Genomic DNA, 72,089 nt, shown 5'->3' on the forward strand with positions numbered 1-72,089 from the left:
GCCATGAGAATCCGAAATAAAAGGCTTGATTAGTGACAAAGGGTTTTGCACTAATAAAGAGATATTTCAAAGCAAGATTGGTTGCAAAGAGTTTTGCACTAATTGAAATGCTTAAGTATATTTGGATCTTCTTAGGGATTGTGTTTCAATATTATGAAATACATAGCGAATGAATCTAAAACCCACTTCTTCAATAGAAGGAATGTATTCAATACATATCATGAGTTTAGTAGATTCTTGCAATCCTAAGATAATGTGAAACTTAAGAGAGGGTCTTAAGTAGGACATCAATGAGTTAGAATCAACATTTTGATCATGTGATAAAATATTTCTCGATAAGTCGAGAAGTTGTGGTTATACATGAAGTTTAGTGGGAGTTACGGAAATTTTAATTAGTCCGATATGTGGATGACATATTGATCATTAGGAATGATTTAAGACTTTTGGAGTATTATAATACATCTTGAATATCCGGATTTATGAAGATAAATCCACATGATATTAGAGTCAGTAAGAAGTCTTATGTTGATAAGATTCATGACTAGTTCAATTAAATTGAACATATTTGATTGATTTCATTTGCTTCCGCTGCCGAATCAATTAAAAAGAAATGATGTATAACACTTCATATGCTTTAAGTATGATGAATTGTTTTCAAAATCGAATTTAAGTAATCTTTACCAAGTGAGCTATAAAGATTACCCTTAAGTGCTTGCAGAAGCATTAAGGCTATGATGCAAAGTGTTTATGATGCAATATTGTGTAAGGGTGTTACACAAGTGACAATTGACAATTGAGATTGCGCATGGTTTCCGACAAAACCATAATCAAAACACATTAAGATGGTTAAGATACCATTGTGGCAATGTTTATTAAGAAGTAGATTTTCTAGAATCGTTCTAGGCAATAAAGAACAATGAGAGATATTTATAACGGAAATTGAGTACACTTGCGATCATGAGATGTGCAAGAAGGATGAGTCCGCACACTTTGTGAAAAAAAGTGGGAGCTATTCTAAGGATAAAAGGCCTATGTCTTGATTGGATCTCGACACGTACTCAAAAGTTTTGTGATGCAAATGTATACATTACAAAGGAAAACGAGTATGTAGTGAGGTTGAGTAAGGTGCAAGAAATTGATAAAACCTACTAACCAAAGCATTCTCAAAGGCTAAACATGATGAGTCATGTCATTTCAATTGAATTGAAATGAACAACTACGTACAAGATCAAATTAGATTATAGAACATGAAATAGTAATCAGGCATTGACTATTCATGTGTGATAATCGCATTTGTCGTTCGAGTTTTATTTTTAAAACTCTTTTATTATACTTTGTTACATCCAAACGGGTTGTGGAGACAATTGAACCCCGTTAAAGTGAACACGGATTAACATTGTATTTGCCCATAGTTACTTGCATGAGGTGACGTCTCGAAGTGACTAGAGTGTGAGGCGATTGATGGCAAGTTCAAGTGCCATAGAGTCATGTGAGATGACTAGTCGATCACATAGGCAGACTGTTAGGAACATTTTGTCGGGCCTTATGACCGCTTATAGAGTTCTGGCAATTTATATATAGCCTGGTCGTGGCGAGAGATACTATAGTATTCTAATGAGTCGATTCTTTTGACTAAAGACTATTCACCTAAGATGGCACAGTTTCAGATTAACTTTGATTTGTGTTACTACGACCTTCGTAAATGGGGTCAAATGGGCATATTTTGGGTTATGATGGCTGTGGCTAGTCGAAGGGAATGAGTGCGATAGGAATTGTCCATCCCCTTGTCAGGGTTAAAACAATATCTCAGGGCCACTCGAGGAGTAATGAACTGGAAATGCGTGGCCACGCTCGGAAGGTATCCAGAGTGGATAAATCCGGTCAATCAGTTATTCTCCAGATCGAGGAAACCACTCTCGATATGATCACTTGCAAGTACGACCTGAAAGACACCTTGCATTGAGTGGGAGATAGTAATAGGACAAGAGAATTGGTGACGCACACTTGTCGAGGACAAGTGGGAGATTGTTGGGAAATGTGTCCTCAACAATAGTGCGATCACATGATTTAAATATCATTATTAAATCTCATTTCAAGAATACGGAAGGGATGATACATTACATATATATAGTCAACTGGTCCACACATATCGGTAATGATTGGCTGGCTAGAGTTTGACATTACTGTCGTGCGACGGTGGTGATCAGTTGATCCCTTGAGGTCACACCTAAAGGACGATTCCCTTAATTGAAAAGGTTAATTAGTTGTATATCGATCTGATTAATTAATTCCTTAAAATTGAACAATTCGATTTGTGAGAAAGAGAATATTGATATCTTATTGTAATGGGATTAAATAAGATTTATTTTAGTAATAAAATGCTTTGTTGCTAAAATTATTTATTGTTTGAGAAACAATAAAGATAAGAATGAATGGTTAATTATAATTACAAGAAGTTGTGAATTATAATTTTATGACCCATTTTATTTAAGTGATCAAGCATCACTAGTCAATTTGTTGAATGTAATTTAATTAATTTATAAAATGATATTTATGTGATAAATATGCATTTAATTAATTAGTAACATGTATCATACTACATGTGACATATTGTGTGACAAATGACAAATTGACAAAAATAAAATGGTAGTCCATTTTATACATAATGGACCGAAAATAGTGGGTGTGTTAGTGGGTTTTGGTTGTTTTATATTATTTGATAAAATAAACATCATGATGACTACTCTTGACTAGCCTTACAACCTACTCCACTTTCTTACACACCTATATTTTTGATAAGAGAAAAAGAAAAGCAATGATGCTCCTTTGGGCTAGAGTTGGGCGGCACACACACTCTTAATTGAGTAGTGTTGGTTGCTTTATTTTTCTAAAATACTACCATTCATAAAACATGCAAGATGTTCATGTAGAATTTCCTCTCTTCTCTCTCTTCCATCTTCATCAAAAAGGATGAGATTTTAATCTAAATTGTTCATTTAAATTACTAAGATTACTAGAAGTAGTATATGAGTATTAGTAATAGATTTTAAGGTAAACTACAATACAAACATCTAGTACATGTTTATTTGTGGGATTAAGGGATTGTCTTGGGTGCTACTAATTGGAGGGCTTCTAATTTGAAGTCAAGAATGTTCATCCATTAATGGAAAGCTCAAGAACTAACAAGAAGGAGATCTTGTTAGTGCCCATTATGACCGAAATCTTTATGGTGAGAAAATGTTTTCTTATCTTATTTTATTAATGTTTGCATGCATAAAATCCACATTTAATTTTATGACAAATTAATTTTAACATATATGAGTATGTTAGTATGTATATAGATCTACATTTCCTTCACTCTGCATGGTCAATTTATTTGTAAGTTATGCACCTTTACTTCAGGGGTTTATTTAGTTAAGTAGAAGTCTAGTGAGCATTTTACATGACATTATATCTCCTATGAAGCTATGTCAGTGTTTAAGCGACAAATTATGGAATCGTTTATATTGATTTTACCCCTTAAAATAGTTGTATTTACCTGTACAGTTGCTATGTTGCTCATCTTGTATCCTTGCTTTGCTCTCTTGGTTTGATGCCATAGTTGTTCAATTGGATACAGGACAAGGTAAGGGCCAACGGTGATAGTTTCGGCTAGTGAAAAGTGAAAACATCAGTTCGGCAATTAAGAAATAATGAAAGTAAATTTATTATGCAGGTTTGTCCATAATGAATAACAAGTTACAGTTCATGCCAGATGGACGAGGTAAGGGGCGATGTTTCATGCTTCAACATATGTCTACAATTGGTACTTTCGATTACTTAATTACAGTTAATGATGTTTTCTCTTAACTTAGATTATGCAGGGTTGTTCCTAAGTTGATACAACTTAACTGTTTAGTCAAATTTGTTGTCTCTCTTAAACTGTTAAAGCCATGCTAAGACTAGCAATGGTTACTAATCTGACAGTATACTAGACAATTAAAGTTTTAGAATAGTATGGTGATAGGGTGGCATTTTTATTTAGAATATTTGATTATACTCGACTTTTCTATTTTCGACTACATTTCTCATCTTTGTTTTAAGCGTATTTCCTATTTACTTTAATGAAATTATCCAATAATTTCTACTCTTTATGCAGTTTGCCAGAGAAAAACATTTGTAGCGCGCTCACATTCCTGAAATTTGAGTTTCATTTAACTCTGGGACCTGGACTTGCTAATGCAGATTATAGTGTTTTGAACTTTACTTATGTTTAAGCGTATCTTGGTAGTGCAAGTATGTCGGAAGAACTTCTATACGGGGATCCTCTAATTGGAAAGCCTTTGGGTAACCCACATCTCCATTTTTTTCTGTCCTGCAGCTTTTCCTTTTAATTTTTTTCCCTTTAGCAAACAAAACTGAGTTATTTCCATTGTTAGCTTTTATATATGAAATGTTTCATACGCGTCATGGTGCTTGACAAATATATGTGTTTGTTGTTCTTATCATTGTAAAGATGTAGATGTGGAGATGAAAGAAGTTGCAAAGGTTATGATATTACTCCCAACTGTCAGAGGGTATCCAGGTACCATTCTTACTTTACTCATTGACATTTATACTCCAAATATCGCAACATTTGGTGATCCTTGACTATCTTGCAGTAGTACAATCTTTGGATTTTGTATGTAGATTGCCTGATTTGGAATCTGTTTTGATATTCTCCTGAAATACTTAATGTCGAGTTGTACACTCGTTATAAACTTATACATACTATCTATTTTACTTAGATTCGGGACACGAGTCTGCTAAACTCGACATTACTCAGCTTGTTTTGGCTTTTTTAGGCATGGGTAGCCTGTCCTGAACTAGGTATACAAGTGTTATGCGCATGACAGATATATTGTTGATACTGATGATGAGCTACGAGCCTTTCCAAGCTGAAAACCGGATGCAATGTTGCTAATTAGAAGGAGCTCGGATATAAGGAACTAACGAGGAGTATTAGACTATTATGTTAGTTTTTTTATGACATTTTGTATTTATAGGTATCTGTTTATGTGTAGATCTAATTATTTATGTTCAAAACACGTGTATATTTATAAGTTTGGAGTATTTATTTATAAATTATTGGCTTTGGATGTGTAATTTTTCTTAATTGATGGCAACTCTCATTTGAGGCGTTTTACCCATAAGAAACGCCTCGATATATATTTTTTTTAATTAAAAAAATACCTATTAACATCGGTTTGAATTAATAAATGATATAAAAAATGCCTATTAACATCGGTTTCAGTTAATAAATGATGTAAATAAGGTGATATTTACATCGGTTTTGCACCAAAACCGATGTAAATTAGAGGCTATTAACATCGGTTTTCACATATAACTGATGTACATTGTATGCTATTTACATCGGTTTTAAAACCGATGTTAAGGTTATAATACTAAATACGTCGCCCCCAGAAACATCGGCCCAAAACCGATGTAAATGGGTCAAAATAACCGATGTCAATAGGACTTTTTCTACTAGTGAATCTAAATCAAGTTAACACCGTCCCCGGCAACGACGCCATTTTTGGTCGGACTCTCTTGAGAGGTTTAGTTTTCAGTACTTGTCGTTAGGAGCACCTAGACCAAAACAATATTTATAACTCCACAAACAACTCTACTATTAGTAAAGAGGTAAGTAAAGGTCGGATCCCAAGGGACGGGAATTGAGATGAGATTTTCAATTGCAACTACCGGTGTCTAGGGGTGTCACAATTTGGGGTTTGAATAGAAGATCACTAAACTAAATAGCAATGAAAGTAAATAAGCAAGATGATTAAAAAGGGATGTAAACAATTGATAAAAGGCACTAGGGTGTCATGGGGTCATAGGGGATTCATGGGAATTGATCATACAAACATATTCTCAAATTATAAGCAAGCAATTATTGTTGTGATGGACCGAGTTGGTTTATATCTTACAATCCTAGGAAAGTTTGGGTCCCGGAGCCGAATCGATAAGATTGTACAACACCTACAAGTCGACTTAATCTTCCCTACTCAACTATATGCATGGTCTAATGAGACTCGAGTTGGTTTATGTCTTACAAGTCTCATTGAAAAGATAGGTGATGGGTAAAAAATGCAAGGATTCATAGGCTCGCATTTCATCAAACATAACATGTGCATAAGTTGAGATCACAACAAGCAAGCAAATAAACTATGAAAACATATTAATTTAAGCATGAATCATCCCCCATGTTGGTTTCCCCTAATTACCCATTAACCCTAGCTAAGGAAACTACTCACTCATTATCATGTTGAACATGCTAGCAAGCGGTTGTCAATCATACCAACAAAGTAAAACATGATGAATAAATGAAGATTATTAACAATAATTAAAAAGGGATTGAGAGAATTATACCTACTAAGGATTCCAACAATAAAGCAAAGAATAATAGAAGTACTTGATGATTGATTGGAAGGTTGTCAATCTCCCAATAATAACCCAAATAATCTTCAATTACCCAAAATGAAAGATGAACAAAAGAGAGATTAAGGAAATGAGATTTGTATTAAGACTTGATTAAATGTTGATTACAAGATTAAAGAGAGATTAGATTGATATAAACTACCCTAGAGATTGCTAAGAAGAACATGATTATCTAATTAGACTAATGGGGTATTTATAGTGGGGATTAGGTACATAAATTAGGATTTACTAAGGGCTTAAATGACGATTAAGTCCTTGAGGAATCGCTCCTCTCAGAAAAATATGCGAGTCTCCTTTTTGCTAGTCTTTCCGGAGGTATGCGCATCCTTCATAGAACAAGTAGAAGGCGGATTAGCTGTCACACAATCCGAGCGTCCAGAGCACGGGACGAGTGGATTGTGGTTGTTTTTGGAAGAGCGGATTTGTGGGGTGGACGGGCGGATTGTGGTGGTTTTGGACGAGCGACCTTCTGAGGAAGACGCTCGGATTGCTTGTCTTGGACGGACGGATTGTGGGCAATCCGCTCGGATTGTAGATCAGCTTCTTCCTTTCTTCTTTTCTTCCTTTCTCTTCATACAATCCTTGAGGATTTCCTCGGGGATGCAAGGATCTTTTCTCATCATTTCCCATCTACTACAATATATACAAAGGCCTTCTAGTCTTGTCTTCTCTTTGATGCTTGGTCATTGAATTCAATCAATTTAGCTCCATTTTGCCATGAAAATGCAAGGTTTGCACTCCTTTCCTACCAAGGGATCAAAACCTCAAAGAATATGCAAAACAAAGGACTAAAGACAATAAATGACCCAAATATGCACTAAAAAGCATGGGAACAAGGCTAATTCGGGGACTAAATATGCTCAAATAATGGTCACATCAAATATCCCCAAACGGAACCTTTGCTCGTCCCGAGTAAAGAGGTGACAAAGACTAGGACCGTTATTTAAACTAACCTAATAGCATAGCCGATATGAGACAATTAGCGGGTCTCACTCCGCCCCTTCAACTCACAACAAGACAACCATGAGGTAGGATGCCTTCTTGCAAGGCATGGTGGGTCTTGCCAAAATGGCGACACCTCCAAGCATTAAAGCACATAGAATCAAGTAATGGATGCATCTGCAAAAGAATAGCCACTTTCCTCATCTAAGTGGCGGAAATGATCTACAAGGGAAGCAATTCAAGGGTACACACTCCTTCATAGATGCAATTTCTTCAAACTACTAAGCCTAGAAGGATACCAATAAATCACCTCCAAGTTGTGTCAAGCTAGGGTACCTTTGTCCTCAATCGTTAAATGCTTTTGTCAAGAGTAGACTCCCTCTGGTGTTAGAAACACTGGAGGATCCCGGAATTCCCCATCTTACCTAGACAAGAAGAAGGGTCGTCCCCTCTCTACCATGCACAAAAATGGATACGATGGATAAAGGGATCGATAGAATTTGAGTTTCATTTGGGAGTTTGCTTTTGTTTGTTTTTCCCCCCAATTTCTTGTGGCATATAACAATTGAGAACACTTTCTTTTTGCCATTTCTTTTGATTTTTGGCAATTTAATACTTGACAACTTTTTAACTTTTTGCATTTTCTTTTGAACATTTTCAAAGTCACTCCATATGTAGTGAGGGCGGCTTATATTTGAAGCATAGGAGTCTATTTTTGCTCCTCTTTTCATTTGATGCATTTTGCAAACTTTCTTTCACTTTTCATTTCATTTCTTGAACTCAAATCAATTTCTTTTTGTGCCCAATCCCTTTGATGACAAAATATATGGTAGAACATGGATGATGGATGCATGGTTTCAAGGGCCACCTTGGAATAAACGGTAGCCAAGGAGTTATCACACCACAAGGTACTCTTGACTAGGCCTTAATCCATGGGTCAAAGAATACTAGCATGACACATCCTAGGGTGTTTTACAAGTATTCTAACAAACAAAGTCTTAAGAAGAAAAAGCATCTACTAGGGCCTATATACACTTGTCAAGCTTCCCAAGTAGACGGTTTCGCAAAATTTTCTAACATGCAAACTACATGCCATGATGCAACTAACATATATACATCCTAATGCACATGATTCTACCAACTAATATGCCATATAATCTAAATGCAAGTCCTAAATTCACATTGTTTATACCGCATCAATCAAAATAAAGCCACATAGTCATTAACATAAAGAGAAAAAAGGAGATTGGAAAGATCATACCATGCGGTCTTCAATATTCTCATGTCTCGGATGTGGCGTAGTCGTTCAATGTGAACAAGGATAGACAAACATAATATATACAAACAATATATACAAGTCTACACTACAAAGGAAATGAACTTGTTTTTGGATTTTTCAATTTTTTGATTTTTTGATTTTTTCGAAATTTTTGATTTTTTTGGATGTTTTGAATAAAAGTTAAGTTAGAATTTCCCATCCCCACATTAATATGGGCATTGTCCTCAATGGCCAATGTGATAGGAAATTATGTAAGTATGATGCATGATTTCTATACTAAATGCAAGCTATACTAATCTACACTACATGATGCATGGGTTTTTGTTTATGACGGAGAGCGTAATTTAGATTACCTCTCGTTGCGTATGCATGTACTTCTCCAAACTGAGATAGACATTATTTCTAATGTCTTAAATTTTGGGGTAGTTCATGCACACAAGATGCAATGCATGAAGCTATATATTGTCATTTTGGATTTTCCATGTGGGAATAATAAAAGAACACCTCAATGGGGCCGAGGTGTTAGTCCTCATGTTTCTAGGACTCTCCAACTATGATCAAGATAAAAAATAAAGAAAACAAAGAAAGAAGTAGACAAACCTCAAGAGGGTAGGAGCCTCCAAAGTTTGCTAGTCCTCCACCATATCATCATTGTCATCATTTTCCTCCATAGAAGCGGACTCATCTCCACTCTCATCTTCACTTCCTTGATCTTGCTCACTTCCTTCATCATCTTCATTACCCTCTTCTTCTTCATCTACCTCTTCATCAACACCCTCATCATCAACAACCTCATCATCGACATTCTCATCATCATCCGGTCTTTCACCCCTATATGTGCTTCGAAAGAAAACTTCCCTTTCCGCCCAACTAGGCAAAGGACATGAAGGATCAAGTAGTCCTTTCCTAGCTAAATGAAGGAGGGGTGGATATACCATGCGCAAATAATGTTCACATCACATGTATCCTAGAAACTTTCCTGCAGAGAATCCAAAGTGGCATTTTGCCGGGTTGAACTTCATGTTGTATTTCTCCAATATTTCAAATGCTATTTCTAAATGCTTCACATGATCTTCTGCATTTTTGGATTTTACCACCATGTCGTCTATGTATACTTCCATGATATCACCTATTTGGTCTTTAAACATCATGTTGACCAGGCGCTGGTACGTTGCCCATGCATTCTTTAGGCCGAAAGGCATGGTAGTGTAATAGTATATGCCTCGGTCTGTAATGAATGCAGTACTCTCCTGGTCAGCAGGGTGCATCTTTATTTGATTGAATCCACTGGAAGCATCCATGAATGTCAGCATCTCATGGCCTGCTATGGCGTCTACCATGGCATCAATATGTGGTAAAGGAAATGGATCTTTGGGACAGGCTTTGTTTAGGTCAGTGTAGTCTACACAGACTCTCCACTTTTTATTCTTTTTCTACACAACAACTACATTAGCCAGTCACTCAGGGTACATTACTTCCCTGATCATTCCCATATCCAAGAATTTTTCCACTTCTTCGTTAATTATGGCATTTCTTTCAGCTGCAAATTTTCGTCTTTTCTGTTGTACAGGCTTAAAAGATGGGTCAACATTGAGTTTATGCGTAATTATATCAGCACTAATTCCAGTCATATCAAAATGTGACCAAGCAAACCAAGATGATTTATTTTTAAGAAACTTTACCAGTTCGGGCCTAACACTATCTGGGGCGTCAGATCCTACTAAAACATACCTGTCAGGGTACTTAGGGTCCAGAATTACCTGATCTGTTTCCATTCTGGGGGGTGCTACATAAGTGCTCCTGACAGGGTACTGTAATTGCTATGCAAGGGACTTACCTGCCTTGGAAGGTTTTAAGGCTGTTGTGTAGCATTCCTGGGCTGTCTTGTGATCCCCTTTGACTGTGGCTATGCCCCAGTCTGTTGGTATCTTGATACACTGGTCATAGGTTGATGGCACAGTCTTGATATTATGAATCCAAGGTCTACCCAAGATTGCGTTGTAAGACGACAGGCAATCAAGGACTCCAAATTTCTCGTAAGATGAGACTCCTTCAACGTAGGTTGGGAGGTGGATTTCCCCTAGAGTGCTTCTGGTTTCTCCACTGAATCCTACCAAAACGCTGGACTTTTTGGTAATTTAGTCCTCGTTGATTTTCATGGCTTTCAGCACGTCAAGCATGATCAAGTTTACTGAGCTGCCTTCATCTACCAGTATCCTTCTCACTATAGCGGTTCCAATCTGCATAGAAATTACCAGGCCATCATGATGAACATCAGGGATACCTACCAGTTCACAATCATTGAAAGTGATTGTTGGGATATGATCTGGTTTGCAGGGTGAGACAGTCCTTGGCATCCTAGCTATCTTTTTTGCTGCTGAACTGGTCAGACCGCAGATTTCTAATCCACCAGATATGAATTTAACTTCATATATTGGAGGTGGTGAAGGGAGGCTGCGATCCTACTTATGCTCCTAGTTCTCTTTGCCCTGGTCCGCATTCCTGCCTTTCGTCTTGATCAGATCTTTTAAGTATCCAGATTTCAGCAGATAAGCCACTTCTTTCCTCAGGGTGAAACAGTCATCTGTCGTGTGTCCAATGTCCATGTGGAATTCGCACCATTTGGAATTGTCCCTCATAGGGTTAGGATTTTCCGTTTTCCTGGGCCATCTGACTACTGGTTCCATGTTGTCAAGCCTTTGGATTAATCCTGCAACATCAACACTGAAGTTATGCTCAGAAATAGGTGGAAAAATTTTAGCCTTACGTTGATACTCATGTGCCAGGTTAACTTCTGAATGGTCTGGCCTGGAATATGGTGTAGGTCTGTAGTTGTTTCCTTTGTTGCTCTTCCTGTTGCTTTTTTCATAATCCTTTGGTCCACTGGGTGATCCAAGTTTGTAGCTCTTGTCCTCTTCTAGCCTAATAAAAGCAAGAGTCTTGGCCTGGACATCTTCGAAGGTATGGCAGGGATACTTAGTGAGCTCATTGTATAAGTCACTGGGTGGTAACAACCCCTGTCTGAATGCCTCCTGTAACAACCACGGTAAAACAAGAATATAAATTAAGTTCAAGGTGGCGGAAACACCCTGACACCGCGGTAGCTATTCAAAAAAATTGAGTTCTCAAATGGAGATACAAGGTCTGCGGGGAGTAAATACCACTATATTCGAAATGAAATAAAGTCTAAATACAAGAGTCAAATAAAAACTAATAGAGTGCGCTAAAACAAAGGCGCTCGCTAGTTCACTCGATGCAACCCCAGACAAAATAAGCAACCATCATCCACCTATCAGTCATAAGAATGACAGCCACAGTCAGTGGGGAGCAACTCGGACGTCCTCCCAGCTATATTACATCACGATAAAGTAATCAAGTAGATAAGAAAGATCAATACTATGTAAATAACTTACCAATAACATATTATACAATTAAAACTATGAGCTCATTATAAATTAAACAAACTTTAAACTAAATAAATCAATTACTCATTTAACAAATGTAAACTTATTAAACAAACATATTAAATCAGTTACCACCCAGTAACACGAAATAAACGTCAAGGCAACCCATCACTGTTGCCCTATCCCTACGGTAGGACTACGATAAATATACGGTCCCAGTCTAAGTATGGCCACACTCTCGGGGTAAACATACCCGATTCGACAATCACCAAACCTATAAACATCCGGGCTGATGACCCCATAGACTCCATATTAGCCTATAAACAACCGGGCTAATAGGACAACTCCGACCTGCCTAGACTGCCCATACACACAGCTATTAGGATACAAGTGAAGCGGATATACAAGACAATTCTTTATTACTTAAGTTGGTCAACTATTTAATATAAACAAAGAAAAACGATTACTAGTATTAAACGGAACATAAACCAATTATAATTAATAAATGGAATGTATGGACATCAATGCCATAAAACCTTGATACCAAAACTAAGTAGCAAAGTATGACAGAGTACTACGTACGTACGAAACCATCTTGGAAGTATTAAACGGGAAAGCATGCATACTGGACGTTTTCGCCAAATCGTTAACACACCAAACCATGATTATTTTAAACCCACTTATCACCAAGCCTTATGGTGTAAATATAATAGTAAAATTCTAGTTAACTTGCAAGAATATTATTAGACCATCATTGACATTTACGGAATAAGTTAACGACTCTATGCTTAAAACAGTCCACTACCGAATGTTGAAATAACAATAATTTTAGACGTGAACCACAAATACTTGCATTAAGAACCTCAAAGACCAAAAACAGCCAAAAATCTAAGCATGCCAAGACTCATGAAAACTCATACAAATCGTAGTTCACATTTTATATGTATACTACTAATCTCCTTGTTATATTGCAAGCTAGGCCATTAATAAATACGTACTACTTATAATACCTATGAACCAACCAATGGTAAATATTTTGGCCATACTAACGCAAAACAGCACTTGTGCAAATAAAACTCATCTACACAATACTATGTACATACTATATGCATAATCGGACGATTTAGATAGATAGCAAAACATTCACAACAACTTCACATAACAACAGAATAATTATAGACCAATCTACATACAAGACCGCAAACCGCGATGCAATACCGAGGACAGTCGTCGACGTTACCTCTTAGCGCTTAATCTTCAATGGAATCGTCAACAACGTAAGAGTCGGCGTCCGGGCCGTCCGAGTTTGAGCCTACGTCGAAATCGGAACGGAAAGGGCGTTAACATACACGTTTTAGAGCTTAAAGAGAAACTTATGCTAGCTCACCACTTGTAACACCCCGGCCCAAACTGGGTCGGGAGCGGTTTCTTATAATAGCTCACCAGGCTGTGTACACGGCCCACAAATCAACACGGGTCCTTTATAGCGTATTTTGTCCTCACTTATGCGCATCTCGGAAACCTTCCCAGGAGGTCACCCATCCTAAGACTACTCCCAGCCAAGCACGCTTAACTTTGGAGTTCTTTTGCATGGATAACCATAAAAGAAAGTGCACTTTGGTGATATGAGTAGTACTTCGAATCCCTTTAAGCACTAGTCATTTAAGCCTATCACTGGACCTCTTCAATTACCGTGAGGTGTTACAATTGGTATCAGAGCGGGTTCTTTTTCGGTTAGGTGTTGAGATCGTCACATCTTAGCACCGACGGTTCTAATATTTTAAACTTTTCAAAAAAAAATCAATTTTCTTAAAATCCGAACTTCGGAGACGAAGTTCATTCTAAGAGGGGAAGGATGCAATATCCCAAATATTTGGATTTTATTTATACATGTTTTTACATTTTTTCTTATTATTATTTTAAGTTGGTGTAATTTATTTCCTTTGTCCGTTCCATGAGGGTTTCTAAACCCATCTTATTTTATTAAACTACTCAATTCTATCTCACCATAATTAAACCTAATATTTACCCTTTCCTTATAAAACCTCATATTGCCTCAATCCCTTTATAATTCTTATGTCGTCTTCGTTTTTCTCGCTCGATTGCTAAATCCGTCTCTTTCGTGCACAAATATCAAGCAAACAATTTTGTTGTACACTTAATCCAATGATCTTGGCTTTTGCCTTTCCTGTTGTCGCGTTGTTCAATTTTGTTGAGCAATGAAGATTTATTTCCGATTGTTACTTTTTGGGGGTGGAAATTCTGTTGCTATTCATATCCAAGTCTTAATGCGATTTATTTGTCAAATCAAAGGTAACACGATTCTACCGATCCTAATACTCTTAATATTGTTCGGGGTTATATGTATATCTGCATTTATTTGTCATTGGATGATAATAGTGATTATTTGTATGATGCAATATTATGTATACTAGTAATTCTATGTTTTTATACTCTTAATTATATTGTTTGTGAGATGGGTTGGATTATTAAGGGTGTAAACTTTATGTAGTTGAAAGATACGGAGTATGAGATTGTATAGTGGTACTAAATTTGGGTCAGTCGTAATAGGGCGTGATTGGCATTGTCACTTACAAGCGAGAAAGCGAGAAATTGGTTCATTGTGAATGGTTATAAAAAGAGAGCACACAATTATGAGTTTCATGGTTAGCTCTTAAGTGAATTTGTCAAATGTAAAGTTTGTGCTACGTAGATAATGTTGATGAGTTGGCCTGTTGTTGATAAGTTTAAAGTGAATTATTTTGTAATTATGGGTGTAAACTAGTATTGTATTTAAATTGTCGTTTTCTTTGACTGAGACTCGTGGGTGAGTAGCTTAGAGATTCACTCTAAGTGTTGAGCACGGTTCTTTGAACCTTTGACAATATCGATATTGAAATTGAGATGGAAATTGGTTACTGATATTGAGTTATGAGTTATGGGGCCTTAGAGCCGAGTTATATTTACGGTCCAGTGTGACCATGGTCACTGAGTTATTTGAGTTTGAGATCGATATTGAGATGGAAATATTGTTTCGTGGTTTTATTCCACCAGTTCACTCACCCCTTGTCATGGTCATAGGGTCGACGATGAGAATACGATATCTGGTTACTATGGAGTATTATATTATGAGACGGAGTAATGAGTGAGATGGAGTAATTAGTTTAGGCTTGGTTAATTATTGGAATTAGAGAGTGGATCATACTATGGAGTTAGTTTGAGGTTGAGATTAGTTAACGGGGAGTGTTTTTAATATTCTCTCTGTTTATTTTTAGTTTTACATATCTGTGTTTCCACGCCATGACCAAAAAATATTCTACTTATATTGAGGTATTATCTATTACTCAGCTTTCCGGCTGACGTGTTTTCTCCCTTCGGGGCTACTCGTCATGGGGGTAGTCCTTTCTGTCTTCTGGTTTTGCTTTCAGGTCTTCCGTTGCTGTTTCAAAAAGGATTTGATTTCAAGTCAAGATTTTATTTAAAGCTTTGTTAAAGTTTTAGTTCATTTTGTATATTTTATTTTAAGAGAGATTTTGTAAGAAAAACTTTGTATATTAATTATAATATCTCTGTATTTCGGCGCGTTTCATATGTAAAAGTTAGTTTTTATTTTGCCGAAAATCAGGGGTGTTACAATTAACACCCCGAACCAAACCAGGTCGGGAGCGGTTACTTATGATAGCTCACCAAGCTGTGTACATGGCCCACAGATCAACACGGGTCCTTTATAGCGCATTTTGTCCTCACTCATGCGCATCCCGGGAACCTTCCCAGGAGGTCACCCATCCTAAGACTACTCCTAGCCAAGAACGCTTAATTTTGGAGTTCTTTTGCATGGATAACCATAAAAGAAAGTGCACTTTGGTGATATGAGTAGTACTTCCAATCCCTTTAAGCACTAGTCATTTAAGCCTATCACTGGACCTCTTTAATTACCATGGGGTGTTACAGTCACCCCCACTTGAAGAACGCAACGTCATCATTGCGCCTGGGAGCATAACCGCTAACCCAGAATCCTCCCCCGCTAGGTGTGTGATCACAATGGAGCGTATAACCACTGCCTCCAAGAGCGTATAACAACTGCCTCCGATCACCACACGGTCGCAGGGTTGCTCAAATACCACTTGTAACATCCCGACCCAAACCAGGTCGGGAGCGGTTACTTATGATAGCTCACCAGGCTGTGTACATGGCCCACAGATCAACACGGGTCCTTTATAGCGCATTTTGTCCTCACTCATGCGCATCCCGGGAACCTTCCCAGGAGGTCACCCATCCTAAGACTACTCCCAGCCAAGCACGCTTAACTTTGGAGTTCTTTTGCATGGATAACCATAAAAGAAAGTGCACTTTGGTGATATGAGTAGTACTTCCAATCCCTTTAAGCACTAGTCATTTAAGCCTATCACTGGACCACTTCAATTACCGTGGGGTGTTACACCTCCACTGCTGTTCCAACGTCACACCTGGGAATAGATATTTTCTCTTTGTTGAATCTCGCAAGGAATGTCCTGAGTGTTTCATCAGGCTTCTATGTAATCCGGTAAAGGTCACTGGATCGTTTCTCCAACTCCCTGCTACTCGCAAACTGCTGGTTGAAGTTGTTGATCAGGTTGGCGAAGGAATGGATGCTCCCAGTTGGCAGGTTGATGTACCATTGTAGAGCAGGGCCGGTCAGGGTCGTTCCAAATCCCTTACACATGCAAATTTGTCTGAATTCGCTGGGAATAGATGCAGCCAGCATTTTTTGCTTGTAGAGAGCTACATGATTTTGTGGATCTATGGTTCCATCATAGATTTTCATAGATGGGACCACAAACTTCTTGGGTAAATCTATTTTTGTTATTTCGTCTATGAAAGGCGAATCAGCATAGTTGTCAGGGGCAGATTCTTCCATGCTGGCAGGTACTCCGGGTATCTTGTCGAATTTTTCATTGAGTTTCTTGATCTCCTGAATTACTGCCATCATGATGGCTGCTGCGGACTCATCAGGTTTCTCATTGTCATTCTTTGGTTCATCATCACCATCAACATTGATAAATTTAGAACCACTTGGGCTCCCAAAACTGGAGAAATCGATGTTTTTGATGATTGATGCAAATGGGGTTCCTGGCTGGAATCTAGAGCCTGCTCCTTGGGTTTTTTCTAATTTTTGCTTCAGAGCTGACTCAGATTCTCTTAATTATTGGATCTCTGCCTCAGTTTGGGCCACTTTTTCTTTCAAGCTTTCCAACTCAGCGATTTGTTAAATGGCTGCGTTCAATTGTTCTTCAGCGGTAGGCTGGGCCATTTGTGTAGGATTTTTGAATTTTTTTAAGATGAGAAAAAAGGATTTAAAGAGCTAGATGTCCCACGGTGGGCACCAATTGTTTTGTGTGGATTTTGCGCAAGGCAAGATCAGGTCAGGGTTGATTTAGGTAGGGTTAACTAGCTCTATATGGTTTATTAGTCAGATTATCAAGGCAGAATATAAAGATATAAAGATGATAAAAATAACAATAACAAGACAAAGAATTTTGTACGTGGAAAACCCTTAAATGGGAAAAAAACCATGGGCACCAAGCCAGGAGAGGATTTCACTATTGTATTATATGTTTAGCACAATGGGACGTAAGTATGTAAGATTTGTATATGAATATTGTCTGCTATTTCTCGTCTTGTATATCTCCTCAAATGATTTCCAAATGCTCTTTATATAGGCACTAGCTGAACGGCTGCTTGATCCTGGCATTAATGCGGTATATTCTCCTTAATTACCCGCAATAATTCTTAATATTACGTCCTTAATTGCTGCATTAATTACGAGATCTTCCTATTAAATGTTGCGCGTATATTCCTCTTGTAATATAAGCTCCTGGTCTGATATCGTCCTGATATTTTGACCGTTGTCCTCTCCATGGCCTGGCGCCTGTCTTCATGTGTCCTAATAGCCTGACACCCTGGCAGCCTGATAGTAAGGTTAAGGTGATACATTGATTCAGGGATATCTGCGGATTTCCAGGCCTAACATCGGCCGAGTATTCCTGGGCAGTAAACTGTCCAGAAACACACGACACACCTACTCGGCCGAGTAACAGACTTAGGAAAAACCGTAGTATTACAGCATATTAGAGTGGAAATCAAAGCACACAGTGGAAAATAATATGTAGTTTAAAAACTTTATAGCCTTATAAACCGTTTCATAACTAAGAGTTAAAAACATTGAACGTTACATGTGCTACGAAAGGCGTAATAAGTATAGATGATGAATTAGAAAAAAAAATTGCAAATTATCGCACGGGCATTCCAACTAGTCAATTAAATTCTTGATAGAAATCAGCTAGTATTTGATTTATGTCAAATAATAGAGTTTTTGTCCCTTATATGTTTGAAGATTGTCCCAGAGAAGGACAATACATAAGGGGTTTGACTCTAATTTCTAATTTCAAATTAGTGTTACTCTGTTAATCACTGTGTTGGCTTATTGCAAGTCTGTAACAATCATCTCATTATTATATCTCATTTTCTAGCTTCTTTTATTTTCTACATCAAATGTTTTAATGATGAGATAGATCCAAAGCTGAAGCACACTGGTGCGGGAATTTTATCTACGGAAAATACATGTCCTAATTATTCTATCTCCCAATCCTTCTTTTGACGGTAATTACATTGCCTGATTCATTTTTTGAATTAATTTTTTCTTGTAGAGGCCTATGATATTATCCCTTTTGTATAATTGAGGTCAGCTTAGTTAATTTCAGAAAATAATTTTGAAATGCTTTCTTAAAGAATCTTCATTTCATAATTTTGTATGTATGTGGCCTCAATGTGATTGAGCTAATTCTGGCTTCATACAAACTCCATAAGTGAAAGGCTTAAATCTTTATGTGGGTTAGGACATATCCGAGTATGGAATCAGTATTTTTTGTACATTCAAGGCTTCATATCAAACAAACGAACGACCACTAGACTCTTAGGACGACTTAATTTGATTTGTTTTGGGGGGGAAAGCATACAATATTTGGAAGGGTCTGCAGAGGAATGAAAATTGTTAGGAGGCTTGGTAGTGTCAAGATTGACAACACTGACAGGTCTGTGTTCTCTTGGCGTTTGAATTTTTTGTACCCTTGGCCATTTAAGCTATACTAATTGTGATAGATAATTTAGGCTTTCATCATTTCATGCATTGTGTGATGCATCCAGTGCTCGGCAGTCTTAAGTAATACCCTTTTGTTCCACACTTTCTATATCTTTTGGGCGCAAATGTGAGAAATGAGTAATATTAAAACACATTTCTTTTTCTACCCTTAACCTATTAACAAAATTCGCAACATACTTCAGTCACAGGACCTCCCAACCCAGATTAATTATTTGCGTCTACAGTCTACAGATTCCCTCTTCTTATAGTCACTGCCATTGTTATTGTTCCAGACTAGCCAACACACACTCCTCTACACCACTCTAGACCCCTCTGCCCAGTACCACTGTAAGAACTCCAGCTACATCGACTTACCTAAAGGAATTTAATCGGTGAATTATTATTGAATAATTCGAGAGTATAAATACAAGTGTATTCGGTGAGAACCGAATCCTATAAGTTAGGCAACTAATTACATAAAACTAGCAACTAATTACAAGAGAATCGTAATCTAATAATTACAATATATAACGAATATTTACATATTCTATCACACCCCCGCAGTTGAAACGGGAGGAAGACGAACGTGTAAACTGTCTCGAAAATCATCAAAAAGAAATAGAGGTAGGCCCTTAGTGAAGATATCCGCAATTTGATAATGAGAGGCTATGTGACGAACATGAACTTCACCACGTTCAACTTTTTCTCGGACAAAATGGATGTCCATTTCAATATGCTTAGTACGTTGGTGTTGAACCAGGTTCTCCGATAGATAAATGGCACTAACGTTATCACAGTACACAAGCGTAGCTTTGGGCATAGGCACATGGAGTTCTACGAGTAAGTTCCGGAGCCAACACGACTCCGCGTCAACATTAGCTACCCCACGGTACTCCAATTCGGCACTTGAGCGAGATAGTGTGGGCTGTCATTTAGAGGCCCACGAGATCAAGTTATGCCCTAAAAACACGCAATAACCGGAAGTTGAACGGCTTGTGTTGGGACAACCGCCCCAATCAGCATATGTGTATGCTCGGAGGAGGGTGGGGGCAGACTTGTACAGCCACAAGCCACGGTCAGTAGTACCCTGAACATAACGGATGATCCGTTTGAGAGCAGCCATGTGCTCGGTCATTGGGTTGTGCATGAAGAGGCATACTTGTTGAACTGCGTAGGAGATGTCGGGTCTAGTAAACGTAAGATACTGTAGAGCACCGGCAAGACTACGATAGAGAGTGGGGTCCGAAAATGGGACGGACTATGTGGCACTTAATTTGGGTTTAGTATCAACTAGTGTAGCGGCGACCTTACAAGACGACATATCCACTCTCTCAACAATCTCATTAGCATACTTGGTTTGAGATAAGAACATACCTTTTGAAGTTTGCTTGATGGAAATACCCAAAAAATAATGGAGAGGGCCGAGATCCTTCATTGTGAATTCCTTGCTAAGACTACCCATAATGGTTGCACGGAGAGTATCGGAAGAGCACGTTAAAATTATGTCATCAACGTAAAGTAATAAGTAAGCAATATTATTACCTTGTCGATATATGAATAACGAGTGATCCACTGTACTATGCTGAAAACCATTAAGAGCAATGAAATCTACAAACCTTTTATACCATGCCCGAGGGGCTTGTTTGAGACCATAGAGAGATTTATTTAGAAGACAAACATGATCAAATCTTGATTTGTCTCATAGCCAAGAGGTTGATACATATAAACTGTTTCATTAAGAGAACCATGTAAAAAGGCATTTTTGACGTCAAGCTGATTGACGGTCCATGATTTAGATAGAGCAAGACTAAGAACTGTTCGGATTGTGGATGGTTTCACTACTACAAATTTAGGCAACTACAACGCCCCTTTAACAACGATTATTCACGAAAATCACAATAGACGTTGTAGAATGTATGGCGCGAATTTTACTAAAATCAATTACAACGGGTATAGTTATAAAAACCGTTGTTATTATTTTTAACAACGGGTCACACATGCGGAACCGTTGTTAATAATTTGGCGCAAAATTGGCGCAAAGTTAGTGAAAAGTAATCACAACGGTTACTTTTGAAACCCGTTGTTAAAACATATTTGACAACGGGTGTTTTTTACAACCGTTGTTAAAACATATTTCACAACGGTTGTTGTTTAATAACCGTTGTCAATACCTTCCATACTATAAACCACACAAACAGAAGTCTGCTGCAGCCACAAAACACAACCCTTAATACACAAACACAAACACAGCAGACAAACAAACACAAAACACATACACTCTCTTTCTCTCTTTCTCTATTTCTCTCTTTCTCATCGTCGCTTTATCTTCTCGCCGTCATTGTGATTTCATCGTCTATTACGTTCTGTATTTATCAGGTAAATCTCGCCGTCCTTTGTCATCGTCATTATTTTCTTTTTCTATTTATTTCTTTTGCATATATGTGTTTTTATCGACCATTATGTTATTTGTTTAAGTATTGTTCGCATAATTAGTTACTAAAACAATGAAGAAGCAAGATGAAGAAGTAAGATAAACATAATTAATATATATATATATATATATATATTTATAAATACATAAATTAAAAAAAAAATTACATATGTAAAAATGCAATTCTTATATTTTCATGGAGGATCTTATTGTGCTCTATCGTATCCATCCTCTCCTCCTTGGCTATTTGGAGGTTCCGTTCGGCGATTGCTATATCGTCATATAGCGCAATCTTCTTTGCTCCGTCAAGCCATCTTCTTTGGCGTGCTTGATGCGGATCGAGCTTCCGCAAGGTAGCTCTGAAACTTTCCTCAATATGGAGGCAGGCGGATGAAGTTGTTGTTGTTCTCGATCATGGTAAGAGTCTTTAGGATGAAATCATTCATTTTCTTAGAGTTTTTTGAGTTTGATTTGAAAGATTAAGTAGAGTTTGTTTTAACAGTTAGAGTTTGGAGATGAATATATAAGATAATGGAAATGTTAGTTGAGATATGCAATGTATTTATACTAAGCAATGTGTGGGTTGAGTTAATTGCTTTTTAATTAATATATATGTTAGGAAGTTGTGCCATAATCATCATCATCTCTCTCAATAATGCTGCTTCAAATCCTATTACTAACCCTTCTCATTCCATATTATCCGTTCATATGTACAGTGAATGTCAGTAATAATGCATGCATTGGAATTCTAACAGGCCGTAATTATGCATGCATCTAGTAATATTTAATTTATTTATTTTTTATTTTTTAAGAACAAACAACAACGGTTATTTTAAAACAACCCGTTGTCTTTAGTTATAACAACGGTTTTGTATATTACAACCCGTTGTTATAACTTTCCCCCCAAAATTGAGTCACACTTTCCACAACGGGTTTTTATACATAAAACCGTGGTTAATAGTTTTAACAACGGTTTCCTTAAGTAAACCAACCGTTGTTAAAACCTTCTACAACGGACGCTTTAACAACGTCCGCTTTTTTATATAACAACGGTTTTTGACCGTTGTTATAGCCTGTATCTGTAGTAGTGTTTAACCACCGGACTAAAAGTTTATCCACAATCGACGCCAACTTGTTGAGTCTTGCCATCACCTACAAGACGTGCCTTATACCTTTCAAAAGAACCGTCAGAATTAAATTTATAACGAAAAATCCACATAGAGCGAATAACGTTGACATTCACAGGACGAGGAACAAAGACCCACGTCTTATTATTAATTAGAGCAGAATACTCGTCATCCATGGCCAGTTTCCAATTTGGGTCACAAATAGCGGACACGGGATTTGTAAAAATCGTTGACGAGGCTATTGTATGAGATAAATTGTGAGGCGGGGTAGGCTGTTTTGAGTATTTGGGATTGGGCTTGTGAATGCCATGATCGGCTCGGGTAGTGGGCTTTGATGGTGGTATGGGCTGCCGTAGAGGGCGAGGACCAGGGGGGCCAGAATCGGGAGACTGGGCCTCTGACCGTGGGCGGCTAAGAGGTGGGCTGACATGGTCAGTCCGTGGCGAAGGGGAGTCCGTGTGTGATGGGTTAGGTGGGAGAGTGGGTTGGGTCATATGTCGAATAACATAAGGTGAAAGACCATCATCCAAAAAATCATAGGAAGCGGTGTTGGGTTTATTTAATGTGGGAAACGGAAATATTTGTTCATTAAAAATAACATGACGACAGATAATAATTTTATGAGTGGACATGTCGAGACACTTATAACCACGGTGATCTTTTGGGTAGCCAAGAAACACACACGGAGACGATCTAGGTTGTAATTTGTGTATAGTTGTAGATGGAACTAAGGGAAAACAAAGACAACCAAAGACATGGAGGTGACTATAAATCGGGGAACGATTATAGTGTTGGGTTCTAAAACCTATTATTAGACATTTCTAATAGTGATTTAATTAACATTTTAACTTAATCATTATGGATCTAGTTGCATGCATAACAAAATAATGAAATAAGGAAGAAAGTCGAGTTTCCTTACATTATAAATGGTTCGAAACTTTGGGCACAAATAAGGACACCTTCCTTACTTGTTCTTGAGCTAATGTAATATGAATGATCCTCCTAACCTCAAGAGTAGAAGTCCTTCTCAAGAGATGCACCCAAGAATATAGCTCTTAATACTAATATATTAATTAACTAGATTAATATACTAGTTTTACTTAAAGATTCTAATATTATTTGTATTACTACACTAGTAATAATATGATGTGATATTAGAATTTTTGGTTGACCAATTTATGAGATCTAAAAACAAGTTTTAGAGAGAATAAGAGAGTTCTTGAATGACAAAACCCTAAAAGATGTTGGAATGAATAATAAGAGCAAAAGAAGCCCTTATTTGTCCTTGGGAGGCCGGGTAAGAGGGGGGTGGGAATGGCCAATGCATGGCCTTGGTCTTACCCATAAAATGTAGGGTAAAGGCTAGTTAGTTTAGGTTAATCATTATGTCCATTTTACCATTAAAATAAAACATCCACTAACTCCATATACCCTATAATTTTCGGCCCCCATAAAATGGACATCCATTTTATGTTTGTCAATTGTAACATTGTCATACAATATGTCACATGTAGCATGTAACATGTTATTAATCAATTTAATGCATACTTAACAATTAAATATCATTATATAAATTAATTAAATAACAAATTTACTAGTAATTCATAATTACTTGTGAATAAAATTGGTCAAGTTAATATAATTCACAACATTTTGTAATTATAATTAACTATTCATTCTTATCTCAATTGTTTCATAAACAATAATCAATTTTAGTAATAAAAACATTTTAATTACTAAAATGAATCTTATTTAATCGAATTACAATAAGATACTTATTCTCACTATCAAAATAAATTGCTCAATTTTAAGGAGTTAATCAATCTGTATCGATATACAATTAATCAACTTATCTATTAAGGGAATTGTCCTATAGGTGTGACCTTAAGGGATCAACTGATCACCACCGTCAAACGACAGTAATGTCAAACTCTAGTTAGCCAATCATTACCGATTAATGTTGATCAGTTGACTAAATACTTGAATCATCCCTTGCGTATTCTTATCATGAGATTTAAACATGTGATTGCACTATTGTTGAGGACACTTACTCCAACAATATCCCACTTGTCCGAGACAAGTGTGCATCACCAATTATCTTGCCCTATTACATCATCTCCCACTCAATGCAAGGTGTTTTGCAGGTCGTACTTGCATTTGATCATATCTTGAGTGGTTTCCTCGATCTGGAGAGTAACTGTTTAACCGGAATTATCTACCGTGGATACCTTCCAAGCGTGGGCACGCATTTCAGTTCACTACTCCCCGAGTGGCCTTGAGATTTTAAATAACTCTGACAAGGGGTAGACAATTCCTATCGCACTGCTCCCTTCGATTAACCACAGCTCATCATGACCCAAAAGATGCCCATTTGACCTCAGTTACGAAAGTCGTAGAGCAATAATCAAAGTCACTTAGAAACTGTGCCACCTTAGGCGAACAGTCTTTAGTCTAAGAATCGACTCAAAAGAATACTATAGTAGCTCTCACCACGACCAGGCTATATAAAAATTGCCAAATCTCTATAAGCGGTCACTGCCCGACAGAGTGTCCCATACAGTCTGTCTATGTGATCGACTAGTCATCCCTTATGACCCTATGGCATTTGAACTAGCCATCAATCGACTCACACTCTAGTTACTTGGAGACGTCACCTCATGTAAGTAACTAGGGGCGAATACTATGTTACTCCAGTTCACTTTAATGGGGTTCAATATTGTCTCAACAACCCATTAGGATGTAACAAAGTAATGGATGAGTTTAAAGAAACTCAAACGATAAATGCGATTATCATATATAAATAGTCAATACCATATTACCACTTCATATCTTATAATCTAAAGTGTATATTTTCACTTGTCAAAGTGCAATAAAAGCTTAGTTAGTGGATATACCATGTATCCATTCATTCCAACTTTATGAAATGCTTAATTCCTTCTAAACAATGTAATGTCCAACAATCATGATTTTCTTTAAGTACATGTCAAGACTTTATACTAGACATGAGCTCTTTAACTTGAAAGACGCTCCAACTGTTATCACATAACTTGTGATGAAATCTTTGGTAGAGGGATCTACTCATAGTCCCTGTGTTAACCATCCTTTCATAATGTACTCATATTCTATTTGTAGAACTTGCAATGGTTGATACTAAAACATTTTTCTAGTCACTTACTCCTAAGTCAATAAAATCAGCCTAGGATTTCGATAAATCCTTATAAGTTTGGAAACTTGAGTTTGTGTAGCCCTTTAACACACAACTTAGTATGTCATCCAAACACAAGAACGAATCCTCAGTTCTCCTCAAGAATTTTAATGGATGTTCTTGAAGGCTTTTCAATGACCTTGATTTGAATTTAACTTGTCATTGACTTATCATGCTCCAAGCATTTGATTCATCAGGGCATGTGCATATAATGGCATACATGATCGTTCTAATGGCAGAAACATCAGCAATCGATTTCATGTGAGCAACAACTTATTAGGTTCAGTGAATGACTATGACTCTATCATAGTAATTCCACTTTCATCAATATGAATAACCTCCTCAACCTTGTTGATATTAAACAGATAAAGAATTTTATCAATATAAGACACTTATCTAAGTGCCAATCTAAAATTCCATATGTCATAATAAATTTGGAATTTTAGAATGCATCATATCACCTTTCATCGAGAATCGAAAACCAAAACTCTCCTTCGTAGATGCTAGTGTTAGCACGTCATCCTCAATGAGTAATATGACATTAATATGGAAGACAATTTCTCTCACTGAACTTCATGTTTAAACGTGGCAATTTTGACTCCCACTCAAATCCATATATACACATGGCTTCTCGACAACTCGAGTGAAACCATTTTCTTATCACGTGATTGAAATGATTATTGCAATCTTTAAGTGTTAAATAAAACCTTGTGCTTATGTCGTACACACACCCCTTTCCAAATACCCATTTAAAAATTGGTTTTAACATCTAACTTGATCATACACACTATGAGGTGTAGCAATGATGACATGGATCTTAGCATAGTTACATGTTAACTTAGCTTTGTAGACAACTTAATGTCTATCTACGCAACTCTAAATAAATCTATCTTTTTGCACAAATTTCACTTTGGTTCATAAGGCTCTTATGTAAAATTGAATTGAAATTACTTGATACAACCACTTCATAATCTTATTATATGAAGAACATTTTATTTTGGTCTCCTCACTAGTCAGAAGATTCACCTAAGAAAGCTTTCTTTTGGTCTCCTCACTAGTTCCTAACTAGTTTTATGTTTGTTGCTAATTTACTCCCACTCTATCTTTTGAAAAATGCATCTATTTTTCTCAAAAGATAGCCTTATGAGAAACAAACAATTTCATACTTATGATTGTGAAGAAAGAAAATATCGCACATGATAATCTTAATTGATGACCCTTTTGTAAAAACATTGTAATCTAGCTTCAAGATAGACTAGTCCTTATAAGGTAAAGGATTGGACTCATATCCATGACTTATACAATTTTAGGGTCTTAAGCCCTCCCATAGCTCGTATGGAGTCTTATAAGTGCTTACAAGTCTTAGTTATAAGCGGTGTAGCCAATTGGTTTATAAAATTCCCTAGTTTGATTTCAAATAACTCTATTTGACTTTACAATCGTTCTTTCTTATATCAAATAAGATGTGATATTTAGTCATAAAAGCATAAGGGAGAATCAAATTCATGGCTTATGAACTCATCACAATGATCCATTCGTTGTAATTCTTTTATGATCAATTTAAGGCAATACAATTTATGTTTTGATGTAAATAGTGTATAATGATAAGTTTTAGAACAAAGAAATTCCATAAAACGAGTGACCTGGGTTGAAAACCAAGTCACCAAAATTCAAATACAACTATTGTCTTTGAAAACAAAAGGAAATAAACTAATTCCCATGTCAAACAAGAAAATTATAAGAAGTTCTAAACAACTTTTCAAAATACAATAATAAAGAGAAGACAATCAAAATAAGGGCCAAGCTTCCATAGGTCTTCTACTATGGGCGGCTACTCTAGCTTCCCTTGAAGAGCCTCCTTAGGCTTGCTTGTCTTTGCCTTTGTCTTTACTCGGATGCCCTTAAATACAAATTTTATTTTTATTATTTTTATTATTTTTATTTTAAAAAAGGGTAAGAATCACAACTTGTATCCAAATACCAAAGTTGAGATTGAAATCAAAACATGAATGATGGGGAGAAATATATATTACCTACTGGAACAATCTTTCCAGTTTTGATATCTCCAAGATACTTCGGGCAATTCCTCTTCCAATGTCCTACGCCATTACAATAATGGCATTTGTCCTCGGAAGTAGCACCTCTTTTAGAAGAGCTTTTCTCAACAGCTTTTCCATTTCCCTTGAAGGGAGTGGGCTTCTTACTCTTGCTAGCACTCTTTTTAAACTTCCCTTTGCTCTTATTGTTAATAACGAGCACATCCTTGGTTGAGCTAACCTTTAGACCCATATCTCTCTCGGCTTGCACAAGCATTTTGTGTAACTCATGGAGAGTAGTCCTCATATTTTGCATATTATAGTTTACCCTAAACTGTACATATGCTTTGATTTTGTTCAAGGAATGTAGAACTCGGTCTATAACGAGTTGTTCGGTAATGTCAACCCCTTGCATTTTAAGGGTATCAACAAGCTCAATCAACTTGAGCACATGAAGGCTAACCTTTTGGCCCTCTTTGATGTTGATCTCGAAAAATGCGGAGGCCTCCTCATATTTGATGATCCTTGGAGCTTGCGAGAACATGGTCACAAGCTTGGTGTAGATCTCATAGGCCGTGCTTATCTTAATAGCACTCCTTTGGAGATCGGCTTCCATAGAGAAAATCAAGACGTTCTTGATTGCGGCCGATTCTTTTAGGTAAGCCTCATAGGCTTGCCTTACGGCGGGGGTAGACCTAGTAGTAGGTGCAGCGGAAGCGGCTTCTGTAAGGTAACGAAGCTTGTCGTCACCTTCCGTGGCCAAGCGGAGTTGCGCGTCCCAATCGGCAAAGTTAGACCCATTCTTTTTAAGTTTACATCGATCCATAAAGGATCGGAGCCAAGAAGCATTGGTGAGTGGTGAAGCGGTTGCGCTAGTTGAAGCGGATGAAATAGGAGTTGACATTGCTAATTAATCAAATTGACTACAAAATAGAAAATGAAGGAATTATAAACATTTATCGTTTTAATTAATCTTGCAAACATTTTAAACAAGTTTATCATTTATATAGTGACCTCTACCCAACTATAATAAATGATTCCGAGACCCAAAATTCTTATTAACTTGGATGTGAGCCAACGGGCCCTCTACACCTTTACTAATATAACTTGGTGTAATACCCCGTATTTGATTATCAACTGAGCGAGATATTATTATTTAATGGTAGCGTAAAGGTAATTAAAAGCGTAAAAGTAATTGATTAATTCATATCGCATGATGAGTCGGGTTTATAGTTGAGTGGCATTTTTGGGTCAAGGTGTCATAGCCCATTTACCCACTTACTACCCACTTACCCATTTACCTTTTTACCTCACCAAACCCTAAAATCAAACCCTAATACATCTTTAAAACCCTACTCCCCTCCCTACCGTCATTTTAGAAGCTACCAACATCAACCCCTTTTCCTTTCACGTTTTAAGCCTTTTACACGGCCAACGAGTGCACACCGGTGAGTGTGGAGGGAGTAAGTGCCGTGAGTCCGGGGAGTCATTGCTAGTGGTCGAGGGTGGTTGTCTTGGTCGGAAAAGCTCGGTCGACGGCCGTCACGGGTAAGGTTCCTGTTTTCATTTCATCACGCTTGTTGTTTTGAATTGAGTTATGCGTCTTTTAGGGACTGTTGTGGTGGTCGTGGGGTTGTGGGATGTGTTGTTGGTGTTGAGTCGAGTCGGGTGGTGGTGGGTAGAGTGGTGGTCATCGCTGGTGGTGGTTGCAGTGGTGGTGTTTAGGTGTCGGGGTTGGTTGGGTGTTTTTGGGTGCATTTCAGACATAGGGTAAAGGGGTGGCACCACCGTGGACTCGGGGGAGGTCGAATCGGTGGTGCCACGTGTGTCAGGGTCACCCTTCTACGGTGGTGTCGGGGGTGGTGGTTGGGTAGGGAGGGGTTGTGTCGTGATGGCGGGCGGGTTAAAAAGGGAAATTTGTTTGTGGCGTTTGGTGGCGGCCGGGTGTAAACGGGGGTGTTGGTTGTGGTGGTTCGACCACGGCGTGGGTCGACCACGTTGGTGGTGGTGGGAGGTGACCGAGGCCGGACACTGGTGTCGGGCCTGGTGGTCGGCGGTGAGGATTGGTGGTTGAGGGGCGAGTTGTGACGGGTTGAAAAGGGGGGTGCGCGTGTGTCGGGTTGTGTGTTGTTTTTGGATTAATTTTGTTACGGGTTTTATTTTAATAAGTCGGGAATGTGTATACTTCTATTATTTACATTATTAGTTTTGATTATTAAGTTAATATTAAGTAGCGGTGACGGAATAATGTATTTAAGTTTTGAGTCGGGATTTTATTTCGGGAAGGTTACTATTTTTAGTAACCTGCTATTTTTGGTAATTGCTATTTTGGGAACTTCCCATTTTAGGAAACTTTCTATTTTGGGTAACTTATATTTTTAGTAATTTCTAAATTGGGAAAGTTTCTACTTATAGTAACTTTTGATTATGGGAACGGGATTAGTAAGAGAATTAATTATGTTATATATATGTTTAGGTGGCGAGTTTCGGGTGGAGTACTTCGATCTGCATTAGCTTATCACCGCTATTTGAGGTAGGGGAATACACTGGACTTGATATAGTACTATGTGACTGGATTGACTAAATCGGTGATTTACATGTTATAATATGATTGCCTGATTTCATTTCGTTAAGTACTATTGTTGAATTGTTTTATTATATCATTACATTGGAGTTGGTGGAGGTGGTGATGATGACGTTGTGATAAGGCCCAGGCGGGTTCTGCAGGACTTGCCCTGGTGTCCTCAGCTGCGAGCTGGCAGATCGGCTAAGGTCGATATTTATAGTCTAGGGGATCGGTATGGTGGGTTGTCCGGGTTATGAGTTGTGATGGCGGTGGTGGTGATGGAGGAGCATGTGTTTCATGTTCTTGTTTATTGTATTACCTACTCGGCCTTCGTGGTCGACCCGTGTATTCGTGTACGCTGTGATGATCCAATTATTGGGGAGCAGATTGACAGGTATTCGGAGAGGCGATGGGAGCTGGCCGGGAAGAGAGCTTGGATGACTGACTTAGTGCCTAGCCCACCTTAGTCTTTTTAGTAGTTTTATCAGACTTATCTTTTGGTCGTATTTGGAGACTTTGTTTTAATTTCAGTTGTAATTTCACTATAAACATTATAATAAAAATCTTGTGTTTCTTTCCTTTGTTATCTTGCCTCGGGTTTAGAGATGGTAACACCATCATTTATCCGAGGAGACCTAGTTCAGGTCCTTAAATAAATGGGGTGTTACAAAGTGGTATCGAGCGAACGATCCTCGGCCTAAACCAATGAATCCAATGAATTTAGGAAGAGTCAAATAAAATGAACCCGGGATTGAATCGTTAGGAGCACACTAAAGGTAAGGGATGAGTAAGGGGCCCCCTCACACCGAACCATTGGCCCTCTCAGTTTGACCCGGGTACCTTGAGATTATACGAGAGAAAAGGGTAGAGTAGGAAAGTTGTGTGATATTGAACATGAAAAACTATTCCATGATGTGAGAATTAGGCAAGGTGATATACTGTTAGTATGAGTATACATGTGTTTAATTGTGATTCGGAGGCAAGAATTGGCATAATAATGAAGTAAGATATTTATATATATATATGATGCTTAAGATTTTAAGATGGATGTTATGTCTAGTGATATGCGGTTATGTGATCCCTGAACCATGTTAGCTAGATATGTAGGGTAGGGGATGATTAGGATTGACTAAGTAATTCTAGTGTTGCAGGGAACATCACTAACTCTCTTAATTTTTATAGACATGCCTCCGAGAAGGGATACATTGCTAATGACATCCAAGCGGAGTTGGATAGGCTCCAGTGAGAATGAGGCCCTAAAGGCCAAACGATTGGATCCGGGAAAGATGAGTACCATTGTGGCAAGGCATAACCCCACAATATTCACTGGAGAGGGGGAACCACAATTGCTGGGGGAATGGTGTAGAGAATTCACCAATCTGTTTGAACCGTTAGCATGTCGGAAGAGCTGCGGGTGGATCAAGCGCCCACTATCTTAGGGCCCACTGTGGTGGAGTGGACCAGGAACAAGGTAGAGATACGAGAGGTTGCTAGGGATCTTGAGACGGGACATGTATCTTGGTTGGAATTTCAAGAGCTTTTGAAGAATGAGTTTATGCCCGAGTTCCAAAAAGCCAAACTACGGGAGGAGTTTGACACCTTCAAGATGACAGAAGATATGACAGTGGAGACTTATCATCGGAAATTTAACGATTATCCTCATACATTGATGACTTTGGGCAGAATGAAGCTATGCTGGCTATGAGGTTTGAGCGGGGGCTCACTATGGACATCAAGAAGAGGCTCACAGCGGCTCCACCCACTACAGTTCAGGACATTTACTTGAGGGCTGGTGCTGCTGAGAGGCTCTCGGAACAGATCAAGGCTGATAAGAAAGGCAGGGCTGAGAAAAGGAAGCTGGAGACCACAAGCGATAATACTGGGGCAAAGAAGCAGAGTTCGGGCAGATATGGTGGGTACTCCACTAACAGTGCCCTAGGGGTATGAGAGCTCGAGTGGAGGCGGCTTCGGGGGGCACCGGCGGGGAGGTAGTTCTGCGGGGCTTACTTGTTTTGGCTGTGGAAAGACAGGACACAAGAGGTTTGAATGTCGATCATCCGGGGCGAATCGGTCCGGTGGATACAAGGCACCTATGTCCGGGTTCGGTGGCTCTCGTTCGGTGGGGTCAGGTATAGCGGTTATCGCACACCTATGTCTGGCTATGGGGGAGGTGCGAGGTCCGGAGCTAGTGACTACCAAGGAAGCTACAACAACTACCGAGAACCTGTAATCGCAGAGCAACAGAGTGGGAGCACCAACTTTCGTAAGGCGCAAATGAAGGGAACAAACAACGGAGCAGCTTCTTCAAGTCGAGTGGGGCTAAGTCCGGTGGCAAGCTCTTCGCCATGGGCAAGGAGGCACTAAGAATGACGCTCATGTGGTGACTGGTACATTTCTGTTAACTCTAAACCCACCTTTGTGTTGTTTGATTAGGAGCTACACATTCCTTTATATCTCGGAACATGCCGAGTCTTAAACCTTAAGTCATATGATAGAATTGTTGATTCGGTAGTGGTACCTTCGGGGAGTCGGTATCTTGTGATAGAGTCTACACTGGGGTACCAATTCAGATCGGAGAGGTTGTGTTTCACTGTGACCTTATAGAGTTTCCCTTGGGGGATTTTGAGGTGATTCGGGGATGGTGGTTAGGGAAGTACAAGGCTTTTATCGATTGCTATCGGAAGAAAATCTCTTTGAGGGGACCTAAGGGAACTAGGGTGTCTTATAAGGGGTATGTGGTCAAGCCAAGAGTCAAATTCATATCTGTTAATACCACGAAGTCGAGTCCGAGGAAAGGGGATCGAGTTAATCTTGTGTCGGATGTGGGATAGTGAGGCGGAGACCCCTAAGGTGTACGAGATTCCAGTGGTTAGGGAGTTCGAGAATGTATTTCCGGAGGACATTCCAGGGTTACCACCGAAAAGAGAAGTGGACTTTTCCATTGATCGAAGCGGGAACAGGGGCCGATTTCTAAACCACCTTACCGTATGGGGCGAAGGAGATGGAGGAATTGAAGAAGCGAGTTGGATGAGCTAGCGAGAGAAAGGTTACATACGGCCTAGTGTTTCACCTTGGGGAGCACCGGTGTTGTTTGTCAAGAAGAAAGATGGAAGCTTGAGACTTTGCGTGGATTACCGTGAGTTGAACAATGTGACCATCAAGAACCGTTATCCTTTGCCAAGGATCGATGATTTGTTCGATCAATTGAGTGGAGCCGGAGTTTTCTCTAAGATCGATACGAGGTCGAGGTTATCACCAGTTGAGAATTAAGAACGAGGATATACCTAAGACCGCTTTCAGAACAAGATATGGGCACTATGAGTTCGTGGTCATGCCATTCGGGTTGACTAATGCGCCGGTGATGTTCATGGACTTGATGAATCGAGTGTTCAGTCCTTACCTGGACAAGTTCGTGGTTGTGTTCATCGATGATATCCTGGTATACTCCAAGAATGAGGAGGAACATGAGGAACATTTGAGGTTAGTCTTGAAAACCTTGGAGGAGAACCAGCTATATGCCAGGCTAAGCAAGTGCGAGTTCTGGTTGAAGAAAGTTGCTTTTCTGGGACATGTGATTTCCAAGGAAGGGGTGTCGGTTGATCCTAGTAAAATTGAGGCAGTGACGAGATGGCAGAGTCCTAAGAATGTGGGTGAGATCTGAAGCTTCTTGGGGCTAGCAGGTTATTACCGAAGATTTGTCAAGGACTTCTCAAAGATCGCAAAGCCATTGACGTCATTAATGCGGAAGGAGAACAGGTTTGTTTGGGATGAGAGTTGTGAGGAGGCGTTTCTAACCCTCAAAGAACGACTCACTACAGCTCCTATCCTTGCACTACCAGATGGGAATGATAATTTCGAGGTGTATACTGATGCTTCCAAGAAGGGTCTGGGGTGCGTATTGATGCAAAACGGGAAGGTAATCGCTTACGCTTCTCGACAGTTGAAGACCTATGAGGAGAATTACCCTACTCATGATCTAGAGTTGGGGAAATGTGTGGTGTTTGCGCTCAAATTATGGCGACACTATCTTTATGGGGCTACCTTCAAAGTGTTTTCCGATCACAAGAGCTTAAAGTACATTTACACACAGAAGGAGTTGAACATGAGACAGAGGAGATGGATCGAATTGATTGGCGACTATGACATGGAGATACTTTATCATGAGGGGAAAGCGAATGTCGTAGCCGATGCCTTGAGCAGGAAATCCATCCATGCTTTGAGCAGTGCTAGATCTAGAGTGAGGATGCATAATGAGCTGCGGGGGATGGGAATCCACGTGATCCGGCAAGGAGAGACTCTTGGGGACTTGACCGTTGAGCCGGAGTTATATGAGGAGATCCGAGAGCTACAGAAAGCCGATGCTAGAATTCAGAAGTGGCGCCGCACAGTAGAACAGGCAGAAGCTGGGGTTGACTCCAAGTTTGTTATCCATGCTGATGGTAGTCTGAGGTTTGGGGGACGGTGGTGTGTTCCGGATAATGAGGAGTTGAAGAGGAAGATTCTTCGAGGCTCATGCTACGCCATACTCGGTTCATCCTGGGGGAGATAAGTTGTACAAGGACCTCAAGAAGACCTTTTGGTGGCCGAATATGAAGAGGGAAGTTGCTGAGTTCGTAGCTCGATGCTTGACGTGCCAGAGAGTGAAGGGTGAACATAAGAGACCGCAAGGGAAGGTTCAACCATTAGATGTGCCGGAGTGGAAGTGGGAAAGCATTTCCATGGATTTCATTGTTGGGTTGCCTCGAACTCAGAAAGGTAACAATATGATTTGGGTGATCGTGGATAGGCTAACCAAGTCGGCTCACTTTATCCCCATGAAGGATACTTGGAGTAAAGCGGAATTGGCCAAGGCTTATGTTCAGTATGTGGTGAAACTGCATGGCGTACCCAAGGACATCATTTCCGATAGAGACTCCAGGTTTCTATCCAAATTCTGGCAGGAGTTGCAGTCACTAATGGGTACTCAGTTAAAGATGAGCACCGCTTTTCATCCGACTCTACCGATGGTGGGACGGAGAGGACTATTCAGACACTCGAGGACATGTTGAGGGCTTGTGTTTTGGAGTTCGGCGGGTCTTGGGAGGATAGACTGGGGTTGATTGAGTTTTCATACAACAACAGTTACCACGCTAGTATTGGGATGGCTCCATTTGAGGCTCTGTATGGCAGGAAGTGTAGGAGTCCTGTGTGTTGGGATGATCGAGCTGATGCGGTAGTTTTGGGACCCGAGATGATTCAGGAGATGGTTGAACAGTGCGAGATCATTCGACGAGAAGATGAGGGCTGCCGGGACCGCGAGAAGAGCTATCGACGCTAGGAGAAGCGACATTTCTTTCCAGGTGGGGGAGAAAGTACTTCTTAGAGTGTCTCCGATGAAGGGAGTGATGAGATTCGGGAAGCGGGGAAAGTTGAGCCAGAAGTTTATTGGGCCATATGAGATTCTGGATAGAGTTGGGGAAGTGGCATATCGGCTAGCTCTACCACCAGCTTTAGCCAGGGTACATAATGTATTTCATGTTTCTCAGTTGCGGAGATATTTGAGTGACCTTTCGCACATTTTGAGCCATGATGTGGTCGAGGTGGACGAGCAGTTGACTTACATCGAGACGCCTAAGGAGATCTTGGACAGGAAGGTTAGTGTAACACCCCCATATTCAGAGGAGCCTTAACTAGGCCTTCCTTAGCATATAAGGGCGTTACCATCTCGGTTGCCCGAGGAAAGCAGTTACCAAACGTCAATAAAAGAACTATTAAGTTATATTACAAGTGATTCAAACCAAAATACAATACGAGGTACAACTCAAAGACTACTCGCTATGACCGTCATATCTCGTGAAGACTCATCCCTGCCCGGACTCCAGCTATCCACGACATCAACACCTGCTAAGACCGACTGCTCACCATAAGGGATCACGGCAGACACATAACAAACAAACAACCACACAAGGTCAGTACTGAGATAAGACAAGACAACGACAACTACAATCAACAATACAAACGCCATTACCAACTCCAACCACAGACACCACAACCCAATCAACTCTGTCACTGACTGTCCACTGGACCAGCCCTGCCAGTGGGGGACCGCAGCCGTTCCCACCTAAGCCCCGCTCATCACACGAGCGATGACCCTGTCCCATTAATGTGCACATCCCCTTCCGTGGCGGGTTCCACGAAGGGCGAAACTAGGGCGTGAAGTCACTCCCGCAAGTGACCCCACTCAGCCGAGAACGCATCTCGAGAACCACCACCAGTAATCACAATCACAAACACATTACAATCAATTACTCTGTCAAACAATCACAATACTAACATAACGACCGACACACTAGACTGTCTACAGAAACTGAGTAGGCGAACCTACCTTTAAGCGACCGCAACCAATCCATGCCGACAGATAACACATCCAGCAACCAAGCAACGCCTATTACCATCATGCAAATATCTATTACTAACAATCAAACCCTAACTATAGAGACAAGGACACGGATGATGATTGTGACATACCTATAGGGAGAGACAAGGCAAAAGACCGCTACCCGACTCGAGAGACGCTCTTCTAAGGCACGAGGATCTTCACAAAAGCTTCCATGGAGGTTTTGAGGTGAAGGGAAGGGAAAGAGGCGACTGAAGGATAGGAGGAAAGTGGCGGAAGTGATTTGCGGATTTAACAAAACGCGATATAAAACCCTCGTTGAAAACCAGGCACTCGATCGAGTACCCCCTACTCGATCGAGTGGCCCCTACTCGATCGAGTACCCTAGCTACTCGATCGAGTAGCCTCTACTCTATCGAGTACCACTCTTAAAACGCACCCCACGATGGTTTTGGCACACTTCCCTAAGGTTACTCCCGCTCCCAAGGACAGTCAACGCTGGTCAAAGGATCCTTAAAAGGGCGGGTATTACAGTCTTCCCCCCTTAAAAAGAACTTCGTCCCCGAAGTTCAACTCACCTCTCCCGCTCATGGCACGGAACCAACCCAATCTCACCAATCTTCCCGATCAGGTCATCACCCCTCGTAAACACCATTCCCCCCCCCCCATGTTATCATCATCACCATCCACAAATAAACCTATCGACTCTTGTCACTATCATGCAAACTTTATCACGATCAACCGTTATTTTATATACACCTAAAACATCCGACGCGCCGTGCGAATCGCCGCTCACGAACTTCCAACATACACTAATTCTTTGTCCAACCATCCATCTAGAACATGTCTCACATCAACTTTCATGTGGTACAACTAATGCCACCATGTTACCTGGCAACATGATTCAGATACAATCACACTCACTTTAAAGAACCAAAGAAAATAAGTCGTTACAATTCAACAACAAAATTTTTTTTTTTTTTTTTAACTCATGACACCCACCCGCCTTATAAACAACCACCAACAATATTATAAACAAGCAAAACACTATTCGAAAACGACCTTTTTATTTCGCGACATTACTCTTCCCCCCTAAAAAGGAACTTCGTCCCCGAAGTTCATCACCCAAATATCAACACGTATTACTTATTATGGGCATCAAAACATGAAAGAAAACCACATTATTATGGACATTACTCACTAATTGTACCCTCGTTAAATTAAAATCATACACACGCCACCGGAATAACTAGTCACCGATGGTAACATATATATTAATATGGTATGCACAAATGTACGAGAAGCTACAACTCCGATAAATAGATCGTAAAGAGGCGTATACAAAATAAAAGTAACACGAAATTATTACCGCCTTACTAATTGTGACAAATACGCTTATAAAACTTCAATCATGACTTGTAACATATGAAATTAACGGTTCAAAGGTGTTACTACGTACTCACAACCACTTTAAACATTAAACTCGTAATTATAAAAGAATTGAACATTTTTAATTTTCAAAAACCTCCTGTAACAGTGCTACTCGATCGAGTAGGTAGCGGTACTCGATCGAGTGCCATGCTACTCGATCGAGTGTCTAGGCTACTCGATCGAGTGGCCTACAGGTCAGAAACTTTTCCCTCGCCTCATCCTGTAGCTACTCGATAGAGTACGGGGTACTCTGTCGAGTACCTACAGGCCAATTCTTCATAAAACCTGTCACGAGTTAACACCCATGCGCATACTTGTCATATAAAATCGAGTCGGGACGACTCCCGACTTCCAATATCCTGCAATCAGTTAGAATATCAAATTCGGCCTTATGGCCAATCATACGAATCAACTAAGTCTCAAAACAAAAGGAAACAACTACCAAAGTCTAACAACAATATCACCATCTAACATCTACTACTATCAACAAATATAAGAACGAGGAGTATCACTCCTCGCTGCCTTCTTTGCTCCAACATCACCTCATCATCACCACCACCCGAAGTACCGCTCGATGTCCCAATCCCCGCATCCACTCCCGCTCCTGCTCCTCTGCTCCCGGGCTGCGTACCATGGAGTCAAGCCGCCGTAAGGGAAGGACCGAGGTGTCCCCACGTCGATCGCTCCACCCCGTAGGAATGGAATACCCCGAGTAGTCCCCAACTCCACTCCACCAAACCGGATGCGGTCCCTCTGTACCTATCCCCTAAGCGTACGCCATCTCGTGCATGTTCCGGAGTGTCAAGGTAGATGACACTCTCTCCGCTAGGTAATCGGATCGCGTCTCGGGGTGTCGAGGTAAGGGTAGTACGGGAAAAAGGCTGCTGCTGCCGCTGCGGTGCCCCGGTTGTGGCCTAGTCCCCGAGGCCCTCTCCCTCACTCGACGGGGTCCCCTCACCACTCTGGGTCTCTCCACCCTCTGGACTTCCGCATTCTCGCCCTTCGTCGGCTCCGACATCTCCTGGAGGATGGTGCCATCAATGAGATAGGTCTGCAGCTGGCGGGGTGTATCCTCATCCTCCTCCTCCTCCTCCTCCTCATCGTCCACATCCACAGTCTGCGCCGGCTCTAAGGGCTGTGGGCGGGAGGTGCTCGGGAGCTGGAATCTTCATCCAACTCATGCCATACACTCTCCATGCTAGGCTACCGTCAGCCAAGGTTCTCAACCATTTCAGGTCGAGATAGTATTCACGATCCATGGTAGGCACAGGGGTAACTAGAGGCACGTATGCCGAAGAGGCCTCAAAAGAGGTTAGCTTTTCAGCTAACCGAGTGGCAATAGCACCACTGACTCAAGTATCGAGAAGGAGAAGAAGCCATCAAGGCAAGAGCAAAGACAAACTATGGAAGGAGCATTGAAGACCACTTTCTTGGTCCGCTCCGGGTTCAGTGTACGACATCGAAGTAAGACCTCATGGTTGTTCAACTTACTCGATATCCTTTCTATCATAGAGGAGGTTTGAAAGAGAACGGAGGAAGATTCTCAAGGTGATGTCTTTGAACGTCATTAATCAAAGCATATTGCTCGAGGTGGGAGCTTGCTTCCCGTCAAGCAAGGCATTAGGCGGCGACGCCGCACTCACTGGAATGTCGGTGATGGAGTCCTTGGGAGGCTTGGCCAACCCAAGGTGAGAGGCAAACAAATCCATGGTCAACAAAAAACTGGTATTCATCAATCTAAACTCAATCGACCCATTTGGGTCATAGTTAAAGGAACTCATGAATTCTAGGGTAAGGAAGGGGTAAGTGTGCTTCCTCAGCCTATACAAACCAGTAAAACCCAAGGTCTCGAATATATGACGGACATCCGTCTCTATTTCCAACTCTTCTAGCACACCGGTGTCTATACACTTTGTGGGTCTCATCTTGCGTTTTTGTAAAGTTACAAAACGCTCTCTTTGCTTAAAGTCAACAAAAACAACAGAAGGGTACTCGTAAAAGCTGGGTACTACCGGTCCACTAGCCTCCCCCCTCTCAAGTGGATCAACCCTTCCCCGTTTACTCTGACGGGTTCCAAGGTTTAGTCTCGGCATCTGCTTTAGACATATGTTCAAACAATTTATATAAACATGCAAGCATATACTTCATGTAATTTGGGTTCTATATACTTAGTAAGTTTACTAATTCATCAACCAGTTCCATATTTGAAGCACATAAATCATGTCACCAAACGTAGTTGTTCAGCTAGGTACACACAAATTTTCCAACCATTCCCAGCATGTGAAGCACATATTTCACGTTGTTACTTTGAGTATGAAAATAAGTATACATGTTCATTAGCAGTTTCTACGATTTCAACACACAAGTTCATATTATTACTACTCATAAGGCATAGTGGTGAAAGTAATTATCATGATGGCCGCATATGTTCAGCGAATTTGAATACCCTATCATGCTTCTAAGGGTTGTTCTAGTACATTGCTAATTACATGTTACTAATTCAAGAGAATGAATAATTTATGACAAATTTATATCACCCTTCACTATTATGTAAAACAACTCAATCAAAATTTTCAGACGGTCTTTACAGCTGTGAGAATTTCGGCATATATTCATCAATCATCGTTTCTATTAGCATATTGAAGTTCAATTCATGCTTATACTGTTAATTACAACACCAATTTTTTTCAATTATAAATCACGAATTTCCATTTAAGGCACTTTTAAGACGGAGTTTTAAGGCAACTTTTCAAGGGTAAAATCATCAAAATCTATCCTTCAGCATGATATAATCAATACTTAAGGTTCAATTCTACCATCTAACCATTATAAAACAACCAAAAATCGATTTCAATTTGGAAACCCTAGAAATTTCGATTCCAACTATGTAAGTTTCTAATCTAATCTACAGCAATTAGTCACCAACAAGCACGAATAGGAGGCATGTGAATCGTATTCCAACCATCAAAACAACAACTTACTCATGTGAATCGAAATTTTCAGTTTATTTCACTATTTTATCACATTCAAAGTAACAAATCACATAAATTAAGAAGGATAACATACCTTGATTGATTAGTAAAGTAAAGAAACGAATTAAACAAGGAAAATTGACCCCAAGAATCACTACCAACCCGATGGAAAGAGAGGATTTGAGAGGAGAAGTAAGGAATTGAGAGTGTTTAAGTGTGGGTGTGTCGAAAAATAGAGAAATAAGAAGAAGAAATAGAAAGATGGAGGGTTTTAAGAAAACCCGTAGGAATTACTGCACAGTAACCTACTCGATCGAGTGCCTGGGGTACTCGATCGAGTACCACCCTACTCGATCGAGTAGGAGCTAAATCGTCGAGTATCTGCAGGAATTTTCCCACATTCCGACGTTATAGCCTCCTAACTAGATCGAGTGAGGTCCACTTGGTCTAATACGCACTTGCACTCGGTCAAGTATAATTAAGTGCTCGATCATAGGTACGAAATAACTTGAAGATTCCTGCAAAAACAACATCGCGTGTCGATTCCAGCTAAGTTGGGAATTCGGCACCCATTATCAAGTTCATTCACGTATTACTATTATTACCAAAATCTACCATATTGTCAAACAAATGGAGTTTATTCCACTTACACTACACTCATTACTCTACTCGGTTTACCTGCTACCGAATCTTCCATAGACATAACCACATCGTCGTATTACATTTAAGTTTACTTTATATGTATTACTACCAAATTGAAACATTTAAATTAATATTAGTTCATTCTTTCACGTATTACATAAATGCATACTTTTCAAACGAATTAATCTACCATGTTTCACATTCTATCATAATCAATTTATCTTACTTAAATCAAATATTACGCAGCGGAAAAGTTTCAACTAAATAGCAAAGCATATACACCTTACCATATACCATGGTTCGGATTATTACTCGTCTATACTATAATTATCATTATAATCATCGCGGTAGGATCTATAATCTCACTTACAACTCCCGTCATCATAAATTCTATGGCAACTACCCACGTGTTCACTATTCATATTACACATTCGATTTCACACTTTCATGCATCTCCATGACGAGAAATTTCGTCACGCATCACATAGCTATCATATAGGCTCACTAATCATTCAAAGAACTCCCTAACTTCGTCAACAATTACCATATTCGATCCAAGCATTACTATCACACCGCTATTAATTCTAACAAAACTTAACAGGAGGTACTCGCACAATTAACATACATAGCACACATAGACACACGGACTCCACATTCCCATCCCATGTGACTGGCTTAAGCGTCATGGGGCCAAGATTTTGAAATGAGGGCGCCTACTCACCCAAAATCTAGCATCAGCCGGGGCTCCCATTACACATACACCAGGTTCATTTTATTAGACTCGCTACGTTCATTAAATTCATTTGTTACAGGTTCCAAAACCTGGCTCTGATACCACTTTGTAACACCCCCATATTCAGAGGAGCCTTAACTAGGCCTTCCTTAGCATATAAGGGCGTTACCATCTCGGTTGCCCGAGGAAAGCAGTTACCAAACGTCAATAAAAGAACTATTAAGTTATATTACAAGTGATTCAAACCAAAATACAATACGAGGTACAACTCAAAGACTACTCGCTATGACCGTCATATCTCGTGAAGACTCATCCCCAGGACTCCACTATCCACGACATCAACACTGCTAAGACCGATTTGCTCACCATAAGGGATCACGGCGGACACATAACAAACAAACAACCACACAAGGTCGATGCGAGATAAGACAAGACAACGACAACTACAATCAACAATACAAACGCCATTACCAACTCCAACCACAGACACCACAACCCAATCAACTCTGTCACTGACTGTCCACTGGACCAGCCCTGCCAGTGGGGGACCGCAGCCGTTCCCACCTAAGCCCCGCTCATCACACGAGCGATGACCCTGTCCCATTAATGTGCACATCCCCTTCCGTGGCGGGTTCCACGAAGGGCGAAACTAGGGCGTGAAGTCACTCCCGCAAGTGACCCCACTCAGCCGAGAACGCATCTCGAGAACCACCACCAGTAATCACAATCACAAACACATTACAATCAATTACTCTGTCAAACAATCACAATACTAACATAACGACCGACACACTAGACTGTCTACAGAAACTGAGTAGGCGAACCTACCTTTAAGCGACCGCAACCAATCCATGCCGACAGATAACACATCCAGCAACCAAGCAACGCCTATTACCATCATGCAAATATCTATTACTACCAATCAAACCCTAACTATAGAGACAAGGACACGGATGATGATTGTGACATACCTATAGGGAGAGACAAGGCAAAAGACCGCTACCCGACTCGAGAGACGCTCTTCTAAGGCACGAGGATCTTCACAAAAGCTTCCATGGAGGTTTTGAGGTGAAGGGAAGGGAAAGAGGCGACTGAAGGATAGGAGGAAAGTGGCGGAAGTGATTTGCGGATTTAACAAAACGCGATATAAAACCCTCGCTGAAAACCAGGCACTCGATCGAGTACCCAACCTACTCGATCGAGTGGCCCCCTACTCGATCGAGTACCCTAGCTACTCGATCGAGTAGCCTCTACTCTATCGAGTACCACTCTTAAAACGCACCCCACGATGGTTTTGGCACACTTCCCTAAGGTTACTCTCGCTCCCAAGGACAGTCAACGCTGGTCAAAGGATCCCTAAAAGGGCGGGTATTACAGTTAGAAAGACCAGGCACGGAGAGACTGCTTTAGTGAAAGTGTTGTGGACTAATCATAAAGCAGAGGAGGCTACCTGGGAAACCGAGGCCGCGATGAGAGAGAGTTATCCACATCTGTTCACTTGAGGTAAGTTACGGGACGTAACTTTCTTTTTAGGAGGGTAGAATGTAACATTTCGTGTTTATGTAGTCTAGTTGTGTGTTTGACCGTGTTAGTTATACGAGATGCCTTTTATATTTTCGTATGTCATGTTTGGTATGGGAGCGAACTTCGGGACGAAGTTCTTTTTAAGGGGGGAAGACTGTAATACCCCGTATTTTATTATCAACTGAGCGAGATATTATTATTTAATGGTAGCGTAAAGGTAATTAAAAGCGTAAAAGTAATTGATTAATTCATATCGCAAGATGAGTCGGGTTTATAGTTGAGTGGCATTTTTGGGTCAAGGTGTCATAGCCCATTTACCCACTTACTACCCACTTACCCATTTACCTTTTTACCTCACCAAACCCTAAAATCAAACCCTAATACATCTTTAAAACCCTACTCCCCTCCCTACCGTCATTTTAGAAGCTACCAACATCAACCCCTTTTCCTTTCACGTTTTAAGCCTTTTACACGGCCAACGAGTGCACACTGGTGCATGTGGAGGGAGTAGGGTCTGCCGTGAGTCCAGGGGAGTCGTTACTAGTGGTCGAGGGTGGTTGTACTGGTCGGAAAAGCTCAGGTCGACGGCCGTCACAGGTAAGGTTCCCTGTTTTCATTTCATCACATTTGTTTTGAATTGAGTTATGCGTCTTTTAGGGGATTGTTGTGGTGGTCGTGGGGTTGTGGGATGTGTTGTTGGTGTTGAGTCGAGTCGGGTGGTGGTGGGTAGAGTGGTGGTCATCGCTGGTGGTGGTTGCAGTGGTGGTGTTTAGGTGTCGGGGTTGGTTGGGTGTTTTGGGTGCATTTCAGACATAGGGTAAAGGGGTGGCACCACCGTGGACTCGGGGGAGGTCGAATCGGTGGTGCCACGTGTGTCAGGGTCACCCTTCTACGGTGGTGTCAGGGGTGGTGGTTGGTAAGCAGGAGGGGTTGTGTCGTGGTGGCGGGCGGGTTTAAAGGGGGAAGCTGTTTGTGGCGTTTGGTGGCGGTGGGTGTAAACGGGGGTGTTGGTGGTGGTGGTTCGACCACGGCGTGGGTCGACCACGTTGGTGGTGGTGGGAGGTGACCAGGCCAGACCTGGTGTCAGGCCTGGTGGTCGGCGGTGAGGATTGGTGGTTGAGGGGCGAGTTGTGACGGGTTGAAAAGGGGGGTGCGCGTGTGTCGGGTTGTGTGTTGTTTTTGGATTAATTTTGTTACGGGTTTTATTTTAATAAGTCGGGAATGTGTATACTTCTATTATTTACATTATTAGTTTTGATTATTAAGTTAATATTAAGTAGCGGTGACGGAATAATGTATTTAAGTTTTGAGTCGGGATTTTATTTCGGGAAGGTTACTATTTTTAGTAACCTGCTATTTTTGGTAATTGCTATTTTGGGAACTTCCCAGTTTAGGAAACTTTCTATTTTGGGTAACTTATATTTTTAGTAATTTCTAAATTGGGAAAGTTTCTACTTATAGTAACTTTTGATTATGGGAACGGGATTAGTAAGAGAATTAATTATGTTATATATATATGTTTAGGTGGCGAGTTTCGGGTGGAGTACTTCTGATCTGCAGTTAGCTTATCACCGCTATTTGAGGTAGGGGAATACACTGGACTTGATATAGTACTATGTGACTGGATTGACTAAATCGGTGATTTACATGTTATAATATGATTGCCTGATTTCATTTCGTTAAGTACTATTGTTGAATTGTTTTATTATATCATTACATTGAAGTTGGTGGAGGTGGTGATGATGACGTTGTGATAAGGCCCAGGCGGGTTACGCAGACTTGCCCTGGTGTCCTCAGTGCGCGAGCGCAGATCGGCTAAGGTCGATATTTATAGTCTACCGGGGATCGGTATGGCTGGGTTGTCCGGGTTATGAGTTGTGATGGCGGTGGTGGTGATGGAGGAGCATGTGTTTTATGTTACTGTTTATTGTATTACCTACTCGCCTTCGTGGGCGACCGTGTATTCGTGTACGCTGTGATGATCCAATTATTGGGAGCAGATTGTGGTATTCGAGAGACCGATGGGAGCTGGGCCGGAAGAGAGCTTGGATGACTGACTTAGTGCCTAGCCCACCTTAGTCTTTTTAGTAGTTTTATCAGACTTATCTTTTGGTCGTATTTGGAGACTTTGTTTTAATTTCAGTTGTAATTTCACTATAAACATTATAATAAAGTACTGTGTTTCTTTCCTTTGTTATCTACTGCCTCGGGTTTCCGAGATGGTAACACCATCATTTATCTGAGGAGACCTAGTTCAGGCCCTTAAATAAATGGGGGTGTTACACTTGGTGGGTTAACCCTCTTAACCGATTCTACAATTAGAACTTCCGGTCGATGAATTTACGTTAAGTTCATCTTTAGCCCGAACCTATTGCGACTACAGTCGCAAATACCTTCGTTGAGATCAACCAAATTTCGAAGTGTAATAACTATTTATTACCCCCACTTACCCAGCGTCAATTGAAAGCACCCCGAAAAAATCGTATTGTACCCCTTATGAAATTGAGATTTATGGGTTTCTACTATTTGGTAAGGCTAAGTCTCAATCTTTTAAAAGTGAAGGTCTTGTCAATTTGTTATCTATCAATTTTTAAGTGAGCTAAAAAGTCGAATTATTGATAATTAGAATTGACACGGTCGAAAACTCGATAAGAAAAGATATGCATGTAAAGTTCTGGCGATTTGGCAATGCATGCAACATATTAAAAGAAATGCAAAGCAAATAGTAAATTCCTAGTATGGCCTTCCTAAAATAGAAAATAAAATAATCTATTACAAATTCGGAAACCAACTCCATTGGTCCCTTGAACTTCAAGTGGCACGCCTCCTAAGAACACTGTCTTCGTCGGAACGCCTTTCCGAATGGCACCGTCTTGAAAGGAACTTCGAAATTACAAATAATACTAAAATACATAGCTATTCCTATTATACATTTGTAATATGAAAAAAACTAGTAAAAATAAAAGTGATACGAGATCACATTAAATTACAACCGGATCAATATCCCCTTACATTACGGGAAATATCGATTAAAACTAAGGCCATACTAAGATAAAATTACATAATTCAAAATTACATAAATAAAATATGACATTCATCAATGAAATATGCAGAATTATAATATGTATCTAACATGCCAAATTATGTGCCAAATCGCCATATATAAACTTATATCGTACATATAACCCGGTTTTATGGATATTCGCGATTTTTAACTTATTAAAATCGCAAAATAATACTAAAATCAAATTTTAGCCCAAGTTAATTATTCTAACTCTTTTAGGACTCAAAAATTAGTCATCACTCAATTTTTGACAATAATTCAACTTCATTTAATATTTATGCTCATATTTGACCCTAAACTCATAACTTTTATGAAATAAATCCAAATTAAATTACAATAATTTCAAAAATTGAATTTTAAATTTTTAAACATTCTGGAATTTATCCATGACACTCGTAATGTCAAAAATAAAGGTTAAAATTTTCGAATGTATTTCGAGAAAAATGTAGTTGCGATTTATCGGTTTTATCAAATAAAACATCTAAAGCATATGATAATCTAATCAATGTTTCAACTTTAGATATGATATATGGGATATATATGCAACCTAAAATAATTTTCTCATGCCATGTAATTTGTTTTAGCTATTTTTGCTAAAATAGTCACTATTTATGTCATTTTTACACTAAAAATTCATAAATCATGCAAAATGAATCAAGTTCATCTCAAATTTTACACACAGTGAGTAACATGTGCATGTGACAATATATTAAAATTTCATGGCCTGTTTCAAAGTTTAATTATTTTTAACCATTTCACCTCCATTTATTCCATTTTTATCATATAAAAATCATAAATCATGCAAAATAAATCAAATTTATACGACATTTACATACAATAAGTAAAATATGCATGTGAGGTCTTATAAAAATTTCAAGGTCAGAAACTAAGTCTAACTATTTTTAGCATTTTAAATATCATTTTACTCATTAAAATGTAATAAAATTACTAAAAATCATTAAAATGAGCAATAAAATACCATAAATCATCAAAATGACCTAAATACATTTTAAGACCAGAATATACAACATGTAAAAAAAATTCGTGACATTATCTAATAAATCACAAAAAAAATTTAGTTTTATTTAAGTTACTTTAACTCGAAAAAACTATAAATCGATTATGCATGCAACATCTTATGCTCTTATACCAATTGTTGGGTTCTAAAACCTATTATTAGACATTTCTAACAGTGATTTAATTAATATTTTAACTTAGTCATTATGGATCTAGTTGCATGCATAACAAAATAATGAAATAAGGAAGAAAGTCGAGTTTCTTTTTTTTTGGTGAAATGTGAGTATATATTATATAATAAAAGGTATCATGTTACAAAGAGCATGAATTTATCAAGTACCAATTACATATAAGCTCTTATGTCGTAGCCAATCTGGGTCTGCCTTAGTCATATGCTGGAAATCACGACCTCAAATTCTTGCCTTCATATATTTGGATTGTTAGCTTCTCAAGCCTGACCAGGATCCCTTCAAATCTGCATTTATTTCGTTGCTGCCAAACATGATATAAAGCACCCCATAGCACTGCTGCCTCTACTCCTTTCTGTACTGTCGACCCATTCCTTTCTGAATACCAGCCAATCACATTGTCAACAGGGAAGTTACCATTGAGCTGCTGGTTTATGTTCTGAATGACCTTCCTGCTGTACACACAGGCAAAGAACAAATGATTCCCATTGTCAATATCTTGGCCACACAACAAACAACTATCATCAATATCCATACCATATCTAACCAGTTTGTCATTTGTTCAGAAAGTCGAGTTTCCTTACATTGTAAATGGTTCGAAACTTTGGGCACAAATAAGGACACCTTCCTTACTTGTTCTTGAGCTAATGTAATATGGATGATCCTCCTAACCTCAAGAATAGAAGTCCTCCTCAAGAGATGCACCCAAGACTATAGCCCTTAATACTAATATATTAATAACTAGATTAATATACTAGTTTTACTTAAAGATTCTAATATTATTTGTATTACTACACTAGTAATAATATGATGTGATATTAGAATTTTTGGTTGAACAATTTATGAGATCTAAAAACAAGTTTTAGAGAGAATAAAAGAGTTCTTGAATGACAAAACTCTAAAAGATGTTGGAATGAATAATAAGAGCAAAACAAGCCCTTATTTGTCCTTGGGAGGCCGGGTAAGAGGGGGTGGGAATGGCCAATGCATGGCCTTGGTCTTACCCATAAAATGTAGGGTAAAGGCTAGTTAGTTTAGGTTAATCATTATGTCCATTTTACCATTAAAATAAAACATCCACTAACTCCATATACCCTATAATTTTCGGCCCCCATAAAATGGACATCCATTTTATGTTTGTCAATTGTAACATTGTCATACAATATGTCACATGTAGCATGTAATATGTTATTAATCAATTTAATGCATACTTAACAATTAAATATCATTATATAAATTAATTAAATTACAAATAACAAATTTACTAGTAATTCATAATTACTTGTGAATAAAATTGGTCAAGTTAATATAATTCACAATATTTTGTAATTATAATTAACTATTCATTCTTATCTCAATTGTTTCATAAACAATAATCAATTTTAGTAATAAAAACATTTTAATTACTAAAATAAATCTTATTTAATCGAATTACAATAAGATACATATTCTCACTATCAAAATAAATTGCTCAATTTTAAGGCGTTAATCAATCTGTATCGATATACAATTAACCAACTTATCTATTAAGGGAATTGTCCTATAGGTGTGACCTTAAGGGATCAACTGATCACCACCGTCAAACGAAAGTAATGTCAAACTCTAGTTAGCCAATCATTATCGATTAATGTTGATCAGTTGACTAAATAATTGAATCATCCCTTGCGTATTCTTATCATGAGATTTAAACATGTGATCGAACTATTGTTAAGGACACTTACTCCAACATATAGAGCACGGTAATGGGAACATTATAAGCAATAGGTTTGCTAGGGAGAATGTTTGATACGTAAGTTGATGTGTCGAGTGCGTAATGCCAATAATTAAGTGGTAATGAGGCATGAATGAGAAGAGTACGAATAATATTGTTAATAGAACGTATTTTACGCTCGGCCTTTCCGTTTTGTGACGATGTGTGGGGACAAGATAGTCGAAAAATTAAGCCTTGTTTAGCACAAAACTCACGAAAAATACCATTTACAAATTCCGTTCCATTATCACATTGAATCGACTTTATTTTTCGCTCAAATTGAGTTTGAACAAAAGCATGAAAAGTAGTTAATATGGGACTTACTTGACTCTTTTTAGCAATCGGAAAAGTCCATAAAAAATTACTGTAATCATCCAAAATTACCAGATAATATTTGTGACCCAATGAACTTAAGATAGGCGAAGTCCATAAATCACAATGAAGAATATCAAAAGGCATATAAGTGTATGACACTGACTTAGCAAAAGGTAATCTAACGTGTCTCCCAAGCGGACATGACTGACAAAATAATTGTTTGGAATTACAATCAATTGCTTTATTTTTCTTAATAATAGAAAAAATGGGATCACCTGCATGGCCTAAGCGATTATGCCAAACAGACGGAGCTAAGGCTGCGAAAACAGATGATGGAGCGGCTGACGAGGATGGCGTGGAAATCGGATAAAGGTCACCTTGACTATCACATCTCAGTACCCCTATACTCCAATTGCCTTACCAAGACCACCTAAAGCATAGGAATGCTACCATCTCGGTTACCCGAGGCAATGAATATCAAATAGACCATAAAAGAACGTACTTTAATAAAATAGTTTAAGTGAATACATCAAAACCCAAAACTGTAAAGTATGATACAACCGTTCCAAAACCAAAACTAACTAATGTAAATACATTGTTCGACATAACAGCGGAAGACTTCTAATACACTCGTGGTGACACATGCCCAGCTATCCCTTGCGCATCCAAAGTATACCTGCTAGACAACTGCTCACCACCCCCGAATGGATCACCACAGTTTTTAAAACATTTAAACGGGGTCAGTTACTGCATAAACAATATAAGATAAACAACAACAGATACACAATCACAATATCCAACACCGTCACATCACCAATCATCTAACTACACACTAAAGTGTGTAGCCCTACCAGAATATCCATTGCAACAGATATTCCTCACCGCCTGTGGGAGACCGCAGCCATTCCCACCTAAGCCCCGCTCATCTTCATCGAGCGAATAACCCATGTTCCTTAATGTGCACATCCCTTCTGTGGCGGGTTCCACAGAAAGCGAATCAAGGGTGTGAAGCCACTCCCGCAAGTGACTCCACTCAGCCGAGGACGCACCTCGCAAACCACAGACAGTTATATGACCAACAACATTATACTATCAACAATCACCAACTCCAAATACAACAACGATATGATATACAACAACCACACTATACAATCACAATATCAATTCAAAACAATGCCAATACCAATTATGATATAATCATCATACCAATCAACCATCTTATAATCATTTATACAATAACTGAGTACGGAAATCCTACCTGGAAAAGCAACCACCATGATCGTCACAATCAACTAATCAAAATCGTTCTTCAATGAAATCACCTCCTATAAACACACAATCATACAATCACAATCTAACATCAACAATACTCCCCAAAACCCCCAAATTACCCAATTAGAGTTTCAACTAAAATCAATGAATTGATATAAAAATCACACTAGAAGCTTACCCACAATACGACGGTCTCAACGGCGTAAAGAACACAACGATCCGACGACTCTAGCCCTTAGGATTTGCTAATAACGCGATGAATGAAAGCTACGTAACTTCTTTTTCTCTTGAAAGGTTTTAGAAAAGGTGAAAAGTGATTAAAAAGAATGACGGAATCCTTTTATACTAATCACGCGTTATTAACAAAACCCGGCTAAAATAACCCGTAAGACTCACTTACTCGATCGAGTAAGTCACTTACTCGATCGAGTGCCCAACATACTCAATCGAGTACCCATCAGGTAGCCTACTGTTTCGTATAAAAACATACTTACTCGACAGAGTAAGCCCCACTCGATAGAGTACCCATAGACATAGAAAACCGTAGTATTACAGTCTTCCCTCCTTACAAAGAACTTCGTCCCCGAAGTAACCCGTACTGAAAAATAAACATACCCACTCGACCTTGACGTAACAACGCAACAAAGACTCAAAACAAAACCTCACCCACAACTTATACCGACTCAAAACAACCTACCTCCACAACATGGCTCATGATATCGTATCCACCACATTATAGTCTGTCGACACTAACTCCATACACTGTAATACCCGGTATTTTAATATGATATTATATTAGGCCGAGTTACCAGCTGGGTCGTGTAGTGTATTTGTGACTCGGGTAACTATGTGACTCGGGTTTTAATTAATCTAACTAGGCTAGGCCCGTATCGTCTTAATAGCACCTATCCTATACATATAACTCATCTAACCAAACCCTAATCTCCCTATCACCATATTCACTTTAATCATGAGAAAAGAGAGAAAAGAAAGAAGAGGGAGCCGTGTGTGAAGGGAGCCGCGTGAGGCATTGCGAGGCGATTCTCAGCATATTCTCATCCTATTTCGTAAGTAGACTATCCTATTACCTCTCTATTCAATTATTAGCATAATTATAGTAGTAATGGAATAATCTTTTGTAACCCTAGAAATTGGTTTGGGGGTTTTGTTTATAAATTGTATGAGATAAATGAATAGAATAGTTACAGCAATTTACAGAATCGTTGGTCTGTGTTATTTGAGTGTTTTACCTGTCTTAAAGTCGTGGGATGCAAAAAGCTAAAGAAGAGACTCATATTTATTCCAAGCCTAGTTTATGCCTGTGAAAATTGGTAGCATTTCACCGTGTAGTTTTTCTTGAAGAAATTATTTGTGAACGTCTATCTAAAAAGTCCGCGAATCAGTAAAGGCTGAAAGATTACTTCTAAAACATAATTTAGATATTGATTTGGTGCTGGGTCTTTTTTATATATTTAATTTAAAGAGTTTATATGAGTTAGGCGTTGGTTTTACTTAAAAATCATTTGTCAAACTCGTTTTATGAATCAATATTTTTATGCGACGGTTTCTGTCAGTTTTTGGAAATTAGTCTGAAAACCCTTGATAAGTTTGGAATTTGAGAAAAACACGTTAGATATAATATGTAGCTAAGACTCATGGGGTTCCAATTCAATTGGCCTTGCATCAATTCGAATTTTCTGGAATTAGTTATTCATTTTATACTGAGTCTGCCATGTGCAGGAAAATCAGGGAAAGTCGTGTTTGTTCCTTAAGTTGATATTCCTATTAAATTACGATGAGTCTAGGTTATGTGAATGATTAATTGGCTGAGTAGGTGGTAATTATACATAATTATGTTATGTAGGTGATGGATATGTGAAGGATCATAATTGATTGCTTGTGCGTGCTTGGATTGCGAAAAGGTAGGGAAATACACTTGACTTATTATCGTTGTTGTTGAATGGTGTTGATTTGTTGTGTCTCGTATGACCAAGTTGTGAACGTTGACTTATCTCGTGGTTGCTGCTTTATGCTATGACTCATATACTGGATTGTGATTTACCGAGTTGATCGTATTGAGTATGCTATCACAACATTTTGTAGCTGGCATGATTTTATAATTGATCAGTTCAATGGTATACATATTGCATTGCATTGTTTACTGTTAAGCATTTCATGTGCATTGGAGTTGGAGGATAGTGTGGTGGCGACGAGGTTGTGATACGTTGTGATGTTGTGATAAGGCCCAGGCGGGTTCTGCAGGACTGCCCTGGATAACCTGTTGCGGTGGTATATCGACGACGGTCGATTGATAGTCTAGGGGGATCGGTATGGTGGGCGTTCGGGTTATGAGATATGAGTTGAGATGGAGGTGGAGGTGACGGAGGAGCATGCATATCATATTTTGTTGTTTCATTGTATTCCCTACTCAACCTCGTGGTTGACCCTCTGTATTCGTGAACACACGTGACGATCCAAATATGGGGAGCAGACTTGACAGGTTTATGAGATAGGATGGGAGCTTGATGGGCGTGAGACACTGGATCAGAAGACTTAGTAGCTAGATCATCATTTAGAAGACTTTCACTTTTATTTATGTTAGTTCTTTGTAATTTGATGTAAATGAGGTTTTGTAAAGATTAAGTTAAAGAAATTATGTAATTTGCCTTGGAGTTTAATTTGTTATTCACTACCTCGGGAAACCGAGATGGTAACAGTCCGGTTTATTAGGGAATGTCTTGCTAGAGGCTCCTTTATAAATCGGGGTGTTACATACACTACCAAATACCATCCACCAAAGCTGCAAGCTTCGTCTCACTAACATATTATCCACTAGAAAAAATCCATTATCAAGACACTCATAAACATCAAACGGAATGTTACATTCTACCACCCTTAAAAAGAACTTCGTCTTCGAAGTTTACTCCCACTCATAACATCATTAACCATTTTTCAACACTATCGAACTCATAAACATCATCATCTAACTTTCAACACTATCGAAGTATTCTCACACTCCTAAAAATCACACTACTACAAGCACGGCCATGACCTTTTAACAATATCCACCACAATACAAATCCATTCTTTATTCTCCATCAAGACTCAAACTTCCAAATCTACTACAACATGTACAACCATTAAACTCTATTTGTCGCATCCTACTTCTCTTAAGATAAATGTTACGTCCTCGTAACTCACTAATACTAAATTCTTTGCTATACTTCCCAAAATCCTCATTACCACCGCATGTCAACGATAACTGACTATAACCTCAACACCTACAACCATTCCCATATCCAGGTCTTTCTTCCTCTAACGGTTTCCATACCTCAATTCATTCGGCACACCACCTAACCTATACCACAAAATCCTTAGCATAACCAATACTCCAAATCTTCCACATTACCGCAAAACGACATACCTCACTATAGAAAGCACCTATCACCAAAAGCATACTCACGGTCCACACTTGTTACACACACTCACACTAGATCCTCAAGTTCTTTTCTTTTATTGTCGCAAAACTCATCCATAACTTAACATGATACTAATTCCCAACACTCTATACTCACTGTCTCAATAAAAGACTATGAATCACCTACAACATCCAGATCAGTACAACACATGTTCTACAAATCACTTACCATGACTATGTCAACCAATGCCTCCTCTAAAAGAAGATTACAAGTACTGCAACAACCTCTCACAATTATGCCCCACTAACAGAATATCAGAATACCATGACAACCACGACCACATCCGTAACTCTTTTCCATATCATACACTACCCTCACTCCCAAACCAAAACTAGTAAGAAACATCAATAAACAAAACAATCGTCTATATGTCCAACCGAAACTCACAGGAAGTAGCAGCAAACAAAATAACAATCTATATAACTGGTCTGCACTTTTGAAAACTCGTATCGTAATCATCCCTCCTACTCCACCACAATTGATGACGGCATCATAACACCGCCACCAACAGCCGCACCGCAGCGCGAAAATACCTGCATCACAACACGTAGTACCGTGCCCGGATAACCACCCGAGGCACAACAGCCATATCGATAATCATCGCAACTTACACTGAGATTGAGTATATATGATGTTGGAGATTTAAACACTACTCAATATTGAATAAAGAACTCAAATATTCATGTATGGATGGACATTATTTTGAGTGGCTTGTAGTCACATAATGATTTTTCTGAGTAGTTCCCGTGATTAAAAATCAAATTCTGATTTTTATATGAAATCATTGATCTTTTGAACTGGGCATATTGTGATTCAGCATATTTAAAGTCCAACTGCATTATATGTTTCTCCCCGAAATATTTTCTTATTGTACAAAAATCCCATATGAATTCTCATTGATAATATAAGAAATTGAGATCTAAGGTGGTTATGATAAAATTTAGACTATACATTGGTTATAGTTCTTACCATCTTAGGGGGAGAAAAAGTGAGTTAAAAGCTGGTAAAAATAATATGATCCCTACTGAAACAAAAGTTCAGAAAATGTTATAAATTAAATTCATTGAGTAGAGGTTTTTGAATTTGGTATAACAAAGTGTTTTGCCAGATTAATACATGTACACTTGAAGTGTGATATAAGAAAAGTCAAGATGAATTGACGGTTTCACTATGAATAAAATGTAATAGCAAGATGACGCAGTTGGTATGAATTTGCTATATACAAGTGTCTCTGAAGTGACACAGATATCTGATTGAAAAATAGATGGCCTAAATGAATATAATGGTACCACATATATTCTGATTCAGATATCATCCATTCAACAGTATTGATATCATCAAGAGATGATGAAATTATATCGATATATTTATGGAACCTACATACATTTGCGCGCAATATTTTATGGACTTTATAAATGGGGATCGTAAATTTAAGTTCATTTTGATTGTCGACATATAATCAATGATTATAAATGAGCTCATGGACTAGAAGTCCAGTTATTGACCTGAAGTCAATACATATTATGAATATTGGAAAAAAAAATTGTACAGTTTGCATTTTGAGTCATCATCATGTGCATATAGAGAGTTAGTTCATCATTACATCTTATTTTCAATATATACATTATTATTATTATTGCATCTTTGTTAGAATATGTTATTTAGAACTTAGTTTCATATCATGTGCATGCACATGTTTCATAATATAATTTTGAATGGATAATGTTGGAAAGGAGAAATATATTATGATCTACTCCTTTTGAGGACAACTTCCTATAGGAGCCTTTTATAAATTATCATCAATTATCATCAATTGTTAATGGTTGATCAATTGAGTTATTAAAAACTCTTGAGGAAATATATAAACCTCTATAATACGATTGAAATATATCGTGATTAGCTCCAAAATGGAACATCAAAACTCGTATAGAGTTTATTTGAAAAGTGATTGTCTCAACTTGAAGTTTGAGCATATTGAAATTTAGATTTGAATGAGCTTTTTGCTAAACATGTGAAATTACTTTATAGTCCAGAATTACCATAGCGATTAGAATAATATAGTGCAAATCTATGATGAAAATGTCAATCCATACATATATGGTTAAGTAAAGAAAATCGCTCAAAGGTATTGGATGATTTATTCAATAATTATCGGATTGATTCTCCTTAAGACAAAGATTAAGGAATGATGGATACACTCTTTTTCCCTTTGACTAGGTTTTTGTCCCAACGTGTTTTTCCTAGTAAGGTTTTTAACGAGGTAGCAGTATAAGCGCATTATTATGCTATAGTCATGATCGTCATTATTGTTGAGATGACAATTACTTTAGAAATATAATGTTATGTAATATATTGAGGAGAAACTCCATCATAATTATGGAAGTATTATTTGAAATGAAGATCCAAGAGTTATTATGAAATGATTATATCCAGACTGTGAGTTTTCAAAGAAATATAATATCGAAGCTGTCATGGATTTCTATTGACCGAAAATTCAAGTTTATCAACCACAATGGGTACTACTTCAACGATCATCAAGAAGTAATGTCAAAGCATGGATCATTTCAAGATTTATCAAGTTATGTAATCATCAGGGGGAGTAGCACGCGTTGTACTCTTTTTCCTTAGCCATGGTTTTGTCCCACTGATTTTCCATGGAAAGGTTTTAACGAGGCAGCTTGTTATGCGTGTTTGAAGATTAGTGTACTTTTCCTTCACTAGTGTTTTTCCCACGAGTTTTTTCTAGAAAGGTTTTTAACGAGACATCTTCTTCAGTGATGGACATCCAAGGGGGGGTGTTATGAAATATTATAGTATAATATTATATGGATGTCCATATCTTAGAATATTTTAGAGTATATTATCTTATGGAAACTCTATCCTCATTGTATGTGTATATATACCTCCTCATAATGGAATAATATACAGTTTTGTCTCTCCTATATTCTCTCTACCTTCTTTCTACACCTTATTTCACAACAGTTATTAGCGCTGTTTGGTAAACGGCATATTGGCCAATTTTTAGCATATTCAAGGGTTTTAGCATGTTTGACCAATCAATATGCTAATTTTAGTGTTTGGTAAACAAAGATAATGAAACAAAGATATTTGGGGTCAATATCTTTGTTTTACAATATCTTTTACCCAAAGATATTGGTTAGCATATTGTAAAATAGAAAACTTTTCTCCATTTTACAAAGAAAACTAACAATTTACTAATTGTAATCTGCCAATTACCAAACACTCAAATTAATTCTGCTAATTATAATATGCTAGTCAAACCTTCTGATAAAATCTGTCATTTATAATCTGCTTTTGCAATCTGCTTATGCTGAAATTAATCCGCTGTTTACCAAACAGGGCCAGTATTTTGCTTTGTTGACAATTAATCAAGAGAATTGGGTAATGTGCTGAAATGTATTTTAAAAAAAAAAAAAAATTATCCACGACAAAGCTAATGATTTCAATTTTTTTATTTTCTCAATTCTTTTGTCACGAAAGTAATAATAGTGATTTACAGTTTTGGTTTATACGTAGTATATACCAAGTCATTCTCAAATAATAGTATCAATAAAAGTAGCAATTTATAGTTTTATATAAATTTTATTTATAATTTAATTAAGATATTATAGGTTAAAGTTAGGTGAAAATAATATAATTTGATGAAAATATTATTTTTAATTAAAAGATAATAATTTAATGAAATAAAAATATAATTATTAGTTTCCTTTTTTAGTGAATGCACATAATTATAGTTACTTTCCTCATCTAAAAAAATGCTTTTTGGAGGGAAAAATGTGAGAATTCCTATTTTTTTTTTTAGTAAGTAGGGGATAAGTAATGTCAAAAGTTTTCCCGCCAAAATGCACATTTTCCAAATAAAGAAACTAATGATAATTAAGTGCATTTACTAAATAAGGAAACTAATGATTACTATTTATTTTATTTAATTATTATCTTTTCATAAGGGAGATGATAAATACATCCCTAAGGGCTGTATTTAAGAAGCTATAAGGGGAAATAAATCCTTAATATTTGTATTAACTGCATTGATTAATGTGTAGTTTAATTCTTAATTCCTAACTTAATACCACATATAGAAGGTATTAAATGCTTAAATACAACCCTAAGTGTTGTATTTAACATTATCCTTTCATTAAATTAATCTTTTCAACAAATTATTATTTTCACTAAATTCTAAGCTATAATATTTTAATTAAAATAAAATAAAATTGATATAAAACTATAAATTACCAAAATTTTATTGATGACATTATTCGATCATGACTTGACCCATACCCCGTACAAAACACAATATTGTAAATCGTTGTTATTAGTTTCGTGACCAAAAAAATCATTAGCTATGTGTTATATAAATATTTTCATTAAAATATATTTCGGCTCATTACTCAATTATCTTGATTATTTATACAGTCCCAACTTTTTTTTTCAAAACAAATTACAATGATGAGAAAATGCAAACAATTATAGGCTACCTATTTTATATAAGATTTTATAAAAATAGAAAACTCTATATACCGTGCATGTATTGCACGAGGTCTAAACAAGTTACCAATTATAGGGTGATCACACAAGCTTGATACTCCTTATTTATCTAAATCTTACCCATTTGGCCATTTTATTACTTTTTGTACCATTTTTTAATTAATTTGTAATTGATCTTCCAATGTATTTATTGAGCGACGGTATTTCAGGAGAATTATTTAAATTAAAATGTTCAACCAATATGTTTAACAAATGGTTTATTTCTAATCCAATGATACCACTTTATGTTAGAGCTTTCTTCTTTCAAAGCGTCCTTATGCAATTCGAAAACGCTTAATTACATATTCCTAAGAAATACGGATTAAGTTTAATTTTTAAGAAAGAGTTTAAAGAATATGCCTCAAATTCTAAAACTTGAAATAATATCTTGAAAGTTTTCACAATATTCCGACTTGGAACGAGATGACATATGAAAATGAGATGACATATGAAAATGAGATGGCACGTAAATAACGACTCTGAGGCTGACTAGAATATTTGAGTTACGTTTTATTAACTAACATATTAATGTTATTAAAACGCGATACATGCTAAACATGCCGTCTGAATACTCGATTATCAGCATGATTTTTACTTTTTACTGATAATATTTATAAAAACTAGTTGGTTACACCGCGCGCGTTGCGCGCGGTACCCCAAGATATATAATCCGTTTATTGTGAATGTTACGTAAGTTATTGTATTACTATATTAAACGTTTATTATTTTAAATTGAACTTTTTATTATTTAGAATTAGATATTTTATATTTTTTTTCTTTAAATGGTATTTATGTCGTTTGCATTCCTTGGTAATGTTTCGTAATCTTGGTTTGGAATTAACTTTCACAATTTTTTTTATAACGTTTAAGGATCTACTTTCCTAAATCGTTTTTCTTATGCTCTCTACACTAATACTCGTGCACTATTTTTGTAAATGTTGTAAACTTAGTCTGTTAACAGGCGGACTGATTGATGGAGATGAAAAAAGTTGGACTTAGTGGCAACTTGGATGAAGATTAATTTGTTAGTGATGAGGATGATAATGCTTATAAGGAATAGGCCCATTGAAGTTAAAGGTGACAATAGGACAAAGGCCAAGAGACTAAGATTGAAGAAATTTCAATATTTAAATAGGCTGAAAAAGGCCCACCCGAGATGATAAACGAAGATGAGTTAGCCCAAACAACTTGTTAAAAGACAACCCAAGACGACGCATTTTAGAATTTTTTAACTGTTTAAGTTTCTATTCATTAGGAAAATTATTAGAGGTCAATATTAATTGTACCGGCGAGTTAAATTACTAATTTTCAGTTTTAACTAAACTACCATATTATGTCAATGTTAGGCGTTAATTGCTAACAAGCCATCGTTAGTTAGTTGCTTTTTTTACCCTTTTTCTTTCTTATATTTCTTCCCTAAACTTTTCCTCCCATTTTTTCCAATTTTTCCTTCAATAATTTCCCTCCATAACTTTCCTCCATTATTTCCCTTATATAACCACCCATCTCCAAATCTTTTTTCATTAATATTCCAATATTCTTAATTCTTCTTTACTCTTCTTTTAATTTCCTTAAATTTTTCATCTCAACATTCTAATGTCTTCTTCATCTAGCAAATGGGTAAGGAATGACCCAATTGAAGACCTTGACTTTCAAAACCAAATTTGTAATTTTTGTGGTAAGAATGCGGTTTTAAAGATATCGGGTTCAACATCGAATCCCCGAAAAGCTTATTTCAAATGTCTTGATTGTGAAAAATTTGTTACGTGGCTAAGTGATGAACATGTTATAAAGAAAAAGGGTTTGGGAAGGATTAATGCTTATGAAGATGAAGAGTTCATGGGATTGAAGATGAATAATGAAGAAGGACTTAAATTTGAGCTTATTGGGTTGAAGATGAAGTCTGAAGAAGTTGTTACCTTCATGAAGTTTATGTTTAGGCTTAATGCTCTATTTTTCATCTTTGTTGTAGTAGTTTTGTTGCTTAAAATGTAAAACCTTGAAATTTTCTCAAAGTTTGAAGAACTTGTTGTTCCATTTAAAACTTGTACTGTTATAATCAACGGAAGGTTTGCATCATTTAACCCAAATAAGCCAATATTTACAAAAGAGGCATTAAGTTTGCATACACGCAGCAGCACATTTCGCACAAAATAGATGCACTGTTTTACCCTTCATTGTTCAACAACTAAACATGGCAAAAAAAAAAAAAAGATAGTTCATGGATTGAGAAATTCTTTCATTGCAGCTCTATTCAATCCGACAAAACACATTCTTCGATTTACATACATCCTTGAAGTTTGTTTTAGGAAAATCAGCATCCACCATCTTTCTACATCCACATCTCTTCCAGAATTTCCGAATCAACAGCGGTTTTGAAATTGTTCACATTCTGTTGAACACAGCGGCACATGTTATGTCATTTCAAAAGTATTAAAGTATAGTTTCAGTTTTAGATAATGTTGAATAGGAACTGTTCGATGTTCATGTTTAAACATTTCCGTATCAGCCATAATCAGAATGAGACAAGAAAAAAATTTAAGCTTTCATATGGTAATAGTATTAGGAATTATTGGCTACAATGTGATCTCGGAATACGAAGAATTTTGCTGTATTTAGTTATCTGTTATAAACTAATAACCCAAGGGTTAAAATTAGATGCAGAACTTTGTTCTTGGATCGGTTAGTTAAAACTTGCCAGTTTGTTGTTCCTTCTGCCTTGCAAGACATTAACAGTTTGATATGGAATGAGCATAAGTTGTATCCCTATCACAAAAGATTGATATATCTTGGGTTACCTCTGCATAATGCTTTATCTTGCACTTGAAAATTTGAAGTGAAGCAACTGCCATCGTTTGCCATTTGCAGCATATAATCAGGTATACTATCAAAGCGACAAATATAGAAGTACTATCTATTCATCAATGATCATGCACATTACTGAATAGTTTGTAAACGATTAAACCTGGTCCTATACATCTTTGGTAATTGGGCATATTAGCGAATTTATAATTATGTTTTCATACTATTTGAAATTGACGGTACTCAATCCCAAAATTTAAAAGTCATTTTTCATCTAAGCATCTTCAACCTCACCGTAGATTTCATTCCCTCTCAAATGTGCAGTTATAACCAGTCAGAATCCTCTACTGTTCCCTTTTCATGAGTAACTCAGATAACGGTAAGTATAGAGAGGAAAGGTAAGTATAGAGAGTAACCAGTGCACTTTTAAGAAATCCCTGAATCATTAGAACCACTAACATCTGATTCCTTTCAATTGTGACTGGTTAATATGCTTAAATAACGGTAAGTAATTGTCAAATAAGGGCTACAAAGTCATACAGGTTAAGGCCATTTTCTTTTCAATAGCACTATTTATTCTCACTACATTAAACTAAGCCATTTTGTGGTATTTGTACAGACAACTTTTGGTTGTTTACAGTCCTCCCTTCCGCCTCCAAAACATCTAATGTTATTTCTGTAAATGCAGAGCATTGGCCCCAAGACAGATGATTCATGAGAAAGCAACAAAGGGTAGAACTAAACAAATATGGGAACATCAAGGAGATTTTGAAATTTTACAACAACAGTTTGACCGAGCAGTGTGAGCTCGACTTTGTCACTTCCAAACCTTAATTTGGTAGTACTGCTAACATGACAGTTTTGCATTCTACAGAAGACGGTATTTTGACATTTGATTCCAGTTAAAAGAAATGTTACTTTTCAGAAAATAGTTTAGCGGCAATTACTGCACAGTCGCAGTAGTATATTCGAGACGAATGTTCAATATGAAAGTATCATAATAAAAAGATACCTATTCTAGATATCTTTGTGATGCCCCCCCCCAAAATTCCCTAATAAATTCCCCTTAAAACCTGAAACTAACACATCCAGTTATAATGGCGCTTGAGTAGGCAACAAAATGTAAAGCGAAATATATATTATACAGATCACATATGTTTCAAAAAGGCTAATGGTGAACCCAAACGCAATTCTAGTAGCCCAACATCCTACAACTGGCAAATTTAATCTAATAATTTACATGGAAAAGGCAAACTTCCTAGCTGAAGTTATATAAGCCTTAACTAAACCTGAAAAAGAGCATAGATTTTTTTTAGATAGGGGTTTGCACAAGATCGCACTTAAGTATCCTTCTTTGCCGGATGCTTATTAATGGGTAAGCGCGTACTGTTTTGTGCTTTCCTTCTTTTCGCCAGTCTCTTATGATATGCCTGCTTTTCGTTGTCTGACTTGTAGTATGCGCAGATGCAGAAACGCTGTACCAACCTTCTTTTCCTTGACAGTGTAATCACCCCAGCAACGTTTTCCCTCACAAGCTGGCTTTTATAATCCTTGTCGACCTTAGAAGTTTATTTGCCTATGATAACCATTTTGCTTAACACTTGCAGACCTGTGACATGCTCTGCTCATCAGATTTACAGAGCTTGTTAAAGACATAGTTGATCAGAGGCTCTAAAGTTAGGAATTCATGTGTTTGTGCATCACCATTTGGAATAGCCATCTCGACCTTGTGAGTTGTGAATAAATCCTTGCATGCATAGGTCTCTTTCTTCCATCCTTCGTACCCCTCAACAAATCTTTCCTTGTTAGTGTCGTCTTTGTAAACAGGTCGTGGGCGTTTGAATGGCGGCATAATTGGCAGTTACTATTGCTTGATTCCAATTTGATTTTTTTTTAAGGAGGATGAATTTTGGAAGATGGTGAAATAATTATGGGATTAAATATTTGGGTGGTTACTTAGAATATGAAGCGGCAATTAGATTAATTAGTCATGATTAAGCCTGTTAACTTGTGCATGGAAACCTGAAACTGCCGTGTGAAATAGACTTTTGCACAGACAAGGGTCACTCCATTGTACATTAACTGTCAAATCTTGCTGACATCAGTTTGTGTGTGTGGTAAGTTTAGAGTAAAATTCCGACTATCTAGTTACTTGGTACATTTAAAAGTCGGATTAACGAAAAGTCTTTAAAACCGATTCATTTATAAATTATCATTTTAAACGGTTACTACTTGTTTTAAGTTTAAGATGGAGATTGGGTTTGTACATAAATGCAAGTAGGAGGTTATTTGGTGGTAATTGGATACACCCAATTGTTTACGATTATCACTTTTGTGAAACATTTACTTTTTATTTTGAGTTTAATACGTATATTGGCCGTTTAAAGTAACATTTTTTGTCATTAATAACTGATTAGTTGTTTACACTCAATTGACACTTATTAAATGATAAGTGTTCTTTGTGCACAACATTCAATCTAACATATACATAAAGCGGGGACTTAACATTTATATACTTTAACTTTGAGTTATATGACCCTGAACATATGGCTAAAACCTTTAATCAAACGAAGGAATTGATAAATTACCTCATTATACATAATCTACAAATCGTAAGCTTATTTTTAAAGAGATGATTCCTTTGTTAAGGCTGCAAAATACAATCCATTATTATAACTTTAGAGCATTCCTAAATAAAGATCTTCATAAAGAAAGAGCCATTATTATAAGTTCAAAATAAAACTTAATTAAAATCTAAATTTCCACAAATGTCAGCTTAACAAAAAAGAGAGCATATATTCGATAAGTTTTGTCTTTATTTTTTTTAATCGAAATTGGTTAAGACTGTTGTTTTAACCTAATCCCGCCTTAATCAAGTTATAGTAACATAACAATTAAACGGCCCCCAAACCAAAAACATTAAAAATGGTGAGTATGAGCCTCTGAAAGATTTTTAGATTGTCAGAATAATGGTGACTTAAAAAATGATTTGTTTATAGCAATTTAACCAAAAAATTCTATCCTAGGCAAATCGTGAAGAGATAAAGATTGACTATGACTTGTTCAATTCATTTGCTAGCGATGCAGTAATTTGACACACTTTTGTTGCAAAAAAATCCCAAATGTGTTTAATGAACTATGACTGCGCCTAATTCATTTAGGTAGTTCTGGGCCCTTATGATTTATGTTTGGGAGCTTTGTTGCCTAAGATTTGATCAATGAGCATTAGTTCACAAATATCCTCTAGTGTTCCCTTTTCATGAGTAACTTGGTCACTGGTTTGCACATATATTTAAATTTAACTTAGAAAGATCTGTAAACTGATATTCGAATTTATTTTTTACTAAATCTGCAGGATTACATTTTGCGATCTAATTATTGAAAAATCTTACACCTACATTCGTCGTTACTGTTTTGAGCTATTATTGAAAATTCTTACCTCTACATTGGTGGTTACTCTCTAGAATTATTTGGCTGATTTGAAACTTCACAGACATTGTCTTTTAGAGGTACATTTGAATAAATGCTGCTAGAACATTTCCATATGCACTGAGTTCTTCGCCATTAGCTTCATAGTCCGCGGCATTCCTGAACACACTTGGTACTTGGACATATTGTATATCTCTTCCCTCAAAGTATTGTCGATCAAACTCTGTCGCTATCCAAAGGTATGGTTGGTATGGCAGTGTATGTGTTGGGTTTCTTGTTTGGAAATCTCCCTGGCCATGATTAGCTTTCTCAAACATCTTGGAAAGCTTAAAAGCAGATATGCAATGGTCAGTTGATGTACCAAACTCGAGTATCACGATTCCTGCAAACTGATTTTCAGTTGCAAGCCACAAACTTCGGGTTTTCGTAACTAAGTAGCCCAGGCTTCTCAAGGTATCTTTTACAATTGTAAAGCTCTTGCAAACATACCTGCCATTATCATAATGGCCAGGTGCATTTGCAAAAATACAGGTAAATGGTCTGATATAGGTGATAGACATTAGAATTCTGTATTAGTTGTTGTTTGGGGTTAATGTTTCAAATTTTCTATGATGGTTTAGATGTGTATTGACATATTGTTATTTATATGCAGATGCTGGTTAGATGTTGGTTTGATATTAGTTCTAACACTGATAGATTCTCTTCCATGTATGGACAAACACACTTTGGCAGAGCATCTTCTTTTGTATAATTGTGTCGAGAATATTTATGATTTGGCAGCAAACTATTTCATTATCTTGTAGTTTATCTGAGAACTGTTCGTCACATCTGTTTGTTTAAGCATAATATTTTCTGCAAAATACTTTACGTCGTTTATGTATCCCTTTTAACTGAACTGATGCACAGTGCTGATATAATTAGTGCTGTTTTTTATTCAAAATCTTTTATTGAGACGAAATTTTATTACATATAATTTGTTTTAAGTATATTATTTGTTGCTTGTTCAAATTGCTATATTTATATAGCTATACATACATACGTCATCACTCGTTACCATGTCTTTCCCTGCTTTCTTCAACGCGTACGTAACCTTTTTACAGGTAGGTGGGCATGTGAAGTGCTCTGCATCTCGCTTAGTAGCTATCCAAAGATAGGGCCCTTGTTGTGGCGTGTAAGTTCCGTAGTAGTCGTCCCTTCCACGGCTGACCTGTTCAAATTTCTCGACTAGTTTGAATGCCAATTTGTAGGCTGCATCATCTTCACCAAACTTTATCCTCAAAATCCCATTGAAATGCATGCCCGGTGTCGAATTAACTGTGGACAACGCTTCAATTTGGTATCCCTGGCTGTTTAGGGTGTTAGCAAGTTTCGTAAGATTACGTGAAACATATTGTTGTGCTTCCATTTTCCCCGGAACATTAGCAAGGATGCAAGTGTATGGGTATACAAACATATTTGCCATCTATGTGGTTTGAGTTATTATGTTGGCTTAGTTTTTGGCAGTTTCAAAGCTTTAAATCTTATTTTTTTAGGTTATTTCCAAACTGTTATATAGTCATGCTTTGGGATTTATTTACTAAATTAGAACGTTAAGAGCATATTGAGGAAAATAACAGCATTTACTTATTATTTGGTGGTTCATAGTTGTTGTTTATTAAACGGTTTGCCTTATTAATTGGCCTGTAAATTAATGGTTTTTTTAATTTAAATAGTGCTTAATTGATTGCTTTTGCTTAATGTATACATTTAAATCATTGTTAAATGTGAGGCTAGAGATTGGTTGGTGTTTCTTGTTCCATCATATGTATATTTTAAGTCTAGAAATAACTTTTCTGACAATTAATTGTAATTGTTCTAATTAATTTTCAGGGAATTAATATGTCTTTAGTGCGTAACGGCAAGAATTGAGATGGACATTGGAACCTATTGTAGATTCTGACTGTCTTCATTACCCAAAGTGTGTACTACTGAACAGTTAGACCTACACAGACAAATTTAAACCTGGTAATTAGCCTTAATTAATTATGCGAACTCTGAGTTAAAGCTTAAGAAACTATGTCTTTATGTGTACTTGACTTTGCATATTCCAGTTGAAATAAGAAAATCATAGAATTATCATAATTGTTCAGACATAGAGCTGTATCGTGGCTTACATATATTTTTGGCATTTTTTGGTTGTCATTGCTGCGACATTGTTGTTTGCTAGCACGCTTAATTTCATATTTAAATATACGTAGACAAATAATACAAATTAGGAACTGTTTTTCACATAAGCTAAGTGTAGCTGATATAGTCGCATTCTGTTCAGGACCGGCTGATATTAGGGCAAATTGCGTATTTGCTTGACCTGTGATGGGCAGCTAACCCAGATTTCCACTTTTGCTAGGTCTCCAAAATCTACTGTTTGGTAGTTTATTTGTCAAAAGTATATCAGCTGGCCCGAAAAATTATAATTCAGCTGAGAGAGACTTGTTGTAGCACCCATTTAAGTTTTTGAGTGCACGAGAGGAACGTTGTTGGCACCACTTTGATGTAAAATTGTATTTTGGGTACTTTCTTCTCTGCTTGTAGAAGAAAGTTTTCCCTCTCCTATTTAAAATTCAATAATTTGGTGTATTGTTAATTTGGTGTATAGCAGTTTTGCCAGAAAAGTCGGATGATTTCTTACCTGGGAGATGAAATTACATTCTCCTTGAAACAAGCATTACATGTATATGCACTGCCGATGCTTTCATAATTTCCTGTACCGCAGTTGCTACAGCCAAGATATAAGTAGACATCTTCAGCTGCCAAATCAGGTATCTGCAAACGAAGCCACTTTTCTTCTTCGTGTAAAGTATCATTAACCTTGGATTTTAGATGAGTATATGAATATTGAGTTAGTTACGCCTCAGAACACAATCTTCTTTTTTTGGGGGTGTCTAACGATCTTAGGGATTAGTCATTTACACAGTTTTAGAATTAAGTATACAAATTAGTATATTGTTGGTAAAGTGTGCACATACTTTTTTCTCGAGCAGATGTTGTATTGTAGTCAAATTGTGACCAGGCCTGGGGTTGCGACATTCAAAAACCTGGTGATATTTTGCAGCTATCATATTGTGGTTTTCGTTTTTCCTAGCAGTTTGACATTTTTAAAATATAGTCAGGTATGAGCACTCAAAACAGTAAGTTTGTTTATGTGTTCTTACCACTGTCTAAGCGCCTCAGCTTCTTCGCCTTGTGGTTCCACCTGAACACATGTTAAATCTGTGGTTGAAAGGGAAAATTCTGCATGTTCAGGATACGCAGTTAAAAACTTCTGTATAAACAACATCTATTGTCACATCATTAGTAAATTGACTTTGATAATTAAAACCTCTTCGGCAGGATGGCCTTAGAGCTGCAAAGCTCACAACCGGGAAGGATGATGCAATAGACTACAGAGCATTGCATTGTTCAATAGCTAAATTTTCCCAGGCGGTCACTATCATTACTTGTTTAGAACTACATGCATGTACCAACAAATTGTGTGGTTAACAGTTAGTAACCAAATTTAAATTTAATTCTAGATTAGGATTTTTTTTAAACAGTTGTGCACACATTTGGTTCGAGAGCAAATTGCTTACCTTTGATCCATAATAATAACCTCGCAGATATTCTCAAGTTGCCCAGTGCGGCGATGAACTTTCAAAGTCTGATCTACATACAGAACAATTCCTATAACATCTAATTAACCATAGAACCCAAATTAGTTTTTTTTGTCTTCTAGTTTTTTGGGATCAAAAATGTAGAGCTTATTTATTGATATTTTACCGCATCTATCATTGAGTTCAAAAGTCCTTGGAATAGCTGCAATAAACTTGTATTCTAGTTTAATAGGAGGTTATGGATTTGGAATAGGCAAGACAAAGGTTTCGCTAGTGAAATACAGCTCGTACGTCTGCCTATCTGGATTTTCCCACTCCTCACCAGGCATCAACTTAACTTTGGCATTTAAAATTTCATATGTCGTATCATCTTGCATAACATCTTCAAAAATTACAAGTTCATCTTCAAATAGTATAGTTTGTACTTCACTGCCCTGCAATAGTTGTAGGTTTTAAAGGCAGGTAATCAATGCTGCTTTTTCTGGGTGTACAATCAAATTGTAAAGCAAAAGCATTTTTATGGAAGGCACTATGTCAGAAAGGTTATAATCTAAATTTTAGCATGTGGTGTGAGTTTTAATGTAAAAGTGTTGATGTACATTTTGTATTTATACTGCTCCAAAAGTCTTTATAGGTCAAATTTCTTTTTGTGTTTCCTACTGCCCTAATTTCTCCTTACATAAATAAACAGCTGAGTGTCTGTGAAAGATGTTACCTCTTCATCCTCAAATCTGAACATTTGGTATTCCGGAGCCTGACCTTCTATTGATTTGTACATATTTGTTTTCTCAATGACCTTCAGTCTGATAGAAGCTGGTTGTCTTCTCCCTGCAATTTTCCTGGCTGATCTACTAACAGGTTTCATGTTAATCTGCTGAAATAGTTTATAAACATGTCGTTGAGATAAATGTTTGACTAAATAAATTTGAACTTTGTCTCAATGCTTAAAATATGTATACTATGTACTCACATATTACTTACAATAATGAAGTTAAAATTGCGTGAATAGATCAGCTAAAGATTGCATTGTTTTATATTCTTGGCCTTTTACTGAATTAATAGAGATGGTTGAAATGAGCAACTGTGTGCGACCTTGCTGTAATTATTGTGTGAAATTTGAATATTATATTAATTTAAGACGCAGATGATTACAAAGGACTCCTCAGCCATACCTATGGTACTATTTCTGCTAATTTTTAGTTTAATTACATTTCCTGAATGTTGTTGTCCTGTCCATTGTCAGTTGACATTGAGTAACTCGAGATTTTGTGAGATTTTGGTTCGTAAAGTCCTTTTTTTGCAGATACGCTACTATATCCTGGATTTCGCAGGCGAACAATGTAACTTATTCATCAAAATCAGTGTCAATGCTTTGATTCCCCAACTTGACATCTGGAGTCTAATTACTGTTTAGATTCTAAGATTTGTATTTTAAGATTTGTTCTTTCATACATTTGTTTCTTAAAAATGTTTTTACCTAAGTGTAAGTCAGTTTTCTTAAACCTGTTGCGTTTCCAAATGTAAATGCCTAGGGTTAGCATGGTAGAGAAAAGAATTTGAAGTCAAACTTGGCTTAGTTTATTCGTCATTAGACCTGTATCCACACTTATAAACACCGTTGTTTGTAGATTAAACTATTTGTTTAAGTAAACGCTTTCAGTGGTCATCCAGATGTTTAAGGCATGAATATTGATTTTCTAAAAGCAACATTGATGCAGATATATATTTGAATAATATGCTTAATAGTAAATTGCTAATCATTTTGAAAGACAATTTCACTTCACATTGTGCTGTTACATCTTCCAATACTTGCATGCCTTATTTTTGGGTTTTGGTCCTTAGAGATTACCATATTATATATGTTTTGTTTCTAAGAAATGATCTATCAGTAACTGGCAATCAGCTTCACTAACAGCTTGTTTGTTGTTCTTTGTTGTTCACTTTCATGCATCAGTCAACCAGGTTAAACACCGTTATATTTTGCTTTTTCAAAATCCCACTTGAGTAAGTTCACATTGGAGTTTATGTTAGCGAAATTTCCTTGAGCACCCAGAAGAGTTTTCTAAATCTAGCCAGAGATGAACATGGTGCGACTTGTATGTATACTGGATCACTTTTAATGCGTCTTTCAATCTGTGGCAGGTAGTCAGCTTTTTCCTGCATGATTAGTATGTAAATTAGCTGTGTATTATGTTAATGACTCAATACTATTATTGTAGACGGTTCATTTTGTTATTTACTGCAGATTGCGTGCACATCTGTTATTTGTTTTGAACCTTTTAATGTACATATACAGTTGTATGGGATCAACAAAACGCGGTGATAAAATTACATGCTGAGACATTGAGTACAAGG

This window comes from Silene latifolia, chromosome X (assembly GCF_048544455.1).
Source record: "Silene latifolia isolate original U9 population chromosome X, ASM4854445v1, whole genome shotgun sequence".
Classification (NCBI taxonomy): Eukaryota; Viridiplantae; Streptophyta; class Magnoliopsida; order Caryophyllales; family Caryophyllaceae; genus Silene; species Silene latifolia.